This window comes from Pleurodeles waltl, chromosome 3_1, assembly GCF_031143425.1.
Source record: "Pleurodeles waltl isolate 20211129_DDA chromosome 3_1, aPleWal1.hap1.20221129, whole genome shotgun sequence".
NCBI lineage: Eukaryota > Metazoa > Chordata > Amphibia > Caudata > Salamandridae > Pleurodeles > Pleurodeles waltl.
The window spans coordinates 666,372,195-666,444,283 of NC_090440.1; the positions used below are offsets into that span (position 1 = coordinate 666,372,195).

At 44.6% G+C, this 72,089-nt stretch overlaps 1 protein-coding gene across 1 annotated transcript; it reads left to right on the plus strand.

Annotated features, from left to right (window-relative positions):
* Positions 1–26,200: 26,200 nt before the first annotated feature.
* On the plus strand, positions 26,201–50,249 carry LOC138284440 (interferon-induced transmembrane protein 1-like). Its single transcript, XM_069223205.1, has 2 exons — positions 26,201–26,422; positions 49,053–50,249. Exons 1-2 carry the CDS (start codon positions 26,234–26,236, stop codon positions 49,203–49,205), a joined length of 342 nt encoding a protein of 113 aa, XP_069079306.1. The 5' UTR covers positions 26,201–26,233; the 3' UTR covers positions 49,206–50,249.
* Positions 50,250–72,089: the final 21,840 nt, after the last annotated feature.

The following is a 72,089-nucleotide window of genomic DNA, read 5'->3' on the forward strand; positions in this document are numbered from 1 at the left end:
ATGCCTCAGCATATATAGGGTGTGGGTACAGCATGCAATCACGGCGTTGACTTGTGTGGTCATATCCAGTTTGCTGTTGATGATGATTCCCAAGTTCTTGGCATGGGTGCTGGGCGTAGGCGCGGGTCTGAGTTCGGCCACCAGGTGGAATCCCATTGTAAGGTGTTCTTGCTGAAGTTCACTACTTCTGTCTTGTCAGTGTTGAGCTTGAGACAGCTGGCTTTCATCCAGGTAGTGATGATGGTCACGCAGGTGGTGAGTTGGTTGAGGGTCTTGTCTGAAAGGGAGCGTATGAGTTGTGTGTCTTCAGCACTGGAGAGGATGTTGATGTCATGTGCACATGGCCAGAGTGTTCATGTATGAGTTGAGGAGAGTGGGGTTGAGTGATGAATCTTGGGGCCCTCCCAGATGGGTTAGCGGGCTTTCAGGAATAAGGTGCCAGACTGACAGCCTGTTTTCTATCCACTGAGAAGGAGCAGATCAAGCGGACAGTTGGTCCTTGGATCCAATTTCGTGCAGACACCTTATATTGATGGGGTGAGAGACCCTGTCAAATGCTGCGGAAAGTTCCAACAGAATGAGGGCTAACGTGTCTCCTCTGTCAAGGATCATGCAGATGTTGGCTGTGGTGGTGATGAGTGCTGTTCCTGTAATGTGGTTAGGCCTGATGTCATCTCTCTCCATGGCCCAGCAAATCAACACCATAATATCCTCCTGTTTCAACACCCTTCGCATGCTACGGAAGACCTTCAAATGGATTCCCATAGATACCAGAAAAACCGTCACCCATGCTCTCATCAGCAGCAGATTAGACTACGGAAATGCCCTCTACGCTGGTACCACAGCCAAGCTTCAGCAGAAACTTCAGCGTATCCAGAACGCAGCCGCACGCCTCATCCTCAAGCTCCCACGCCACGAACACATCTCTGCTCACCTCAGAACCCTTCACTGGCTGCCCATCAGAAAAAGGATCGCCTTCAAAGTCCTCATCAACGCTCACAAATCCCTCCACAACACTGGACCAGCCTACCTCAATGAACGAGTGAGCTTCCACACACCCACTCGACTCGTCCGCTCTGCTGACCTCGCCCTCGCCACAGTCCCCCACATCCAACGCACCACCTCCGGAGGCAGATCCTTCTCCTACCTCGCCCCCAAGACCTGGAACTCCCTCTGCACCAACCTACGCAAGACCCAGGACCTCCTGACCTTCAGAAAGCACCTAAAGACATGGCTTTTTGAGCAGAAAAACGGCTTCCCCCCCAACAGCTCCTTGAGACCCTTTCGGGTGAGTAGCACGCTTAATACATTTTTTGATTGATTGAATGCGGACTAGAAAGCATTGAGGAGTAGTGGATGCTCAGGTGGTCTTTGAGACATTGGTTGATTAGTTTTTGTAAGACCTTATCTGGGTATGGTTGGAGGGAGATAGATCTGTAGTTGGAAAGCACAGCTTGGTCAGCAAATGTTTCCTTGAACAGGGGCATGACGGTGACATGTTTCCAGGTGTCTGGGAATGTGGTTGAGTCAATGGAGGTGTTGAGGATGGATGTTAGTGCTTTGCTTTTCAGTAGGAGGCCTTTGGTGAAGGCGTGGTCGTTGCATGAGACAGGTGGTCTTAATGGTAGCAGCGGTTAAACAGTGGTAATAGTGGGCCACAAGATGAGGGTTTGTTCTTTGGCCATGATGGGAAGTTGAGTTGTGATGGTGACGGGGTCTTGTTTAGGGCCAAAAATGTAATATATGGAGGCACATTTGCTACAGAAGAATTCATAGAGCTTGTTGCAAAGGTCTTGCGAGGGGTGGTGATGCTGAAGGTGACAGGGGGGCAAGGTGAAATGTTTGATGGTGAAGATTTACTTGCACCTGTTAGTGCTCACATCAATGTGATCTGCAAGAACTGTGCCCATAGTGCTCTGTATCTGCTGGTCACAGAGTCTTAGGGCTGATTTGAAGATATCTTTATCTGTGGTGCCTTGACTTTTTCACCATTTGTGCTCCAGTTGCTCACAGTGGCATTAGTAAGCTGGACAGCTTCTGTGTACCAGCTGGTCTGTGATTGCTGTTGGGTTGTGCTTGAAGAAAGCCAGGGTGTTTGCGCATGCAGTGATCCCCATTGAAGTTCTTGATGGCTTTTAGCAAGTTCCTGGTGCAACTTGGCCGGTGTGTGGAGAGGTCAGAGGCCCACTCCTCTTCAGTGATGCTTTTCCGAGTGCAGCGGGCAGTCGAGTGTGGGTAGGTCTTTGGTGATATGGATTGGGGTGCTGAAATGCTGGCTTTTTTACTGTGATTTTGCTGATTGAGAAGAAAATCTGATTGAGAAGAAAAGGTGTCTGGTGTTATGGGCTGGTTTGGTAACATGCTGGGATATGCAAGGTTTCTAGAAAGGCTGTGGAGTTTGGGTTGGTCTGGTCTTCTAGGTGAAAGTTAAAGTCTCTGTGGAGGATGAAAATGCTGGTGTTGATGATGAGGTTTGGGACGAAGTCTGTGTTGTCGCTGGTGAAATTGTTATGCTGTCCTTGTGGTCTGTATACAAGGGTTCCACCCAAGGAGAAGATGGCTGTTATGCATATCTTGAATGTGAAGTGTATGCAGAGGGGGTGTTGTTGTAGGTGCAGCTGAAGGTATCATTGAATATGATGGCTACCCCACCTCTGGGTTTGTCCTGACATGGTTGCCTGGTGATCTTCTAACCGATTTGCATGACTGTAGTGATGTCTGGTGTAGAGGTTGGGTTTAACCATGTTCCTGTGAAAGAGAGCAGGTAGGAGCCTAGTCATGCAGTAGGTCCCATATTTCAGTGAGCGAGCAGGTGTTGAAGAACATGCATGCAAGTGTAGCATGCTGTGTGGTTAGTCTGTGTGATCAGGTGGCTGGTTTATGTGAGTGTGTGTGGCAGCAGTATAAATGAGCGACCGTCAGGGATGTGAACAGAGAAATGTGAGGTAGGGTAGAGCTGGGTAGGGGGAAGACCAGGGTTCCTGGTGCTGAACCCACGGATGGGCCTTTGGTATACCTGCAGCATACCAGCAGGGTGGCCGTGCTGCAGCTGCACTCAAGGAAGTCTATGTAGGGGGGAGCATAGGGGGCATTGCCGATAAATCAGAGATGTCACTTCCTGTGCAGATGGATGATGGGAAATTAAGTTTTCTTGCTTGGCTTCTTTTAAAAGACGGTTTTAGCACGAAACCAGAGATGTCACTTCCTGTGCAGACGGATGATGAGATGTGCAGTGATGTCACATCCTGTGTAGATAGATGATGGGGAATGAAGTCCTCTTCTTCTTTTACAGACACTTTTGGTGGGAAACCAGAAATGTCCCTTCTTGTGCACACGGACGATGGAAAGTTCAGTGATTTCACTTCCATTGCAGATGGATGACTGGAATGGGCACAACGCCTTTTTGTGCATTTTTCTTCTACATTTGCAGCTGTTTTATTTTATTTTATGCTAATGGAGTTTTGACTTCCAGTGATGCAGAAACGAAAAGAATTCGATCTTGAAGAGACATGTAGTGAGCAAGGGGAGGAGATAGGTAAGAGAAAGAGACAAAAGAGAAATTAAAGGAAAACAAGGAAAAAGAACAACACAACTAGATGCGAAACAGAGGAACAAAACTAGATACAAACCAAAGGAAAAGAAAATGAAGGAAAGTCAGAACAGGGAAACGAGAACAGAAGTAACAAATGACCAACACAGTTTTTATTTAAGTTTCTTTATTATTTTTTTATTATTATTTCTCAAAGCTACTTACCCAGGTTCTTTCTGAGAAGCAAGATTCTGTTGGGAGAGGAAATTCTATTGCACCAGCCATTAGGAGCTTTCAGAGAGAAAGAAACCACAGACTTTGAGAATGGGACTCTTTACTTAATTCATTTTAGTTTTTACATAATACTGACGCATTACAATTATAAATACAAGAAATCCCTAGATGCGCACACTTTAGTGCTGTTAATCTTCACCCATAAATGTATCCCTCCACATCTACATTGAATGAATGATTGAAATTTCAAGGAACATCGTGCTGCCTCCATGTTACATTTGGGGGCTCTCAGTGTGTTTGGTGACAGGGCTACCCATACAAGTGAACAATACCACCTTATTGGTACCGTTTTTATCAGGAGGAGTGTGGGAACGCTTGGTGATAGGACTTTTGTTGATCCACGCAGATATGGAAACTTTCCTCTCAGAAATGTGAAGAAAATCTATAATTTTATTCAAGGTTTGATGACTGCACGACATGTTGGATAAGAAAAGTGGTAATGACATCAACATAAGGAATGCCATCATGGACTTGCCCATGTGTCTTGTTTTAATAATTTCTAGATTTGGTAGATTTCTGCGGTGCCGAGTGACAAAGTGCTCACATACTGCAGTGACTTCCATCCAAGGAATCAATGTAAATCAAACCAAAAATCTAGACATTGTGAAAGTGTGTTTCTGGGCTTTCATGCCCCCTACTAAGGGCCCAGTTACACATGTAGGGTACTATTATTATCAGGAGAAGTAAGGGAACACAGAATAGTAGATTATTTATTATTGTCTGTAGGAAATGTGCCCTGTCTGCAGTTTTCTAATCTCATTAACACTTCCTTGAATACATCTACCCCATCATCAGACTGTCCTTGAACTACAACCTGAGGTATAGTTCTGAACACTATTTGTCCTTCTGAACCTAAGCAATGTAACAAAATGTTCTTCTTTCTTTTCTGAGACATATCGTCATCATCAATAACTTTCAAATAAGTCAGAAATTCCTCTTTCCATTTTGACCAAGGATCTCCTTTGCATTGTAAAAACTTTGCAGGCGGTTCAAACTGCATTGCTCAGATTATATATCTTCCGTTAAAACAAGTAAATAAACATGCACAAAATATACATCAGACAATCACTGTGAAATTTGTAGAATAGTACTCTTAGTTGCACAGTTTCTATTGCAACAAGAAATAAAATCGCAAGAAAAAGAAAAAAATATTATTTTCACCAATACTCGAACAACTCCAGTTCCTTTTCAATTCCAGTTACCTTTTCTGACTTCCTTGTCGTGCTACAATCATTCCAGCATAGGAAGTGGCTAAAAAGAAAAAAAACAAAAGAAAAAACTTCCTGGAAGAACAAAGAGCATCTGCAAGCAGGTAAGATTTCTCACTTCAAACATACAATGACTTCCTTGTAGTCCTACAGCACTTTTTATTACAGTAAGTGTTTAGAGAACAAGAAAGAAAGAAAAACAAATATACACACAGTTCCTGGACGAAGAAAAGACCGAGGGTGAGGCGCCGCTGCAGAAGTAAGAGTTCCAGTTCTATCCTTCTGAAGTTTGGTATTCGGATGATCCAGACGCGCATTAGACTATTCTCACGCGTTTAAAACATGCGCGTACAATAGAAATCCTCCTGCGATGGTGAAACACGTCGCGTGTCGCATTCTACAAAAGACGGAGATGCGCAACTTTTAACGGTCTCCAGCAGGGGCCCCAATACATTCAGGGTGTTCGTCGATGATACAAAAATTGTCCCGAATTGTTGTACTACTACACAGTAATCCAACCGTCACCAATCGAAGATGTAAAAAAACAAAGATAACCTCTTTTCCCAAAAGAAAACGGGTTTGATGGAGCCAAACCTGCTCCTCTGATGGACACTCCATCTGTGCTGAATAAAGAAGTAGCAAGTATCCCATCCTCGTCGCCAACTTGTTAAATCCAGAAACACACGGGGATAAAATAGATGTGTTTAATAGGAGACAGCACAGTACATCATCTCCAACATCCAGCATAATATGAATCCCCAACATTCCTCTTACAGAATCTTCCCCACGTTCTACCCCAACATTCTTTTCCCAGCCACCTTCTACACTCTAAATTACCAACATACAACAGCATGAAGGACTAGTAGAAAAAGAGAAACTGTTTGTGCAAAAGTAATCAATATTAAGAAAACAGGCTATACAATATTTGTTGTAAACATATGTGGATAGAACAGAAGGAGGAAAACAGATTGGATGGAGATAATGTGGATTTAGACCGCAATATAGCAATGCAAGAAAGTCATCCTCCGTGCACATTTTTAGAGGTTCTTGGAGAGCCAATAATTCCAAGGACACAGTGGAAAAAACTCATGTGATGTTTATTTAAATTGGGGGGAATAACAAATTTTACAGTGAAGAGTAAGATGCCCCTTCCACCGCACATCATAGGAATAGATGGTCATAAAGTCTATGAGCATTTGCCAGTATTAGAGGGGAACGCAGTAAAGTTTGGACAACCATCAAAAAAGTACTGAAACACAGGAGAAACACTTTGTGGTAAAGCAGAACGTGGTCACTAAAAGAGGAAATTTGTATTACAGGAAGAAATTAGCAAGAAAGAGCATAGAACAGTATGTGGTACATTAGTGGAAGTGACATCTACATGTGGGCTCAGCAGGACAAGAAGGAAACAATGCAAAGAGAGAAAGCCTGATTGTAAAAATAGAAAAAATAAAGATGTGAAAAGAAGGAAGTGCGTCACATGGTGCAACTAACAATCACACAAATGTTCAAGTGTATTGGATATGAGAAAGATTTAAATATAATATGGAACTTATAGACTTTTCTGCAAAAGAGTACAGGGCAAAGCGTGTATGAGTTTATGGAATAGGCATGTGTCAAAACTGAATGACGTTAAGGGAGATAATGGGGTACAAGTATGTGTGGTGAAAAGTCCAAGTGAATGCCGGGGTCCTCTCTTGTGCCAAGTGAAGACAGACGCTTTAGCAATAAGATTATTAGCGGAATCAACGATTTGTTACCCCTTATTCACTAATTAGAGGGCTGTTTAAAGTGAGAGCTTATGTTAGTGGCAAACTGCTCCAAGAGAGGAGATAATATTTATGGGATAATTTAAAGCAGAAATTGAGTTTAAGGATAGGAAATCAGTGGCCCAAAAATATGTAACTGGGAAAGGGAATTTGCTGTAGGATGTCAGGGCAACTGACGTTGAGAAGCATTTTACATCATTGTTCAATAAAGCAAGTGTTACAGACAGGATCCATTGGTGCAACAGATCAATCGGAGAACTTGGTGATGAAGTTTAGTTGGGTCATTGGAAAAAAAGACTGGGGCAAAAAAGCCACTATCATCGCATCAAGTTAGGAAAGGCGCCCAATAATTATTGTAAATTGGGTATACAGGATTCCCATACATTGTTTGGTGTGGTTGTTTTTACAAGGGTAAACATAGTCTTATTGTTCTGATGTCTTAGAAAGAGTTAGATGGTGATGATAAACACATTGCATGTGTGAGACAGACATAGCAAAATTACGTTGTTAATGAAAATGAGTCTCTTGCATGACTGTTGGCAACTGATGAATTAAGACATTGGTGGGGGGTATGGGAGATAAGTTCTTGACTAACTATAATCCTTCGATTGATGACTTGTTAGTTTGAGGAGCAGGCATAGTATTCCCCAAGTTAGCTTGGATTGTAATCAAGATGTAAGTGCAATTATATGGTGGTACACAGAAGAGGAACATGCCAGCTGGTTTTCTGGTTAAAATCCTATTCCATTGCAGAAGCAGGGGAATGTGTGGAAGGATATGGAGGATATTTTAACCGCTTATGTCCAGAGATGTAGAACAATTTTCAAAATTTGGACTATCCTGTTTGGGAAGGAGATGGCAGAAGGGATGAGGTGATATAACTTGTGAAGACGAATGTGAAAAGGAGCATGGCCGACGAAGACTTGCTTTCTAGGGGTAATGGGGCCATATGGACAAATGACAGCAGTATTTCTTCCATATGAGTAGATGGTGTTTGCTTTGCACAGACTGGTACCTTCCGGTGAACTAAGGACGTTTTTTATAAATGAAACCCCTAATCGGCATCTGGAAGACCGTCTCATGAAGAAGTTACACACATTTTACCGGCGGCCTAGTGTCAATAGCAATTTTGAGACAATGGTGAAGTGATGTTTACCGGGCCAAGAAAGTTATAAGATGTTGAGAAAGGTGTGCAAGCTCTAGGCATTGTTCTGAGGCTGGTTGACCTGTGGATGTAATTGACAGTGGATGTTGTGGGTCCATTTAATACATTGCCTACTGAGCAGAGTTATGCAGATGATTATTACACCAAGTGGAAGGATACGTGTTTCCTGACCGAACCAAGTCTTGAGGCTTGAGCATTAATACAGGTAGGGTAGAACTGCCATTCTATAGGCATGTTTAGAGACATGTTTCAAACATCTTGGCGATTAACCACATTCTAACCTTGCTTCTATGTTAAATTTGAAATAGCGAGGAGGGCCTGGTCAAACCTGCTCTGCAGTAGGATGCAGGGCGCCACTGCTCTGCTCTGATCCAGCCACTTTAGTAACACTTAGCACTCCTTCCAGCCCCACAATTACCCACGGAGTGTAGTGGATCCCCAGGTATACCTGAACGTGGGACCAAAACTGAGGATGGGCAGCCTTCTGTTTCACTCAGCCATGGCCACCATTTTGTACCACAGTGGCGTTATTGTTGCCATTTCCAATGGAGCATAGGGACCTGCTCGACCCTGTCATCAGAGGACCACACTAGTGAAGACCATGTCCACAGATGGCTGAATGGAGTACTGGTGGCCGGTAAGGACTGAGTTGAGCTGCAGAGGGAGCTTGCGGCTAAAGTGCAGCTGGGTGCATCCTTGGTGGCTGTGGGACTAGCTTGGAGGATGGCACTGACTGCGGCCACAACTGCTTCTCTTCCTTTTTGGAAAAAAAACAGTTCAAGGTGCAGCGGGAGATGGAGCAACATGAATCCCAGTGCCTGAGCTGGGTCATAAGCTGGATAGTAGTTGATCCAGCAAGACGCTGTCAGCCAACAGGAGGACTCCAGGTTGAGGTTCCTTCTGGTGGAGTCCCAATGTATTGTAGGTGACTCATGCAGGTTGCCTGTGCAGCACACCCGCATGGCAGGGGAGGCCTGCTGGGCCCAGTCCTCTACGTCATCGGAGTCTCCCCTTGCCCTCCCTTTAAGCGCATTCTGGCGTTTGGCCGTGACTGGGGCTGTGTATTTCATTGGAGTGTCCTCCTTGATGAACAAGAAGGGGAACCTCATCCAAACACTATACTCTTGACACCCCATCTTTGTGTACCACTCAGAAGCCCCCTCTTGCCGGATCAGACCTGCTAAGTCAAGAATTAGTGTTAACAAGAGTGATGTTTCCTGGGCAATATAAGCAGGAGGTCCTCAGGGACCTCTTCCAGTCTTTATATGAAAGAGGAGTGGAACACCCAGCTGACACAGAAAGCTACCTCTAACACTGCAACTGCACACACCTCTCTAAAGTGCAGAGGATGCCTTTGAAGGCCTTACAGACATCTCAGACTTAAGACAGGTGCTAAGATCTTTGCCCTCAGGGAAGTCCGAGGTCCCAGGTGACTTCCCTAAAGAGTTCTACAAAATATTTCTCCCCGTGGTGGGAGCACACATGTTCTTGTTCACTGAAGTTCACAGGCCTATACCCCACCATGGGTGAAGTAGAAATTGTGTTAGTTCACAAAGCAGGAAAGGACCCTGCACAATGTGCGGCCTACAAGGCTATTGCACTTTTAAACATGTGCAAAGATTTTCGGTAAAATATTGGCAATGTGCTTGGAGCTCCTCCTGCCCCTCCTAATCGATCTTGATCAAGTCGGGTTAATCCGCAGCAGACAGGGAATAGATCAAATTAGGTGACTAGCCCACTTCATTCAAAAGGCTTTAAGGAAGAAAGTCCCAGCTATTATCCTATCACTCAATACCAAGAATAATTTTGACCAATTCAGCTGGGATTTCTTAGAAGCGGTCCAAGATACATTTTGGATAGGTTTGAAAATGAATGGCTGGATTCTTGCATGATTTATAGTCCCTTCAACCTTCATTAGTATTACTGGCCATTGCTCCTTCTCTTTTCCACCATTCAGGGAAAGCAGGGAGGGACCCCCCATTCTACCCCTCCCTTTCACTCTTGTAGTCAAAGCTCTGACTATCTAGTTCAGAACCATAGGAGAGATGAGCAACATTACCTTTGGGGAAGAATTACACAAGGCCTGTCTGTGAGAAAAGGTCTCCTTTTGACACCGTTAGGCCCCACTTTTTGCCTTATGTATGATGTAGCCTAGAAATTGTAGTACCCAGGGCCCCTGCTAACTAGGTTCCCTGGGCCAGAGCTCTTTCCCTGAAACTGTTGTGATGCATTGGCACAATTGGATACATCTTTAGCTACCACCATAAGTCCCTACTAAAAGGTACTTAGGTACCCAGGGCCTGGGGTACCATGGGTAGGCTCCTGAGGGCAGCAGCACTGATTGTGCTACCCTCTAGGACAATGCATCCAGATGCCCCCAGCACTGCCATTGCAGGCTGGGTTTACTGGTGCAAACCTAAAACACAAACTCGACATGGCACCCTGCCTGTGTGCCCTGTCCACCATACACTGCATATACTATGGGTAAGAAACCCCTCTGGCAGGCCTTACAGCCCTAAGGCAGGGTGCACCATATCATATGTGAGGGCATAGCTGCATTAGCAATATGTCCCCACTGTATCCTTGCCAAACCTTGGACATAGTAAGTGAACAGAGCAGCCATTTAAATGCATGTACTGGACACTGGTCAACATGAGTTTCCTAGCTACATGATTGCCACTCTGAACCCTGGGTTGCTTGGTATCAAACAACCCAGAATGATAAATCCAGACTGGTACCGATATTGGGTTTATCCCTAAATGTATCCAGGGGTCACCTTAGAGGTGCCCGTGCAAAAGCTAACTACCCTGCATGGTTGCTTACTGGTTCTATCCAGACTACCACCTCCAGACACTCAATCTACAAACCTTGGGGAAGAGCCCTGTCTCTCTGGTTTGTAGAACAATGCTCTTCCTGGGTGGAGATGCTAACACCCCACTCCCTCAGTAATGTGCACTGCCCTGGCGGTGAGCTTTAAAGGGCTTACCACCTTTGAAACTTGACCCTCAGGTCTGCTGCTAGCAGCAGAAGGTCAACCTCTTTGCAAACTCCCACTTATGGCAGGAGAAAAGGCGGGAAACTACACAAAGGGTAGCCCTAAGGTGTTGCCTGCGAGGTGGACACTCCATTTTATTTCCTCCATCTTAGATGGATGGAAAATAGCCAATCATGGATAGGGAAGTGACCCTTCCTACAGTAAGTGGTCACAGTAGTGGGTGTAGACCCCAAAGGTAGGTGTCCGATTTGACATTACCAGGTTCCCCTTAAAACACCCACTAAATTCAGTATTTAGTGGGCACCCCTAGACCAGGTAATCAGATGTAAAGGACACAAAGAAGACCAGCACCAAGACGATCCAAGGAACGAGAACTGTGGACCTGCTGCACAAAGAAATGGTCCCAAACCCTGACTGCTGCACCCAGGACCCGTTAATTGCCGCTCCAGAGCTGCTGGACAACTGGAATTACCTAAAAAAAAACAGAAGACCTCCGGGCTTTGCCAGTCATCCAAGATCTTCCTCCAAAGTGGATGTACCACTCTGCAACAAAGCAGAAACCAGCAACCCAGTGGGGGTCACTTTCCTGGCCAGCCACTAACTCCTGAACCGGAAATTGCAGCTGGACCTGACAACACACTGACAACCACAAGGACCAACCCTGCAATTGTGCCAAGTTTGGTGGTACTGCACCCTCCAGTGGACAAACCGTACCAATACCCTGGGTATTGGTCAGCTGACATTGGACACTTGGAAAACCAGACCGCCCAGGGCTGAAAAAAGGACCAGGAGGAAGCTTCAGTCGAGGGACTTCAGGAACACCCTAGACCTCCCACCAGAGTGCCCCCGTTGTCCTGAAAGCGACCCTTGAAGTGACTTACCTCCAAATCCAAAGGGCATCTTTGAGCACAGCTCCTGGCTCACCGATTTGCTCTGCATCTGGCCGCCCTGTGCCCTGCAATGAAGAACCTGCCTTGCCCTAAGGGTCTCTCACCCCTTGCAACCTCGACACTCCAAGTGGACCCTGAAGAGCCAGCTCTAAATTTACCTGCACAGACCTTTTCCAAGTGGTCGCCCACAGTGGCCCTGCACCAGCTCCAGAGACTTTTCCCCACTACTCCCGCCAGAATCGGGAGATGCCCAAACTTCTAAATATGGCACCATGTGCACACCGATGACCTCAGCCAACCTGCAAAAGAAGAACTCGTTAAAGCAACTGTGTGATTTTAAATGTGTTTTTTAAAGATGACTTTTCATTGATTCCTATGGTGCGTAATTACGCACAAAAAGACTATTTTTATTAAACTTCAAAAATCCATATCTCAAAAAGTACTTAACTAAGTTTTACAATCTTAGCCTTAAAAATTATATAAAAATCGGAAGTATTTTTATAAATCGGTCTTGAGTTATTCCTTCGAATGTGTGAGTTGCATGATTGATACTGTGAGTACAACAAATGCTTTGCACTTCTCCAAGATTGCCAAACTGCCTGAATAAGATACCCTATACATTAGAGCATTAGGTGATCTAGTTTTTACCTCTGTAAACCAACATATGGTTGCCTGGACCCCCTGCACAGTGAACCTAGTTTTGCACACTACATAACAGGCCAGCCTCCTACACTGTCTCTTTGCAGACGATCTGCTTTTTACTCTGTTTAACCTCCCTGAATCCCTACCAGAACGGGTAGACCTACTGGACTGGATTGAGTTTGAATCAGGTCTTAAGGTCAATAAAAAAAATCACAAATATTGAATATCACAATACCTTCTATATATGTCACAATGTTGACAATGTATGACAAGGTTTTCCTGTTACAGAACGCTGAGACGCCGGGACGCTGGGACGTTACATGTCAACAGACGTCTGCGAGCCGGCTCCCAGCCACTGCTGCTACTACTACTTGTCTCCTCGAGCGGCTCATGTGAGCCTGAATAGGGCACGGAATCTGGGACTCCAGGTCCCTGGAGATCCTGGGAGTTTGATTAGAGGCAGATTACCAGCCACTCTGCCAGCAGCGTCTGTGAGGAGTTAGGAGTGAGGCACCAAGCAAGCAAGTGTGGCATGCTTGGTGCCTGGTGGTTCAAAGGTGGAGTGCTGGACACTGCAGTGAAGGTGAGAAGTTGGAATTACTGGTAAGAGTCGCCTGGGAGCCCCCCCCTCCCATCAACTTCCTGTTCCTACCTCTGTTCCTGTTTCAGGAGCTGCTGGCTCGACGGCTGCTACTCCCCCTGTTCTCCAAATGGTGTCCAAACCTTCCTATTGCTGGAAAGGACTGTGAAAGAATTGCACTGCAGTCAGCGCTAAGACAGCATAGTATATCATAGGGCAGCCTCTTTATAGGAGAGATCAACAGTGCTTAGGCAATGGAAGTGGCTGTGGATTCCTTGCAGTGTGGCTTGTCGGCTCTTTTTCCCTTCTCCCTGTGCCTCTCATTCACCTTGTCTACAAGGTACTGTCATCTCGACCGTACTTCTGTTAGATTATCACCTATGCCATAAGCTTATTAGTTGAACTTTTGCTCACTCTTTGCTCATTGAAACATCCTATTGTTGCCTAAGGAAATATCTACTATAAGCATCGGAAAGGCACAATGATTGCAAAAAAATTAAGATCCGACCATCTACTTCCGGTGAGATCTTGTTCTAAAACTAAATCTAACCTTCTTCGCAACAAGGACGCACTTGCTCCAGGCTTAAAATGTAGAAATCAAATCTTTTCTCTTTGGGACAAAGAGAAGGCTTCCTCTAATCCCTCTGAGCTTATATCCTCTGGCAGCAGGATCACACTACCATCAGGAGAACCTCAGCATCCCAGTCCCAAGGAGTTAGCACATATTAATGTTTCGGATGAAGCCATTCAGAATTTCCCCGTGTCCCTAACATCCTCGTCTCATACTTTAGGCCATGATTCCTGCAAAATCGCCTTACCATTCCCCAGTGCCATCCTCCCCTCAGCCTGTAATCCTGTGTGTTCAGCTATTTCAAGGGAGGATTCACCTACTGGAGCTGTTAATGAAGCTCCTCCCCACAGTAATGGCTTGGAAAATCCTCAGGACGACTTTACCTTTCCAGATTTGGACCTAGAATTATATAAAAGCTATGGGCCTTATCAGGGAGAGAATACTCTCCAGGCTTTCTCCCTGCCATTATCCACGGGCTTGCAACTCTTTACTAGTACCTCCTCTAACCATAACTCATTATATTTACATCTTTCAGTTACTCCCGATTTCAGCCTAAATGTTAACTCCCCAAGTAATCCCCCTGATCAAAATGTACAGGTCTCTTCCTCCCTTTTTAGTTTGGAGAGACTCTTATCATCCATTTTAAATCTTTTAGAAAAACCTGTCGTGGGATCTGACTGTATTTTTGACACTGTTACAGCCATACTATAGGAGCTAATTGCTAGCAAAGGAGGTAATATTGAATTACAGACATTACAATGAAAAGAACCTTCAGCACGGCCCGTGCTGCAGTGAACATGGACACACTTCCTGGTACTGATTTTTGTTCTCAAGCTGGTATGCCTCAGATTAAGATACAACCCAAGAACTTAGGCTCTATCAAAAGCCCAGTAGACTCTATCAGATTTGTATTAAGTGATTTTTCATTAGGAAAAAGTCTGAATTCTGATTTTCAAAAATCTGTACAGGAAGTATTCACGATCTTCAAAACTCAACCAAAGGCAAATTCTGTGATCAAGGAACCCTGTCTATCGATGCTAAAGCCAGCACGCAAAAAAAATTCATAAGAGGTCAAAAAAAACAAATCGAAGGTTTTCTAAAAAAGGCTGGAGAAAAGTGCGATTTTCTGAAGATTTTTCGAAGACACAAGAATTTTTAACCCTGAAGGTTCCTGCTCCACAACATCATATTGCAATTACTGATCTTTAATAAACGGACACTCCTTTATGTCCTCCCTGCATGCCAGATATGGACGGCTCAATCCTGACCCAAAATATGTCTGCATCACAATCCAGTATGTTACCTTTAAATCCCTTAGCAAAATCGTTTGGAGTTCCTCTGCGACCTGCGCCTCAGCCGGTTTGGTCGCCATTTTAAGAAGGGAAAGGAGTCCAAATCTTGAGGACACTTTGGTTTTAGACTTCATGCTCTTATTTGACAGAGACCTTTTTCTAAATAGATCTCATTTGCTAAAGAGTTTTTTTGAGATTGAGTCGCTCAGTCTATATGAAAGTAATGATTTACATCTAGTTATCTTAGAGGATTTGGGCTTTGGCCCTAAAACAAGAGTGTTTTTTATTCCAAATCGATTGTTAACAACATTTTGAATAATTCTGAACTACTACAATGTAAAGGCATTGACGTGGTCCCTGTTCTGAGTGAGACGGGAGTAAGCAAGCTGGCAGGGTCTCACAGTATTCCCATGAAGGTGCTAGGAAACGCAGGTCTATTCCTATTCCCCCAAGTAATTATGACAACTACCCTTATGGTCAACAAGGTCTAAAACTCTCCCTAGGGAAATATGGTAGAGAAGTGTTTTGGTGAGATTCTCTGAGTTTCTGCAGCAGGTATTTCTGAGCACTCGCCAGAAGGCCAAGCACAAGTATACAGTAAAACCCTGCCCCTAATTTTATCGAACAGAGAAATCAATGCTCTTACTCGTAAGCAATATAGGAAATATACGCTAGAAAGGCAAATTCAATTAGATTTATTAAAAAGAAGAAGAAAGCATTTAAAAGCTCGTTTAAAAAAAGATACCATGGACAGATTGTGGATTGCCGTAAGGGAAACATCTTTTAACGACCATTCAAGGTGATTTTTGTCATTGGTAGCTGATGGGTGTGGCATGGCAATCAGATCTCTCCCAATGGCCATTAATTAAATGAGTTGGTCCACCTTTTTAACTGGCCTTTACGCATCTACTAGGAATACCGTGGAGCTTCCTCAAGCTGGCACTGACCCCTTATATACATACCCCACTTTAAAAGAAATTGAGGAGGTAATCAGAGGCATGCAAAGTTCGGCCGCAATGGGTCCTGATGAAATCCCTGTACTGGTTATAAAACATGATATCTCTACCTGGAGTAAAATCTTATTCCAGGTCTTTTAATGCTGCTATGAAACCAGGAATATTCCTCTGTCCTGGAATGGTAGTATTATTGTTCCCATACATAGGAAAGGAAATGGTAACTGTCCCAAGAGCTATCGCCAACTCGCTCTTCTGGATGTGGTTAGTAACATTTTTGCCAAATATCTGCTTTCCCAAATTAGTGATTGGGCAGAAAGGAACAAAATTATCCCTTTGGAGCAATCAGGCTTTAGAGAAAAACACAGTGCAATTGATAACATCTCAGCCCTAGAAAGTAATAATTGAAAAATATGTCTCCTTGAGAGGGGAGGTGATTTATGCAGCCTTTATCGACTTTTCCACAGCATTTGACAAAGTTGATCGTGCCACGCTGTGGAAAAAGGTTTTAAGATTAGGCATGGTTGGCACTCTCTTAGATTTGGTGGCTGCTCTCCATTCCTCTGCCTGGTGCAGGGTATTGTTAGGAGGAGAAAGAGGTTTGTCTCACGTAATACCAACTCAGAACGGCCTAAAACAAGGTTGTATGCTGGACCGCTGCTATTTTCCTTGTGCATCTTGGATTACCCACTTACTTAACTCAGAGAGAGGGTTTCGCTCCAAAATTGGGAGGATGCTGATATCCTGCTTGCTATACGCTGGTGATGTTGTTATATTGGATCGTACCCCAAAAGGGTAAAATACTCGCCTTCAAGCCCTTGGGCAATTCACAGAAGCTCATTTCATAAAAATAAACTGCTCCGAAAGTAACATTTGGTGTTTTTATGGCAAAAAAAGGTTTAAATATGATTGTTTCTGTTGGTTTTTGGTTGCTCAGAAACTTGAAAGAGTAATTTCATATACCTTTTTGGGTAAAATTGTCTGCGGGAATCTCAGCGATAGGGAGCATACAGAATATAATCAACTCAAGTCTCTAACCAAGGTAATGGCTTGAACACCCTATATAGGGCAACCGGTAGGAGACATTTCAAATATCTTTTAGAGGTATATCGGGCAAAGATACCCCTGTTCTTGCTCTATGGCCTAGAACATGTAGAAGTTGCTAAATGGGGATTCCTTGATAAACTCGAGGGCTGCGTCTTGAGGAACCTTATATCCGTAAACTCTGCCCTCTCAGCAGCAACATGAAGGCTTGAGTTGGGCTTGAGAAGTGCTTTTGTTCAAGGGTTGGCCGTGGTTATACGCTGGGTGGTTAGTTTGATGACGTGTGGTGATGACTTTCTGAGGTCATTGTTGAAAAAATTTATATTGGCTGGCTACAGAATGGAATACACTGTTGGCAGGAATTTTACATATGCTATAGACCTCTTGCAATTAGATCCCACAACCATTCCCACACTTTCTCCCGCACTGCTTAAATCTGTAATTAGGCAAGTAACTTGGCCCGCAAACCTTTGTATGCACACAGGCAGAGTTTCCAATCTATATCTGATACTATACGCTTGAAAGTAATGCAGCCTTACCTTAGTTGGAACCTGCCACATGGGGTGCGAAGATTCTGGCTCCTGTTGCGAAAGGGACTGCTCCCTCTTAATAAATTATGGCGCTAGATGGTATGGTTCCTCAGCTATTTGTCAAAATGGAGTTCAAGATGTGAATCATGTTGTTTTCTTTTGTCCGGCTTTGTTGCTATATCGACGTATTTGTCTCAAACTCTCCCTACGCACTGCCTTTGAACTATCACAGGCCTTGTTTGCACCCCCAAATTAAATATTTTGCTATACGATTTTTAACTTTTTAAAATGTTTTTTACCTTTGTATTAACTTATCTCATAAATTATTCTCTCTTTTATAGGCAATGTAAATGTTTCCTTTTTATATGTTTGTTTTATGTGGACTTCCATGGGTTTTCTGTATCATAAATAAATAAACTGAAACTATATATGTCACAAAGTTGCAATCTTGCCCTCTTTCACTGGGCAGGCAACTCCATCCGATACTTGGATCTTAACATGACTAACCACTTGGACAACTGGACCAATGCCAAATAGTCTCTTTCCCGCAATGAAATTTTAGAGGACCTTAGATACTGGAGCCCACTCTATGAATCCTGGCTGTTGTGGATCAGTATTGCTGAGCATCGGGCGTTTCCAGAGGAAGCTGGAAGGGCAGGGGCACTTTTGTTACTGGGGGCCGGTTTTGTAGAGGTGCATCAGTTTTAAAAGCACTACAGAGTTCTTTGTATATCCAACAGTTTTAAGGCAACAAAAGTGCCAAGATAACTCTGGTGATTAATGTACCTGCTGGAGGGAGATCGGGTTTTATTTAGTGGCAGTTTTGACTGATCTATGGTAGCGCAGAGGGTTAATATGCCTGCTGCAAAGAACATGTACTATGTGGATCACAGAACAGTATTCTGTGTGCATAGCTCAGCGGAATACTGTTTTTGTCAGAGTGCTCCTTTTGTTACTGTGCAGTTCATAAACTACAACCACAATCTAGTCCAGTGAGCTATGAACTGCCATCAAAGAGTTGCATGCAAACTGCACACTACAGGTTAGAAAGTTATGTTTTTATGAGTCTTTGATTATCCTAATTTTGCTAAAAAGTATCTGTTTGAGTAGAAATAAATTGTTATTAGTAAACTCAACCCTAACCACTGTGTTACATTCTGAATGCTGAGTTTATGCTTCCCCAGACAAGGCACTGTTACAAAGTGCCTACCAGTGTGGATGACATGTGAATCCTACACCTTGTAGTCCCCTTTGTCAACATTTTCCTCACACTGATTTACACATGTATGATTCATTGTCTCTGTGTGTGATATATAAAGCACTCCAATACCCTACGCTGGTAAGATAGGTACTACAAAACTAATGAAATACATGTGCGAGAGGGGCTATGGAGAGATGAGAGGCACTGTTAGAGGGTGATGGTAAGGGAATCATTGAAGAACCCCAGTAAAGCTTGTCATATCCTGGTGCACTCTAAGGTCATCATTCACTATGCTTTAAAAACGAATACAATTGAATATACAATGAAAAATGTGTTGTAGAATACACAGTTATTGCCATTTTTGCCCAAGTTTTCTTGGGGGGGGTGGCAGAACCCCTCAAGTCGCATTGTTGTGTTCAGGCTCACTCGCTGTGCACACTATGGGGACTGGTCTGACAAAATTTGCCAGGGCTACTTTGGGTTCCCGGTCTGGCCCTGCTTTTTAAGCAGGTGCCTAATAAATCCTTTGACAACTGTGAATTTTGCATCTCGGAAGCGAACGTGCTCCATGTGTGGCACAGGGTGCTCCATTGCCCCAATGTAACTGCAGCCTCTCACACCTTTCGAAACGCTAGTCCATTGTTTTCCAGAAATTCGCCTTTCCCCATAGATGGAAGTCCGACAAAGGAACAGTATCTGCTGATAAACAATAGGAAACTCTTTGGTGGGCAATCCCGAAGATACACAACAATATTCTGTAAAAAGAGTAGGCTTACAAACAAATGTGGCAGTGGTGTTTAAATCTCACATGCCTTAAACACATATGTTTTCTAGTTCTGACACGTGGCGGTTTGTGGTCAGGAACCGGGACATACATTCACATATGGCGGTCCTTTGTATTGTTCATAACATTCTGGAAATAAATACTGGGCTTATAAAGGGAGCTCTAGGGTACCCCAGTCGACTCTGGAGTAATGCTGCTGGGCCGCAGACCCAACAGCATAGATGGAATGACAACAGTAGACAAGGCTTTGACTGGGCTGCCAAACAGCTTATTGGCAATTGCCCTCCACCGGAAGAAGAGGGTCTTGCCCCCCGGAGCACTGTGGCTCATTAGGCTGTGGCCCACTCTCACTATGGAGTAGATAAATTACCACATAACACATTCGAGAGCAGATTCATGGAACAGTGAAACTTATGATTGACTACCTCTCCAAATAAGGAAACAAATGCTCCAGCCCTTTAAGATGATGGATGCTACAGCTGTTTAACTGAACTCCCACTGAAGGAGGAAAGGAAAGCCACGATCACCTGTTCAGAGGGACAGATGATATCTAGCACATACACACAATACAGTTCTATGCTTTTCAAAATTACTCAATAAAATGTTTTTGAAAAACAACCTGACGTAGCAGATGTATAGATGCTAGTACTGTCACACCTATGTTCAACATCCACCACCCATTTGCTCCATAACCTCTTCTATATTTTCCCATAACTGTTGAAGCACGCTTTAGTTGCTTCTATGTACGCCATTGCTTATCAAAATGCTCTTGGTGCCATGTCAAATAAAATAATGTAGAAAATAAACAGAAATAGAGATCCTAGGATATAAGGAAGGCAAAGGGAAAGGAATAAAAGTATTGGGTTATAGGAAGCCATGTAGGGACTTGACGGTTGGAAACTAGAATTTTTAAAGATTTAAAAAAATTAAAGATTTTAAGGATAAGGTTTGCATCACTTTTTGATGCAGATATGACGCAAAATCATTGCTTATTTGCTTTACTTTGTACAAAAAAATAGTAAGTAAAGCAGCACATGGTACTGCCTTTCATTACTTTGCATCAGGTAGGCATCCTATGGGTGGTGCATGGGCACTCCTGTGCATCCACAAATCTGACACAAACCCATGTCTACAAACTCTTGCAGGTATGGGTTTGGGGCTTGCTTAACAGGGAGAAATATTTTTATTTATCTTCATTAATTCCTCTTTGCATGTGTACTACATTCTGCAGCACACTTACAAAGACGAAATAGCCTCAACTGATAGTTTTTGTGCTGGAAAATACCCCTTCCTGCACAAGCTATTCTGACCTTAAAGTAGATACCGTTGCACTACGGCACAAGGGTGCACGCACTGGTGCTAGGCAGCCATTTCTTTTAAGATATGGTGCAGTTCTGCTCTCTACCATTCATGCAACAGAGCGCAGCAACTTCACTTGCTGTGCTGCAATGCATGAACTCTGTAAATATGCTCCTTAGATTATAGTTTATTATCTATGGTACTACAGGGTGCTTTCTTAAGGCAAAGATGAGCTTCTATAGGCCCAACGTGATCACAGAGCAAAAACAAACATGGGGACTAGCTCTAAAACAAAACTGGGATACACAGAACTTAAGAGGCACACCTTTCATTACAAAGAGCGAAGATATGTAGCCTTGTTTCTGCTGGGTGCACCAACAGCGATGTATTCAGCAGAAAACAAGCAGACATGCGCGCACTATTTTACTCTTGGAATTACAAGGGCTTCTATTCATAAAAAATATTTGTTCTGTAGAGTCTGGTGGATTGATAGACTTTGTTCTGAAACCTTTATATTTTGCATAGTGTTTAGGGTTCCTTGTGTATCAATGTGCCACATGATTTAGTCCACCCTACGCCATAATGTGTTGCATAATTCCAGTGGTATATGCTAGGCTTGACAACTACCGTAAAGGAGGGGATAAAGGGAAGGAATGGTAGACAGGGAGGTGGAAGAAGAGGAGTATTAGAGTAGTATGGAGGGTTTCCCATTCTTTCTCTCTCATTTTTCAATTGACCTCTCCTTTATCATCTTCTCTCCTTTCATTTTTCCTCTCTTCAACTCTCTCATTCTTCCCAGCCTTCACTTGATCTATGTATGTAATTATTACACACTTGCTAATTTCGTAAGATAAGCAGCTCTTCCTCTTCTGTCATTTGTCACTCTCCCAATGTGTCTTTCCTTCTCTCATGTTATCCACTGTTCTCCTCTCAATCATGCTTTCTTTCATGTGGGCTTTCTTCCCTGCTCTCTCCCTCTGGTTGTGTAAATGTTGCACACTGGCCATATTCTTTCTCTCCGATTGTTCTTCTTCATTGAGTTATGTTATCTGTATTTTTTGTAGTGCACTAATCACCTGCGGGGGTATCCCGGCATTGTTGTAGGTGCGTGAGACCCTCCCCGGCAGGCTTACTCAAAGAGCCAGGGTCTCAGTTTCTTCCAGAATGCAAGAAGTGAGGAGGAGGCTAAGATGTACTGAGAGCGGTCACGCCAAGCTTTAGGAGCCAGGTATGAGAAGGCGTCACCCCACCCCCTCATCTCCTATTGTGTATGCATAGGTCGTGTGCGAGTGGGAGTCCAGTTAAGTGGAGGAGTCTGGAAAATTGGTGGAAATTAATGTGGCTGTTCAGGGAGGCAGTGCCTGTGTTGTGGCGGGCTCTGTAGGCGTGGGTGAGGAGTTTGAAGTGTGCATGCTTGTGCATCAGTAGCCAGTGGAGTTCCTTAATGTGAGGTGTGATTTGGGCTTGTTGTGGGAGGTTGAGGACAAGTCTGGTGTTGCGTTCTAGACTGTCTGAAGTCTTATTGTGAGCTGGTTTGTTATTCCAGAATATAGGGTGTTCATGTAGTCCAGCCTCCTAGTGGTGAGGGCTTGGGTGACTGTTTTTCTGGTGCTCTCTGGTAGCCACTTAAAAAACTTCTTCAGAATTCTCAGGGTGTTGAAGCAGGTTGAGGCAACTGCGTTTACTTGGGCGGCCATGACCATTTTCTTGTCTATAATGATTCTGAGGATTCCCATGGCAAGACATAGTTCCGAATACCACTACTTTAAGGTTTGTCACTGTTCAGCTTGAGGCAGTTAGGCTTCATTCAGGTGGCTACTTTGGTCATACATGCGGTGAAGTTGTTCCTGGTGTTGGGTGGTTTATGCAAGAGGAACAATATCAGTTATGTGTCATCTGCATATGTTAGGATGTTTGTGTTGTGAGTTCGGACAAGGTCTGCCCATAGATTCATGTATGTATTGAATAGTGAGTTTCCATGCTTTAGAAGAGTAGGATCCCATGTTGACAGTTTGGGCTCTTCCAGTGAGGAAGGTGCAGATTCACTCACAGACTTGTCCCTGAATGCCCACCTTGTGGAGTCATCAGATCAAAATGGGCTGTGAAACGGTGTTGAAGGCAGATGATAGGTCTAGGAGGATGAGGGCTGTAGATTCCCCCGTAACCCCTCCGCGTCGACGATCATCTGGATCATCTATCTGTTGTTGCTATGAGGGTGGTCTCCTTGCTGTGGCTGGGTCTAAAACCTGACTGAGTAGCATCAAGAAGCTGATGACTGACGATGCGGTTGGAGAGACATTTTTAAAGTAGGCCCAAGGCAGCTCCATTGGCAGGGTGCAGTGTATTTAAAAGGTAGGACATATACTGGTGTTTTTTGCATGTCTTGATAGTGAAATACTGCTAATTTTGGTTTTCACCATTGCAAGACCTATCTCTCCCATGGGCAAACATGGGGATTGCCTTGAAATATATTTTAAGCGTAATTTCCCATTGGGATAGAGATATGGAGTTTGGGGTCTCTGAACTCACAATTTAAAAATACATGTTTTGGTGAAGTTGGTTTTTGAATTTTAAGTTTGAAAAAAGTAACTTTTAGAAAGTGGGCAATTTCTTCCTTAACCACTCAGTGCCTCTGCCTCTCTGCTGAATACACGTCAGGGTCAGGATGATAGTTAGGCTGTTTGTGCATTTACTCTAGACAGTCACACAAAGGGAGCTAAGGTGTTCCCTGCATATTCTGATGGTTCATCACCAGGCTGGTGGGTCTTCCTGAGTTAGAGTGGTGGGTGGAGCTGACACTTGCACCTGAATGGGGCTGTGTGTGTCCTCGCACAAAGCAGTCCCCAACTTCCTATAGTGTGTCTGGGGCCAGAGAAGGAAAAGACAGGGTCTTTTCACTACAAAGACTTCTCTTTTGAGTTTGCCTACTTCAAAGAAAGAAATTGGTATAAGTACTTGTCCTGTGACACCACATAGTTAGAATCCTTCTGGACTGAGGAAATTCTGCCAGGAAGAAAAGCTGGATGCTGTAGGAGGGACTGCCACTCTGCCTATTGCTTTGCTGTGCTTGCCTGCTGCTTGCTGCTTCTGGCATCAGAGTGAAAGAACTGGACTTGCCTTTCTACATCCTGCTTCCAAAGGTTCACCAAAGGCATGACCTGAACTTACATCCAGTTAAGAAATCTCAGAAATAAAAAACTAGGGGCCAGATGTATGAAATTTTTTGCGCTCGCAAACTGTGCGAATCGCAAAAATCTGCCGTTTGCGAATGCAAAAAAGTGGTCTGCGATGCATGAAAGGCATTTGCAGACCACAAATAAGAAATCGCAAAAATTTCGATTTATTGCGTTGTGACCTGGTTTTGCGAGTCGCAATTTGCGATTGGGTATTTCCAGTAGGAAATTGCGAGGTGCAAATTGCGACTCGCAAAAGCCAAGTCGCAAAGAGATGCAACAAAAAATCGCAAATTGTGATTTTTCGCAGAATGGCATTTTGCACATGCAAAATACCATAAACTGAAACCAGGTGGTAACCTGGTGCAAAATTTAAAAATGCATTTAAAATGCATTTTTAAATTGTACATGTAAAGCACACATGTTCTTTTGGCATGTGTGCACCTTACATGTCCCCCAAAAATGTGTTGGGGTGCAGCAGAGGGGGCCTTAGCCCCCAGCACCCTGGGGTTTTGCATTTCCAAAATTTTGATTTATGGTTCAGAAATCGCAATTTTGGAAATGCAAAAAATTAGCAGATATGGGCCAACAGGCCCATAGCTGCGAATGGGGCCAGTATCGCAATTTGCGATTCGTTAATAGCATTTGCGATTTTTAAGAAATCCCTGTTACTGAATCGCAAATATGATACAATGCACTTTGCGAGTCGGAAATAGCGATTTCTTAGAAATCGCTATTTCCGAATCGCAAAGGGCCGTGATGATACATCTGGCCCAATATTTCATCTGCCAGTGCCTGGGCTCTTCTGCTGAGAGTCCTAACCTGTCAAGTGGGACCAACTCCAGTCCCTGGGACCTTGGAAGTGCAAGCTGGTGACCTGAAGGAGAAAATCCATGCATTAATGCACTGCACTGGAAGAATCAACACAGTGCCTGTCTCGTGCCTGAAGAATTGTTGCAGCGCCTGCACTGCGGCGGGTGAATCGACGCAGAGCCTGTCTCGCAGCTGCAGAATCAACACAGCACCTGTTTCAGCGCGTCCCATCAACTCAGAGCATCTGGATTTTCCATGCATCGTTGCTGGGAGTCAAATTCTTGTCGACCCCACACCACAGTATGTAACCAACGCTGCGTGTCCAGAAATTGATGCATCGCCTTTCTTGTGAAGAAAGAATTGACACATCACCTCCCCTGCCAGAAAGGAACCAACGCATCATCTCACCTGCAAGGAAAAAATCCATGCAGCACCTTCCCTGCGCAATAAGGAACCAACACATTGCTTTGCTTTTCCAGCGCTTCACCTCCCCTGTGGCCCGCATCAACTTTGTTTTTGATGCATCCCAGGTACTTTGTGCTAAAGGGATACATCCATTGATTCCTATGGATTAAGACTTACTTCAAATTTTAAAAAGTGATATCTTGAATTGTCAATGTAGGATTTTTGTTGTTTTGGTCTTGCTTTATTTAGATAAATATTAGCTATTTTTCTAAACTAGTGTGGAGTCAATTTGTAGTGTTGTCACTGTGTTAGTGTGTGTGTGTGTGTCTACAAATACTTTACATATTGCCTCTGAGATAAGCCTGACTGCTTGAGCCAAGCTTCCATGAGGGTGAGCAGGGGTTATCTTAGGTGTGTGACTCCCTTGCCCTGACTAGAGTGAGGGTCCCTACTTGGACAGGGTACAATCCAGTGCCAACCAGAGACCCCATTTGTAACAGTCGGTAGTTGCTGAGTTTGGGTTCTTTAGGAGGGCTTTCACAGCTGCATGTTTCCATGGTTACAGAAAGGTGGCAGTGCTGATGGAGGTGTTGAGAATAGTGGTAAGGTCCTCTATGATGAGGGGTTGCTCCTGATAGGGCAAGGATCCGATAAGGCCTAGGAGTGTACGGTCTTCAAGATTGCTGTAGTTTCCTCTGTGCTGATGTGTACTATGTGGTGATTGTGTTTTCTTCATTAGTCTCTGGGAGACTTCAGGTGAGATTCAAGGGGTCTAGTTGTGGGGTGCAGTTACGGTATGTTGTTGTGAACTTGCTGGTCTTGCGATTGTGTCTACCCTTGTATTGCCTTCCCTCTCTGCGTCCTTTTCTCTCACTTCTCTCTTCCATCCTCTCCTTTGTCCTCTCTAGCCCTCCCTCTGATTGTGTAAATGTTACCACACTCGCTCTAACAACACCTTCCTCTCTTACCCAACCTTAGCTATCATCCTGGTTGATGCAATGAACCACCACCCCCCTGGGATATAAAAGTGGCCTTATGCGGAGAGCGGAAATCTGCTCATCCATCCCTGTAAGACAGCACTTGCCCTATTCTGGAGATGTCGGCTCCTTACACAGTGGGTGCGCCCCCTGCGGTGGGCTTTGCCCCTCAGCCCTCCCACCAAACTCAAGGCAGTACTACATTCTTGATACCTAGTCAGCGAGATTATGTCCTCTGGTCCTTCTTCAACGCCATGTTCTGCAACATCTGCTGCCTGGGCTTCGTGGCGCTCGTCTACTCTATCAAGGTGAGTAACCCAGCTGGACATCAGCCCGTAGTTACCCGTTGCATTCTCTTAATCCTGACTACGCTGTGTTGCACACTTCTGCAGCCCAGGGCCCTGCCCAATGCCCCTGCATTACACCTGAACTAGCCCTTGTCCGGAACCTGCTCCTGGCCAATCAGACATCGCCTTCATCTCCCCTCTCGCGCCCCCCCCCCCCCCCCCCCCCCCCCCCCGTCTCTCCTTCATCCACAATGTCCTGCGTCTCTGTTCCTGGAGTTCGGCTATATCATTTACCTTCTGGGTCACCAGCTGTCATCTGATCCTGTTCCACTCTGACACAGCCGGACAGCCACGAGTGGGGTTCCTTGGCAGGTAACGCGAAAACATTGCCCCGGGGAGCACTTCGAGAAGCTGACACTAGTGAGTCGTGAGTGGATCTTACTAGTAGCTGTGAGGTGCCTGCGTGAGAAGCCTGCACCAGCAGCAGTGTGGAAATAATGCGCTGGAGAGCGATATGACATCATTTTTACGAAGAACATGAGGGTAATTCTACAGTTTAAAAAGACAGAACGCTTAGATAATTAATTCGTGACCTTTTTAATGATATTCACCCAATAACGTATTTAACTCAATAATTCACCATTCTCTGTCAATGTGTTGTTTGGTTAGGCACTCTAGACTAGTGTTTTATCTTGCTATACATTCTAAAGTGTTTTAGCTCGCATGGTTCCTCTAAAGTCTAAACGCAACCGAATAATGAAACGCTTTATCATGTATAATTAAATAAATATATGAAATTAACATTCAATTCTATGGAGCATCTTTACGAAGAGGCTGCTCACTTAGGAAGCAAAGCATTGTGAAGCACCACGAAGAGGGGGGCGGACGTGGAGTTATGGCTAGAACCACCGATTTTGGAACTAGGGAACCAGATTCTAATCTCGACGTCGGTTTATCATCCTGTGATTCTGGACAAATCATCGAATCTCACCCTGCTTAAAAAACACGAATGTGACCTGGTGCAATGTAACTAGTGGTCATGTAAAGCGCTGCAATAGCTTGTGGTCGAGTTCAAGCCATATAAAACTGCAAAAAATCTATCTATCTATCTATCTTTTGTTGGTGGCTCACATAAAACTTCCTTCTAGAAATGCCCCGGGTGTGCTTTATCCTAAAGCGCAAATTTTACAAGACTGAACACCGTGCTGGTGTCTACAGATAAGAATGCGTTCTTCGCCTGGCCCTCCAGTACACACCCTCAGTTATCTGTGCAGAGTTAGCCGCTGAGAGCCGCCAATGAAGTCAGCAGGCGACTCATACGAAATCTGTCAGGGCGCTATTTTGGGTCCTTAGCGCAGCGCTGCAATTTTATTAGGCAGCGCTCGACTGCGTAGATGACCAGAGATACGGACCCACGTGTTCATAGATGTCCCTGAATTAAAAAATCAATTTCACCTGAGAGTTTGCCATTTTTAAACGACCTAAATACACGCCTCTGTTTTTTTAAAGTTACTGTGTCACCTCTCGCGATTCCGATATTCTAAAGGGGAACAGATAACCCATCTAAAATTGTTATTACGAAACATTGAAGGCGACAGAATCAAAATATTGAGTAAAACCATTTACAGTAAATATGCTATGATTCTGGTGAGCGGCTCTGGTAGTGAGGTACTCTCACTGAAGAGCGCCGTAAGGGACTTGCATGACTGAGCATCTCTCAAAAAGCTCACTGGGTCGGGGAGCGTTCGAGAAGTTTGCAAGGGTACCGGAAGCGACTCGCGCCAGAGCTTTAGGACTGGTGGCGCCCTGTGTGACAGTTTATTGTGGCTCCCCCCACCCCATGACCTCCTCCTCGGTTTCCCTCACTACCACCCACTACCACCCCACACAGGTGCCCCTAATTTCTCCATAGCTCCCCTTTCACATATATTCATGGGTTTTAAAGCACAAAAGGCTGGCTTTACTAATCCACTCAGCTAGCCACATAAAATATAGCAGAATATTTAAGAGCCCCTAGTGCCATTCGAACTCCACATTAGCATTTTTTTTTTTTACATTAATGTGGCGTTAGAAGGCCAAAAACGCTGTGCCATATTTACAAAGTGGCATAATGCATGCATTGCACCACTTTGTATTCCTTTGCGCTACATTATGCCTTTTATCAGGCATAATGTATGCAAAGGTGGCATTCCCCCGATAGGGGGGGCCAAAAAATAGGGCAAAGAAATCTGACAGATTTCTTTGTGTCATTTTTTTCTAGAACTTTTAACGCCTGGGCGTTAAAAGGAGGCGGCTGTTGATTACAATGGGCCTCTGGGTGTTTCGCAAGATTAGCATCAACATTTTTTACGCTAATCCTGCAAAGCGCCGGACTAGCATTAAAAATTCTGACACTAGTCCCCTAACTACCACCATGTTTCACCGTATTTTAAATACAGTGCACACATAGTGGCGTTAGGCGGAGTATCAAGGGGCACAAGAAAAGTGGTGCAGCACTGTGTGCAGCGCCACCTTCTTCAAATATGCCCGTTAGGGGCAAATTTAAGAGCCCCAAGTGCCATTCTAATGCCACATTAGTGTAATTGTTTTAAAGCTAATGTGGCGTTAGAAGGCCAAAAACGCTGCAGCATATTTCAAACCCTTTGCGCTACATTATGCCTGCGCCAGGCATAATGTATGCAAAGGGGGCATCCCTCCATAGGGGGGGCAATAAAATGGCGCAAAGAAATCTGACAGACTTCTATGCGTCATTTTTTTCCAGCACTTTTAACGCCTGCTCAGAGCAGTTATTAAAAGGAGGCTTCCATTGGTTACAATAGGCCTCTGGGTGCTTTGCAGGATTAGCATCAACATTTTTGATGCTAATCCTGCAAAGCGCCGGACTAGCATAAAAAATTCTGACATTAGTCCCCTAACTGCCGCCATGGTGCGCCGTATTTAAAATATGACGCACACATGGTGGCATTAGGGGGGCGCTAAGGGGCAGAAGAAAAGTGGTGGACCACTGTGTGCAGCGCCACTTTTTTCAAATATGCCCCATAGGGCAGTGCTTATTTTGTAAATAAAAAGGTGCCGATGCCCAAAGCCCTCCTCCTAAACACGCGGCTGCTCAAATGAGATGTGAGAACACGTAATTCAGAGGCAGCGTAATCCTGAAGCCATCTCGGGCCTCTTCAATCCATTTATGGGCATTCCCTGCTCCTTCAGCTCACTCTTGCAGATTTCTGCTTTTTTCCCATTGTGATGCTTTTTCGTTTTTCTCTTCCTCCGTCTTTCCCATATGTGCCTTTTTCTTGCAGTAAAATGTTTGAGGCAGACAAAATAAGCGCTGACCCCCAAAAATAAGTGCTGGTGCTCCTCACCGGAAACAGCAAGCACAAATTAAGCACAGCCATAGGGACGTATTTAAGAATCCCTAGTACCATTCTAACACCACAATATTGCCATTTGTTTACACTAATGTGGTGTTAGAACGCCAAAAACACTGCACCATATTTACAAAGAGGCTCAATGCATGCATTGCGCCACTTTGTAATCTTTTGCGCTACATTATGCCTTGCCAGGCATAATGTATGCATGGGGGGCATCCTCCCATTGGGGGGAGGGTGGCCAAATAAATGACACAAATAAATCTGTCAGATTTCTTTATGTCATTTTTTCCAGCACTTTAAACGCCTGCTCAAAGCAGGCATTAAAAGGAGGCTTCCATTGGTTGCAGTGGCCTCTGCGTGCTTTGCAGGATTAGCGTCGACATTTTTGACACTAATCCTGCAAAGTTCTGGCCTAGCGTAAAAAATTCTGTTGCAAGTCCCCTAACTACTGCCATGGTGCACCTTATTTTAAATATGACGCACACATGGTGGTGTTAGGGGGGCTAACAGGTGAAAGAAAAGTGTTGCTGCACTGTGTGCAGCATCACTTTTCTTAAATATGCCCCATAGTTCTATTTTTTGCAGCGGGCATATTAACCCTCTATGCTACTTTATGTTGAGTCAAAGCTGCCACTAGGCAAAACTCCCATCTCTCTCATGTTCCTGCTAGAGAGAGAGAGATCAAACTTTTGTCTGGAGGCAGTCTTGACTCGCCATAAAGTAGTGCAGAGGGTTAATATGGGTGTTGCAAAGAACAGATCTGTATTTTATGTGGCTAACTGAGTGGATTACTGCCTTTGTCACAGAGATCCCTTTGTTACTGCAGTTCATAAAATACAAACCTAATATAGAACAGTGACTGTTTTGAACTGTCATCAAAGAGCTGAATGCAAGCTATATAAAATAGGATAGGTTGTTATGTTCCTTTCCCCCCAGTTTTTCATTATGTATTCCTTATGTTGCTAAAAAGGGTTAATTGGATAGAACTAAAGCCAGCCTTTACCAGTTCTTTAAGACAAATTAAATGTATGTGAGAAAGGTGCTATAGAGAGATGAGTGGCACTTTTGACCAGAGTAAGTGAGGGAATCCGAGGAGGTCATTGGGGGTGAGGTAGGTGGGGGGGGATTGGAGAGGGCGCCAAAAATGAAAGTTGCACCAGGAGCCACCAGTGCTAAAGCTGACTCTGCATTAGAAGGTACATGCGAAATGTCACCACTGGGCATGGTGAGGAGCTGGAACTGGTGGGCAGTGTCAGGGTCTCACTAAAGACCAAGGCAGGAAGATAGTGTGTAAGAAGTTTGCACGTAGTAAGGAACACTCTCACCGTGGTCGGTTTAAGGGCTTTACAGGGCATGGAGTGAAGCTGGCACTGATGGGAGTGCGAGAAGATTGCCCTGGTGAGTGATGTGAGAAACTCACTTTGGTGGAATAAGATAGTTGGCACTGCCAGTGTGTGTGATATATAGTTACAGATAGGAACTGTGACTAGATATCACTGAGGGCTTGTGGAGAGCTTCCACAAAGAGCTCTGGGAGGAGTTTGCACATCAACAGTAGAGTTGGATCTGTTGTTGAGGATGGTGGGTGGGGTACTGTAAGAAACGTGTCCGAGGGCAGCATGAGACGATTGCACTTGTTTAATGTGAGTGAGAGAAGCTTGCACCAGTAGACGGCATTTACTAACGCTCACTAAGAGGGGCTTATACTGGAACTGGTATCAGGTTGAGAAGCTCGTATTGAAAGCATGGCGGAGCTGGCTCTGCTAGGCAGTGTGAGAAACTCCCAATGGTGGTGGATGTTGGAGCTTGCAGTGGTGGGCAGCAAGGGTAGCTCACACCCAGGCAGTGTGAGGCTCTTGCTTTGATGGGCAGTGTCAGCAGGTTGAACTGCTGGGCAGAGGAGTTTGTGCATCTCTACAAACTGCACGTCACAATCAACAACCTACACCTTCACCATAGAGTTATCCACTATTCCACAGTTTAACACAACATCCGGACTTTATTCAGCATATTACTGCACCTCATTTATAACGTGTAATAAATTAGAAAGTCTGGACAATATGAAGAAATTAATTGATGGTTATCAGCAGTGAGAAACCTGAACAGAAACCACTGGTAAGGCCTTGCACTAGGAGCATTACAAACAGATCCGCAGGGGCAGTTATAGAGGCCAATTTGAAGCTCTTTAAATGTGACAGTGAACGCAGCCCACACTGGTGACTAGTGCTAGAAGCTCGAATTGGTGAGTAGTATGAGCAATCCACAATGAGGCATGGTGAAGTAGGTTCTCACTGGTGAGATACATTTTCAGTGGTGAGATAGGTTCTCACTGTGGAGACAGCTTCTCACTGCTGAGATACGTTCTCATTGGTTAGATAGATTCTCACTGGTGAAATAAGTTCTCATTGATGAGATGGGTTCTCACCGGTGAAGTTCTCTTTGGTGAGATAAGTTCTTATTGGTGAGATAGGTTCTCACTGGTGAAGTTCTCAATGGTGAGATAGTTTCCCACTGGTGAGATAAGTTCTCATTGGTGAGATAGGTTCTTACTGGTAAAGTTCTCATGGGTGAGATAGGTTCTCACTGGTGAAGTTCTTATTGGTGAGATAAGTTCTCACTGGTGAAGTTCTCATTGGTGAGATAGGTTCTCACTGGTGAGATAAGTTCTCATTGGTAAGATACGTTTTTGTTGGTGAGATAAGTTGTCACTGGTTAGATAAGTTATCATTGGTGAGATAAGTTCTTATTGGTGAGATAAGGTGTCACTGGTTAGATAGATTCTCACTGGTGAAATAAGTTCTCATTGGTGAGATAGGTTCTCACTGGTGAAGTCCTCATTGGTGAGATAAGTTCTCATTGGTGAGATAGGTTCTCACTGGTGAAGTTCTCATTGGTGAGATAGGTTCTCACTGGTGAGATAAGTTCTCATTGGTCAGATAAGTTCTCATTGGTGAGATAAGGTGTCACTGGTTAAATAAATTCTCATTGGTAAGACAGTTTCTCACTCATGAGATAGGTTCTCAGTGGTGAGATTGGTTCTCACTGGTGAGCAGAATGAGGTGCTGTCTTCAGCGGGTCTGTGTGTTGCACTAACAGGGGTGGGCATTCTGAGGAGCTGGCACTGGTCTGAACTGTGAGTTAGAGGTGGATAAGCCAACAAATTATCAGGGCTAGCTGGGCTAGATCTGAGAAAACGGCCTGGCTTGGGTCTAAGAGTCCATAAATTAGCTGAGTCATGCAAATGTTTGGCTTGTAAATAGTGTAACAAATATCATGTAAAATATGATAATGTCTCTTCAAATTACAAAAACAAATTGTGTTTCTTTAACATGCGGAGGCGCTTCAACTTGGCACATCAGATTATATCATTGTATTGAAAGACGTTTATTAAAAGTCAACATTTTTATACATGAATTTAGAAATATTCTTGACCCCTTTGATGACAATGCTTTTAGTGAACTAGGAGGCAAGTCATTTTACATGTGCACCCTACATGGCCCAGATTCTTATATATGGAAGAACATTTTGTCTATTAAATCAACCAAAAGAGTTATTTTTGGATAGCGCACACCCTGAACTCACCCATTTCAAGATACTCTCATGTTCAATAATGAAGAAAGAGGAGGCATAGTAAAGTAAAATATTTGCCTAGAATCACGCAATTTGGTCAAGCAAGGGGAAGCCAGAATTGATTGAGTCTCCCTGGTTCCACATTGCACAATTCAGCCTCTTGATGGATATTTCTTTGTCTGACCTGTTTTATATCAAAGTTAATTTTCTCCTTAATTCTTTGTTTATGTGGTTAGAGTGTGGGAGGCAGACAGAAGCCACATGAAAACTAGGCTAATTTTGGGTGTGAGGGTCCAAGAGGACCTTGAGTTGAGCCAGAGCCAAGCATCTGGCCTGAGCCTGCCCCCAGCTTTCAGTGGAAGGGATTATGAGCACTGGCACCAGGTTAGAAGTGTGCGTGGAGCCCCAGAGCCTAGGACCTTTTATATTGTTTATCCTGGTCCGACCTGGCTGAGGGAGAAAGCAGCATCAGAAGAGGAGGAGTAAAGACAGCAGCCCAATAAAGGAGAGCTCCAGGTCACTGTGTTGTACACTGTCTGTTGTCTATAGACCTGGGAATAGAGTATTTCACATATCTAAAGGATGTTGCAGGGAGTCAGTGACACATAAGTCTGTATTTAAAAGCCATTTTTAGGTCGAGTGCAAACGCTTTGACCTGTTGTAAGTATTGTGGGCTTTTAACCACGCCCATCTCAGGCCCATTGCTTTAATTCGTTTCTGGGGTTGCCTTTCAAAAATCACTTGATGTCATTGGTAATGGTAGATGTCATTGGTTTGTCTCTCTCCTTCGTGCTGCATGACAGTCATGGCGCTCACAGCGTGAACAGGCACAACAGCGTGAACTTGATCGGCGGTATTGGAGCGCTGGTCACATTGTTCATAGTTACCTAATCAGAGTCATTTCCAGCTAGACTCCCCTTAAAGCTCTTGAAATTGGTAAATGCTTTATGTAAAACAGAAATCCTCAAAGCGAAAGTGACTGTGGACAACCAATACTACAATATTCACTGCATTCGGGAAACTCGCCCCATAATGCTTTGCAGGGCATTGCTTTTACAAAAAATGCTTGCTCATAACTCAGCCTGTGGTGGTGCTAGGACAACAGAACCACCACCAAAACATTCAGCACAACACACCCTTTCTGTCTAGGTCATCTCTGCGTCTCCACACTAGGTCAGTGGGGACCCCAAAATAATAATCCCTCCTTATTAAAATTATGACCATGATTCAGACCAATTTAACATCCTTATTGCACTATAACTGTTTGAACACTCTTGATATGTTTGCATGATCCTTCTTGTTTATTTATTGTCTGTGGTTGTCTTGTGTCTTTTTTTGAGGAATTGTGTTAGCCAGCCAGCAACTCTGATGGTGTGGTTGTGAACGTGGTATTTTACTGGAATTAGCATGGCAGATTTAAAGTAGGATGCTAAATGGCAACATTTTCCTTTTTTGCTGCAGACAGAGGAAGAAGGTAAATGGAAGTGCTTTAGCTATATGAAAGGCCAGTGGAATTATATGGCAGGTAAAGACGAAATTATGAGACAGAGTTGACCAATTTATGTGGCAAAAAAAGTTCAGTTATGAATTTACAATGCCATTAGCTCTAACTCAAGCAAGACCTGTTGCATTGCAAATGCTTGTTTACTTTACAAATCATTGTTCCCAAAGCATTTCCACAATATAGGTTGGAAATTTGTTTTACTCATTGGAGAAAGAGCCCCCTTTCAATATGCCAACTAAGCTTACATTACCTTAGTTTTAAAATCTTGTCTTTTTGAGTCATTCCATTGGAAAACTACCCTGTAATTTGTGGATAATATATGTATACTTTACAATGGTTAAAGTTAATTCTAGATGCTCTTTTCATATTTCTGTTTGTGACGTAGTAGTATTTGTACAGCGCTCACAGAAATGAGGCTGCTTCAAGGCATTAATGAAAACACAACTTATGGTCTGATTTAGAGTTTGGTGAATGGGTTTACTCCATCAGAAACGTGACGGATATCCTGTCCCCGTATTATGATCCCATTATATCCTATGGGAATCCTGATATGGCGGACAAGATATGCATCACATTTGTGATGGAGTAACCCGTCTGCCAAACACTAAATCAGGCCCTTAATCATAAACCTCTCACTATAAGTAAAACTGTACTTATGTCCATGGTGTACTTTCCATAATGTACCATACATAAGTACATTTCACACAGTGGCGTAACAAAACTTGAAGGGGCCACCTGCACAGTACCCCCCCTCCAGACTCACACAGGAGCTCTCAGGCCAGAGTACTGTACTGAGGGGGCCCCCTGGAGCTCGGGGCCCCCTGCACCACGAGGGTTGCATGAGCCTTTGGTATGCCATTGATGTCACATGATATGTCATTGCTAATATCAACCTGCTAACTTCTACATATAAGGGACATCAGCTGTGCCAGGTTTCTTAAAGCAATGTTTGTATTGCTTTCTCTTTTATTGCATGGTAGACATTATTGAATCTCTACACATGAACATTCTTTTTTTAATGAATGCTTATATATTGCCTCAAATATTTACTGCTTTGCAATGACAAGTAGATGAACATGAACAACATACACTGAAAATCACATATTTTCATACCTTTTTGATGGCTTTGTAGTTTGTACCTCTGCTACAGCTGCAAGGAGGGTACCTTCTATTGTTTAAGTGACGGGATTGTCTCCACTTATATTTTGTAGGCCTTTATTTAGTTTTTTGGCACAAACATAGCTTGAGTGCATTAGAGCACTTTACAACAGAATAGGACTATGTTACACACTTTTGCTTCCTTTTTAGGCACAGGGTGATGAAGTGATTTTCCCAGAATTACAGGATGTTGATCTGAGGCTAGGATTCTAGCATGGCTCCATTTTCAAAGGTGGCAGTTCTAGCTACTAGGTCATATTGCCTTCCCACCAACTTGTTTGCTACTTTCTGGGGACAACGCAGTGTAACTGGGTGGCCAGCGCTGGTTGGTGGGGATCACACAAAATTAATAACCGAGGGATATAGCAATAGTCTTCAAGTCTACAGCATACATTCTTTGACAGTCTCTGTCATGGGGTCTAGCATGTAGCGGGGTCATGACAGTATACTGTGCTCTAGAGGTCCGAGTGTAACCAGACCTTTAATATATGTCACAGAAGTGAAAATCTACTGGTCCACTCGTGTAAAATTCTGCTGCTACAAGGTGATCCGGACTCCTGAACTAACATCCCAAAAGCTATGTGAATGTATGAATGTGTGTGATCTGCATGTTACACATTTAATACATGTCAGAGTGAAACAGAGTGAAGGAGAGATGTGGTTTTCAGTACTGCAATGTGGAAGATGATGGAGGCGTAGGGTGGGACTGCAGTATTTGTTGGTCAGAGTGGGAAGGGTCCTTTAAAAAGAGGGCAGCCTTTTGTATCGCTTCCTGATTACTGTCAAGTCTGGCTGTAGATAGCCAGGTGCACTGACACGTCTTTGTGCCTCGGTTGTGGGTGCTCTAACCTGGAGATGACATTTCTGTGAGGAGCATCACTACAGACAAAACCTGTGAGTGGAAGACAGACTAAGAAGGACACATGAAAGGGGAACCAACCCAAACTGGTTCTAATAATGCAGCCACAGGATTCACATCCCGTCTGCTGTGCATGTATAAAAGTGGAAGCTGTTGACCCAGTTCTCCAGTACTCTGCAGAGGACCCAGAAGGCTACTGAGCAACCCGAGCTGGTGTCTGCCTGACAGCCAGCTGCCTGGAGGTGAGGGAATATTTCCTGGGGACGCGCTTAGGGGAGGAGAAAACCCCCGGCAACCCTCGTGACGGGCAGGAGCCCTTTAAATCGGAGACAATGCTCCCGCCTCGCGGGACGCGCTTAGGGGAGGAGAAAACCCCCGGCAACCCTCGTGACGGGCAGGAGCCCTTTAAATCGGAGACAGCGCTCCCGCCTCGCGGGACGCGCTTAGGGGAGGAGACAACCCCCGGCAACCCTCGTGACGGGCAGGAGCCCTTTAAATCGGAGACAGCGCTCCCGCCTCGCGGGACGCGCGCAGGACGCGCGCAGGACGCGCCCGGGCAAAGCCCGGGCCAAGGGCGGGCCCGTCCTGCGCCCGTCAGCGACCGGAAGAGGCCGGGCTGGGCCATATTATTTTCCTCCTGACTTGCGAGGTCGGTGGCCAGTGGACGAACATATCTTACCCACCCGGACACCTTCTTAATATAGGTGAGCTGCACTTCTGGCCCTCCTGGTGTCTCAGTTCTTCTTAACAAAGCCCCAATAGAGCTAAAACAAGGTGGGAGCAGGAGAGGAAGGGCATCCACGGAAATAAACTGCCAAACTTTGGGACTGGACTTAAGTGCCTTATCAAAGCAAGATGGGTAGACGGAAGGGGGGGATGCCTTTGGTAAAAGCCAACAATAACAAGACTCTAGATGGTTTCCTCCAAAAAGCGGTTTGGGCATTAGAAAAATAAATTGAACTGGTGGAGCGCCGTCTGACTGCCCCCACACCAATGGAGGCTTTGTCGAAAACTCCACCACAACCTTTACACCCACCAGCTCTTCAGCCTGCCCCGCCAACTCCACCTCCAACTATCCAAACTACCCGAATGCCCGTCGCAGAGCCCCTGGACAAGGTCATACATCCTTCAGAAATTACACAGTCTATGCCAGACAGGCCTGTACCCTCCCCAGAGCATAGCTCAAAGGGCAAAAGGAAACGAGGGGAGGTAAACCTAAAGAACAAACGGGCCCGCGTTTTGAACTCCCCCAATCATGCCGTGCCTACTCGGACCAAGGACTGCACACCTGCCCAAGCTACTAACAACGGGAGCCTAGACATAGCTTTCATAATAGATTTTATAAAAGACGAGCTCTCCAAAAAACTATACCCTATAACAACTCGCCTATCAGCTATTGAGGAGAAACTTGATGTTCTCATCAAACTTAATCAGCCAAATACTTCTTCCTCATTAGATTCACAATATTCGCAACAACATTTTCCCCCTTGCCCTCCAGTCAACAGTGCCAGTAACCCTCCTCTACCACCAAGTATGGCCCACATCTCTCAATCACTTTGCCCTGATTCTTCGTATCAACCAGTGAAGGCTTCTACTGCTAGACTGGCCAACCCCCCTAAAACTTGGCACCCAAAGAGAGATTCCCTCCTCCCAAGGCGGACTGATGAAATTGCTTCTTCCATGAACATGGGCACAAAACTGCTCAAGGTCAATACAAACTCTCCAGCAGACCGGATGCATAGGGATCTAGGAACCAATATGAGAACTTTACACCTACCATCGGAAGCTTGCCCTTATGTGCTTGTTATTACGAATGTTCCTAAGCTTAAGCCTAATATTCCCGAATCATTTACAGAACTGAAAAATAAGGTCATCCACTGGCTTCATAGATATGCTAGATTTGCTTTTCACATGATACCCTCAATATTAATGGTGAGGAGGGTGGGTTGGGTGGGTCCACTCAAAAACCCCGGTACAGGGGATTGTATTGTTATTAACTTCAATGCGCCTTCCCTTGTCCAACAGCTCTCCTCGAATGTGTGTCATTCTAACCCTCTAGGGGGAATAATCTCACTTTGCAGGCTCCAGGCTTTTTACCCTCACAAAGCTGTACCAGCTATTAAGGGGGTAACAATGTCACCCAGAGGTCCCACTAGGGCACAGATGCAGACTGATTCTCAGCCGAGACACAGCCCTTTCTCGCTTTCGCTTTCTGAAATTGATTGACTAAAAGACAGCACTAAGTACAGTTCATCTCAGCCCCAAGGTTCAAATAATTGGGATAAAAAGTACTCCATAGTTAAAAATAATAAAACTCATGCAATAGGGCAAGGTAATCCCGAGGTTGAACAATCCCCCATTGCAGACACCAGAGACCCTACGCCAATTCCTACACTTGCCCAGCCAGATCCTTCTAAGATGGTAACTAGTATCTGGCCTTCCTCCTGTGCCCAGAGTTCTGAAATCTGTACTGGGGGTGCAAATAAAGAGTGCAAGGCGATGGAGACTAACTTAGCCATAGATTTAATAGACCTCAGTAAACTTGGATATCCACCTCTACTTCAGACACCCGAACTGCTCACGTCATCCCCCGATCTAGACGGGGCAAGAAATACTTTGGGAAATACTGTAGTGGGAAATCCAAATATGGCTGGTATAGACACAACTGAAAAGGGTATAAAACTTCCCCACGGTATTCCATTTGCAAGAGAGAACCCTGCGGTTGAAGCTCCCCAAGACATAATAGATGGCCTAGATACCATCCTTAGTTGGAATATTGCAGGGTTGGAGAATAAAATGAACAACCCTGAATGGGGCAAATTCATAGACAAACATAAAATAAGCCTTTTCCAAGAAACATGGGCTCTGGAGCCCAAATACAGAATTGGCTACAAAAGTTACTGGGTCCCAGCAACTAAGGTGAATTCAGGGAGACCCTCAGGTGGGCTGCTTATATGGCTCAGTTGTTCCTTCAAATGTCGGATTGAAATAATCGACTTGGGCTGCCCTGATTTAATGGGGTTATCAATACCATCCCTTAGCGAGAAACCACTTTTAATAATTAATATTTATAACAGGAGCCTGGGTAGCAAATATGAGTCCGACAAACTGACTATTTTGGATAACTTTCTTTCCTGTAAATCACCTTCTCACTTTATTCTTATTGCTGGAGATTTTAATGTCACTTTTGAACCCTACTCGCTGGCCCAGGAATTATATAAAGATGAAGACGCCTACTGGGGTATCCCCCAACTGGTATCTAGCAAAAGACCAAAAACAAATAGATTAACACACCAGGTTGTGGATATTACACTGGCACATGGCTTGCGGGCTTGCAATGGGCGTTCCCGCTCGGATCCTAATCTTCACCCTACATTCAGGCGCGGGACACAGAAGAGCCAGATAGATTATATTTTGCTTGATATCCGCCTGTGGGGTTATATGGTCGACATGAACATTGTAGAACATGAGGAAAGTGACCACGAACCATTGATTTTACTTCTTAGGAACCTATTACCCCGACTTGAAGTCTCTTGTTCCAAGACCCACGAACAACTGCTTGCATTAACCAACAATAGACGAAATGTTAGATGGGAATCCCTGAGCACCGACACAGCCACCTTGGCATCTGTGTTCAGGCAGTTGGCTGATCATATGGATCGTATATCTCAGCCTATAGAAGATAGTGGTGTGCTTATAGCAGCACACACGCAATTTTTTAACTCTCTAAAAAATCTTTTCACTAAAGAGTCTGCAAAAGAAGTTAAAAAGAAGTGTAACGCAAGGTGGTTCAATGTCGCATGTAGGGAAGCACAACATAAACTCCTGAGAGCTTTAAGAGGAGGCCAATCAGACCATATAAGGGAAGCCAGGAAAGAGTATAGACAGGAACAAAGTAGAGCCCGTAGGACATGGGATGAATCTAGATGGGTTTCCCTCTTGGAGTCTGCTAAAATAAACGACACCTCGAAATTCTGGAAAATAGTAGCTGATGCCAGCGAAGATCCTAATTGTTCGCCTTGTACCTCAATACTCCCTGTAGGGTGGACAGATCACTTTTCCCGATTATATTCTGGGATTACTGGTGCTACTTCTAGGGAACTGACCCATACCATGATTACTGAGAATCCCAAAATTGAATTTACCCTGGCAGAAACCAAGGCTGCGATCGCTTCACTGAAATGGGGAAAGGCCCCCGGCCTTGATAAAATACCAGGCGATTTATACAAGACAAACCCAGATATATGGGCCCCATATCTGAACCTCATTTCCAATGTGGTAACTGCAGGAGCACCTGTCCCGAGCTCCTGGATGGGAGCAGAGATAGTTCCCATCTTTAAGAAAGGTAACCCCTCTAACCCTGTTAACTACCGTCCAATCTCCTTACTTGACAACTTCCAAAAACTTTTTGCTAAGCAAATTTTGTCTCGTTTAGAAGAATGGATTCTGGAAACTAATGCCATTTCTGATTTGCAAGCAGGGTTTAGGCCCGCAGTTAGTACCATAGACCAGGTGCTAAGATTTTTAACATTAAAATGGAAGACTGTAGAAGTAGGCGGAGGTAACCTTTTCGTAGTTTTTATTGACCTTAGAGCCGCGTTTGATCTGGTCCCCAGAAATCAGCTATGGCTGACACTAACAGAAGCAGTGGCTATTGAGAGGGGAGTCAGACAGGGGTGTGTTTTGGCCCCACCCTTTTTCTTTTATACATAAATAATTGTATTAAGTATTTAGCAAACTGCATTAATGATTCCCCAAAGCTGGCCGGGACCAAAATACCATGCCTACTTTATGCAGATGACACTATCCTTCTGTCTAAATCATCCATGGGAACTCAGAATCTGGTCAACCAGTTCGGTGTTTTCTGCAGAGACTACGGGTTAGACATAAATCTTAAGAAAACTAAACTCACGATATACAGTGCCCCGAATAAGAAGCTTAGAGCAAACATTAGGATAGATTCAATTCATCTGGAGAGGGTAATGGAATATGATTATTTGGGTATTAGACTATCTGATAAGGGCAGCTGGGATCCAGCTATAAGGAGAGGGGCACTAACAATCAGCCAAAGATGTGGAGTGATAGGACGTAAGGCTAGCACTGCAACAAGTCCTCCTCTGACCCTCATCTCTGAAATCTACAAAGCCCAAATTCGTGCCGCGGCCCTACATGGAGCGGAACTTTGGGGATTCCACAGACAAATGGACACTCTTCAAACCAAAGAAAATAATTTCCTTAGACGCATATCCAGACTGGGGAAGGGCACGCCGATGCTCCCCCTAAGACTGGACCTGGGTCTAAATAGCATTAAGGACACAGCATACCTAAAACCACTTCTGTACTGGGTCAGATTATGGAAAACGGAGGAACTCGAACCCTTCAGATTAGCAGTTAAAGAACTATTGCCACCTTGTTATGGATGGGAAAAAGTACGGTGGCTTAGGGAGATGAGGGCGGCTTGGGTTAAACTGAACTTAGCCCAGTATTGGGAGAATCCCGAGATGATCCCTGGCAATGCTAAACGCCTGATCAAAGACCGCTACTGGGAAAAGACCCATGAGGAATCCCTCGGCTCAATTGGGTTGGGTCGGTTGACAGCAGAGTTTCTGCTGGTTAAGCATGAACCTCTGCCTGAAAGCTTCCTGGATCTCCCTATGCCAGCCCGTGCTCGTTCCTTATTACTTCAGTTCAGATACGGAACATTGGCAGTCAACAGCTTCACAGCTTGCTGGTCAACCAATAGTTCTCTATCTGACAAATGCATAAACTGCCATCTATGCAAGGAAACCTCTGAGCATGTCCTATTTTTCTGTCCTCTGTACAAATGCCCTCGTGGGAAGTGGATTATCCCTCTCTGTAAAACACTGCCATCACCAAACCGAAACAGTGTATATAGAATATGCAAATATGACACTTCCATGCTGATAGTGAGCTCTGTTTCCAAATATTTGGCAGCAGCATGGAAAATCCGCAGTAGGACTACCACAGATCTTAACCCATCGGTCGAAGAACGGTCTAGAAGTTAGTGAACTAGCACCCTGTTATATTAATCTGGGATTTCAAATAAAACGATTAGTATGACCTATCGACGATGAAAGAATGTAGCCCCGCGCATGATGGCTAGTGGGTTACCCCAATTGAAGTGACTCATAGTTCCTCAGCATATATAATTCTAAAAATCGCAAGTTGCAATTTATTCGATCAACTTATTTAATAGAACTGATTAACTTATGGCATTATTTTCCACTGGTTGACTTCTAGTCTTTGCCAATAGGAGCTACTATATGTAGTTTTTATGTCTTTTTTTATATATAAACCTGTTTTAGAATGATTTTCATGCTTTTAACAATTGGTTAGCATTATTTTAGCACTTAGCCTCTTGCATTGGGTAAGATCCAGAGATTATTTTGAGAGCCTTGTCTTAATTATTTATGAAACTTTTTATGTAATTTTATGAATTTTTTCTTTCTGTATTAACTGCCAAATGTTTTTTTTACTAAGTGATGGTTCATGGCTTTTATCTTTTTGTATGTATGATCACTTCTAACTATTCAAATGGTCCAAATTTGGACCGAATAAACTATTGATTGATTGACCTGGAGTCCATTCTGGAGGAAACACTTTCCCTGCCCTGGAACAACTGGATAATCCTCACTGGTAGAAGATGGAAGGAAAGAGCCAGCACTTTAGGAGGAGCTCACTACTAGCGTGGGCTAAAGTAGTTGATCCCTGTGCTTTGGGTCTGTCTAACAAAGAACCCTAAAAGTGTGGCTGGTGTGGTTCTGGCTCAAAGACGACCATTACCAGTGAAGTGGACAACCTACGGCAGCGCTTAAGTGCGCCCAAGTGAATTGCCGCAGTCCATGACACTCGTCCAAGTGTGTGCAAACGAATGCTGCCATCACAGCCTGTGGCTCTTGCCCCAAGAGTGCCTGAGCGGTCTGCACCGTTGAAGAAAAAATACTTACAATACGTGGCACATGCCAGGTGTACCTAAGCAAACTCTGCTGAGTTTGCCTGAGCGGTCTGGCCACTAAAGAGCACGCTTGTACCAAGCCCGAGGCACTGCCCAAGTGTGCCCGAACGGACTTTGCAGTGGCTAGCCCCAAAGCGTTTGCTCAACATGCTGGACATGAGAATTAAAGCAGACTGCGTCACTGCCTCGACCCCGGGAGACCTCATTAACTGAACTGCTGACTCAGCAAACAGTCCATGAGGCGGGAGACCTTGCTGCGGTTTGCGAGGCACAGTCTCCAAGCAACCCCATGTGCCTAGAAGAGGGCTGCCACCAAAGTCAGACACAGTCCTACTGCCAACTCAGGACTCTGCCACGTGGCCCACATCTGATCCCAGGGACCAGAGCAAATGCTTGACTCGCATGCAGCTGGCACGTCATCCCCATCCACAATGCCCTAACACCAAAGCAGGTGGAGGTGGGAACAGAGGAGGCATTCCCACCGGTAGGCAGTGGCCCTGCACAAGAGACTCTGAGTACCTGATACTTTTGCCAGTGCGTAGCATCGATTTTGATTGCGTACTAAAGTATTTCTCTTTTACAAATATAAGTAATAGGCTGAACAGTCCAATAATTACACTGCTGGGTGTCAGTTAAGTGCTGAGCTTGGTATGCTCCCATTCTAACCTCCCTGAGAAGCACATGAGTATTTTCCATCACTACCACCGAACTTCAAGTGCTGAAGGGTTGTCCTAGTCCCAGTTTGCAGAATCAGAGTATGAAGCATCACACAACTTCAGAGGCAAAGGACCCCAGTCTCCACACCTGTGGCCCAGTACCTCTTGCTTGCTCCATGGACCATCTGAATGGGATCTGACAGAGACAAAACAGAAACATAGGCCCTCATTACGACCCTGGCGGTATAGAACCGCCAGGGCCGCGGCACGCGGGAGCACCGCCGACAGGCCGGCGGTGCCCTGCGGGGCATTCTGACCGTGGCGGCTTAGCCGCGGTCAGTAAAGGGAAACCGGCGGTCTCCCGCCGGTTTCCCGCTGCCTCCAGGAATCCTCCAAGCCGGCGCAGCTTGCTGCGCCGGCTTGGGGATTCCGACTCCCCCTCCCGCCATCCAGTTCCTGGCGGTTCTCCCGCCAGGAACCGGATGGCGGGAGGGGGAGTCGCGGGGCCCCTGGGGGCCCCTGCAGTGCCCATGCCAATGGCATGGGCACTGCAGGGGCCCCCGTAAGAGGGCCCCTACAAGTATTTCACTGTCTGCTTGGCAGACAGTGAAATACGCGACGGGTGCAAATGCACCCGTCGCACCTTCCCACTCCGCCGGCTCGATTACGAGCCGGCATCCTCGTGGGAAGGTCGTTTTCCCCTGGGCTGGCGGGCGGCCTTTTGGCGGCCGCCCGCCAGCCCAGGGGAAAACTTGAAATACCCGCCGCGGTCTTTTGACCGCGGCGCGGTATTTTGGAGGGCGGAATTCTGGCGGGCGGCCTCCGCCGCCCGCCAGAATCAGAATCAGGGCCATAATTTGCAGGAGGAAGCTAGGCCAGCACAGCTCTGTATTGTACAAAGGCTCCTAGTGGGAGGCACGATGTACAGTGCAGGCTGGGTATATGGAACTTCATATATGATGAAACCAAGGAACACGTGCTTGACGAGGGAGGGAATAATGTACATTTTCTTTTTACTATAAATAAATGTGATATTTTGAAAAGCTTCAAACTGACTAATCAATACAGATCAGTTTACCCACAAGTGAGAAACACGAATTAAACTAGGGAGAGTCTGGAGGTGGAAGATCAGAGTATTGGCATCCATAGACATATACATCTGATGGTGTTTGAGATTAAAACTCTGGCTTTTTACTGACACCTTCATGACTGCAAGACAACGGCTTGGCACAGGCCTACAACAGATGGAAGCAGTTAGAGGTTGTGCATGTTACATGGCTCATGGAGCCCAGACTTCTGAGTGCTCCCAAGAGACAGAGCACAACTGGAGGGCTGGACAAGTCGGGAGGTCAGTCAGACCACAGATGCATGTGATGCAGAATATTGAAGCAGAGGAGAGGCTACTGGAACAGTGGCAAAAGCGTGTGGCCACCCCAACCAAGAACCACGTAATTCTTACAAGAGAATCAGAGAGAGCTGATCTCCTTAAAGCCCTCAAGGAAATAAAAAGGCACAAAAGAGGACACTTTTTGTGGATTGTACCAGTTTTAACTGGTTCGGCATTGGTCCACGAGAAGATTTTTTCTGGTACCTGGGAGTGAGTGAAAGGCTCACTCCCACTCAATGAGAGTTGGTATCCAAAAGGAACTCTGTGACGTTCGAGAGCTGTGAATTATGCCTGCCTGACGGACGCTCATCCAGCCCCTCTGGCCTGACTGAAAGCAGGTGGCAGCCTGGAGCTGGGAGTCATGTTTTACTCCTGGAAAGGAGGAAGCCTCCAGTTGTCATGTGGGAGTACCGTGTAGGAACTTTCATTGACTGTCCATATAGAGCACAGAAGAAGTGTGGAATGATACTGCTACTTTTGAAACTCAATATATTTTTTCAGTGACTGATCCAGGTTTTGTAATTTGGTCCCATTTTAATCCCGAAATGATTTTTCATTTTACTAAATTAGTTTTGTCCCTTTAGTGAGTGTTTTCTTGATTACAGTGCTCTGCAGGTACTGCTGATCCTAAAAACGTGTTTTCTGAAGTGGCTTTCAGTCTCGGTCTTACTCCGCTAAGTTGTAGATGGGGCTGTCTTAGTGAAAGTGTGTTTCCCTGACTAGGAGCTAGTTTTGCATGATGGTTGAGAATTTACTCCCCATAATAACTCAGCTTCCTACGCCTGGCTAAAACCTCCTTACATCTTAAGTTTTCCCATACTATGGTCTTACAACGTGAGGAGTCCGGCCCAATTAAAGGGTTTTGTGAGACTTTAGAGTCAACATGAAGCAAAGAGTAGACTTCTCTGTGGCAACAGCTTATTGCCAGGAAACCAAGGTGTTTCCAGCAGCTCTGTTATATGTGGGACTAGTCAGTCCTGCCTAGTGTATGTCAAGAAAGGTGGTACGAAGAAACCCTAGATAGTGGTATGTTAAGAGTGGCTATTGGCAGCCATCACACATAAGAAATTTTGTCTGGTGGTCTTCCCTAGTGATTTCAAAATCATAAAACAGTGTTACAAGGCAATGTGGAGAACATGGGAGAGAGGTAATGAGAAGACAAAAAGGGTGATGCTATACCAGAACATCCTGACTGGTTAGGGGTACCCTGCAATAGTGTGCCCAGTTCATGAACCAAGGCCACCAGTTAGATAACAACAGGTGCAATACTATCTAAAGTGGAACAACCAATTAACATAAGTCTGAGGATGAGGAGGAAGGCAGTAAAATACAGACATATTAAATATCTTAGGAATGTAAATGCAGCAGTGAAGGTCAGTCTATTGCAGAGTGAGAAGGCTTTAGGGTTACCAGTAGTGGCATCACTTGGAGGTGGAGGGGGGTGGGGGGAGTGGGACCAGTGCCCCACCTGTAAATGTCCTGGCCCCACCTAGTACCCCACTCCCGGCCACAGCTGCAGCCAACAAAAGCAGACGCTGCCCTCTCAGCCTATGAACAACAATGTTGTTTTACATTTCACATTTTACTTATTCTGGAATTCCCTAAAATTATTCGCTTTTTCCAGGAAGGTGTATTCTGTTGTTTTTTCATGCAACATATTACTCACCTGTAGTGTGAAAATAGTTGCTCGTATGCAGCTATATGAGTTCAGTTTGTGAGTGGGCCATGATTGAAAGCTGGGGAGTTCAGGCCAAATGCATTCTGATTTTCTCACAGTGCATGTCAGTGGGTCATAAAGGAGTTCGAAATACATGCCCAGCCAATTCTTGGCCTCTCTGCAGACAGCACAGAGTAATGTTCATTTGTGCCAATTGTAATTGTGATTATATGCAAACGTATGTGAAGGAGGTGCAAACCTATCAAAATATTGACAGGGATGCAATGTTCAGTTGAGTGGGTGCATTGTGTGTAGGAGGGGTAAAGTAAAGGAGATGCAAGAAAGTGCATGCAGTACAGAGTAAAAAGAGGGTGCTGAAGAGGAAAGAGGTCTGTGAGATATGCAGATTCTGAGTTTCAGAAAGATATGAGAAGAAAATGAGCATAAATATCTTACTAACAGACTACAGAAGAGCGTTATATGAAGAGTAGAGAGTAATTAAGACACTCAGAAGACCTTACCGCTTCCAAAGACCATAGTAATGTTGAATTCAAAGTCTGCTTAAAAAGTGTATATCATGTATATTTATGTGTAATGTGTGTGGGTATATATATGGATATATACATATAAATATGTGTGTATGTGTGTGAGAGAGTGTGTATTTCACAGTGACATTGCCACTGTGTATAGTTAGGACCACTGTTTTTTTGGTTTGCTAAAATCTTTGGCAACATTTGACATGGCTTCACAAAACCTTCCAAAAAAAAGTCCATCCACATCAGCTCCTTCCTGGAAAGTTTTGGGGTGATCTGTTCAGCAGGGGATGAGAAGAAGGGGATGTGCCAAAACACAATTTCCCCATGCAATCTCCATGGAGATTTTAGAACAACGCTACAGCCAAAAATGTCACAATGGAATTTTAACACATTTGGCAGAAAGCTAGATCGACCCAGAAAGTGTGCTTTTTGTAATACTTTTGTGCAAATTCATTCAGTAGTTTAAAAAAATGTAGGGATAAAATTGAGAGATATCTGGACAGGTGTGTTCACTAGAGAGAAATAGGATTAATATGGGGAAGACTTTGTTTGCAAAAACATCAGAGACTACACAGGATATCCATCCAGCAAAAGAGGCATTCTAGTCCAGAGACTCGAATAGAGAAATCAAGTGTAAGAGCAAAGGAGGAGCTGGAAGCCAGATAGAGTCTACTATCTTCGCACAGGCTTGAAAGAGAACCGTAGAATAGGTCTGACAGCCCATACCCGCCCTCGGAATCCATCAAGGCAGGTAGGGAAGGACGGTGAACATACTAGAGCGGTCAAGAGAGCCCTTTGTTTTCCCTTGCAAAGCCAGGCTTTTGTCTCTACCCACCAGTTGTCTTGAAACCTCCAGCCTCCTTCTTGCCCTCCACTCCTGCACCCCCATATTATTCCTCAATGAGTTAACAATATGTGCTCCAGGGTGATTTTTCTTCAGATTCTGCCTCACAGCCTTTACATTTCTTGTCTTCACAGGCCCGAGACAGAAAGGTTTTGAATGACATGGGTGGTGCTTCAGCCTATGCAAAAACCGCCAAGCAGTACAACATTGCGGTGAGCATCCTCTTCGGCATCTGCATTGGCATCATGATCATTTCTGTCATTATCACCTCTGCATCAGCTCGTTAACTGGATCATGGCCTTCCGAAAGACGCTGTTCCATCACCCCTGAGGATATGCCATGAAGACCACTCACAAAAGGGATCCTTGAGAAGACTGTCTGGGAAAGGAAGCCTAAGAAGAACATTGTTCCGGAGTGGACACCACTCTGTAAAACTGATGTAATTGCAAAGGAAAGTTTAATCATAAAATAAGCATTGTGCTGAAATCAGTCTCAGGAAAAGGTAGCCCCAGGGAAATCAAACCAGTCAAAAATGTTATCCAAGGCACACATCCCTAAATAGAGAGAAAGGAAATCACAAGCAGACACTTTTCCAAAAGCTCATTAGAGAAGAGGGAACTCCGAGAAAATAATCAATACAAAATCTATAGTGTATCACTATCCATAACGTGCCTGTCAGATTGGGGTTTTGGGTGGGTGTGTGGCCAGAATGCTCTACCCCCTTGGAACCTGCGGGCAGATGGTAGGTTCCAAAGTGCGGGAGATAGTAAGGATTGGCTTGTGGAGCGGGGTCAGGATTAAGTTTTGAAATTCTAGTTTAGGGACAGTTAAGGCAGGGTGTCATTTAAAGAACGTGCACTCTGGACATTCTCTGATTCTTCCCCACCTTCCCACCCTGATACAAGTTTTGCTGAGGCCGGTGCATTTTTTCCAGAGGAGGGTATTTTTTGTATGTTCTTATTGTTGGGAGGGTGTGCTGTCACTTTGAGCAGGTGTAGGTGGTTTTTAGTGCAGATGTTTTAAAGTTATTACAGGAAACGTTTGGTATGTTGAGGATCAGTTGAAGTTTTGGGGGTAGGTTATGAATGGAAGGGGACAGCAACTGTGCTGGATGCATGAGATTCGAAAGTGGGGATGTTTGAGCAAGGAGGTGACTGGATTTGGGTGGTTTGCCTGGGAGGGTTATTTCTTAGGGGAGGGGTTTCTGTTAGTGATTAAGATGTATAGTGAGGCCAGACTATTTTAGTATGTAAGGCCTATAGCCAAGATTTTGTAATGTTTAAGCTAATGCACCTGTCTCATTAAAGCACCCTTTTCCACACTAGTAAGTAGTCAGTCGTTCTTTGGAGAAACTATCTCGCCTGATCCAATGCTGATATCAAGGCTCTTTAAATGAGCAAAAATAACACTCACTCTCCAGTGGAGTGAAGCTCAAATGGATGTTTATGACCAATCTTAGAATGACGCCTCTAAAAATAGAACTTTGCATTAAAAAGAAGAGCACAGGAAAAATATGATTAAGTTATTTAAAATGAATCCAATAACCCTGAAAGGCAAATCTATAAACTCACAGGCACTGCAGAGTGCATCAACCAACCAGCCCCTCTAAAACCCTTTGCAAATAAATACATATTTGGAGGATATGTCTCAGAAAAACAAAGGTCTGCATAAGAGATTGTCAAAGGAGAGAATTACAGTGCAAAAAATGTACTCCAGGAATTCATAACTTAGCAGGTCAAGGTGTGGCACAGGAAAAGGGGACAAATCATAAAAAGAAAAAACCTGGCAGTCACCTTTTACATTTTTTCAAAATCTGCCACAAAGAAACTAGCAGCAAGGACAAAATCTGTTGGTAAATCTGTTCTGCTTAACTAATTGGTCTCAAGAGGCTGCATGTTATAATATCTGTTGGATCACAACATCTTCTGCAGAGATCTTTGTGTGTCCAGCAAATTTCTGGGGGGTAATAATAATGGTAAGATAATTCTGATGGTAATGCAATTATTGGAGGGATCTGTGTTTCGTCTAGTCATAGTCATGACATAGAAAGTAGCATAAAGTGATAATGTGCATGCTGCAAAGAACATTGTGTAACATGCAGGTCACATATTTGTATTTTATGTAGGTAGGTAAGGGAGTTACTTTTTTGACACTGAGATCCTTTTGCTACTTCCAACTCAGAAGTTGCAAACCTTCTAATGTAGCACAGTGACCTAAAAATTATCAACAAGGAGCAGCATACAAACTGCAAGTCATGAGTTTGGATCCCTATTATTTTTTTGTCAATCTGTTATACCCAGGGCCTCATTTACAAGCCTCTTGCGCTGCTGCTGCATCCTTTATTTGACACAGCGTCGGCGCAAGCAGTGCAATACACTGCTCCATATTTACTAACTGACACAATATGTTAGTTTGTAAAGCCCTGTGTCACATTATACCTGCACCAGGTATAATGTATGCAGGGTAGGTGTGTCCATGGAAAATGCCACTTAGAACTGACGCAGTGAAATTTACAACTTTTCACTGCGTCACTCTATGACTTCACTGCGTCAGAATGTTACCCCCTGCTCAGACCAGGTGTAAAATTGACCCCGGGTTTTTTCCAATAGGACTCTACTCGCATTGCTGGAGTTGCATTAGTTTAACAACACAGCTCCAGCAATGCGTCACTTTAGTGCCAACAGATGTATCAGAATATGTGATGTATCTGTGAAAACGTGCGACATGGAACTCTGTATTGTAAATACAGTGCGTCCATGGCATTGTTAGGGGAAGTGCAGCAGGCGCAAGAAATCTGATGCATCACTGAAAATGCATCAGTTGCTTGTAAATCAGGTCCTAAGTTTGCAAGGAAGAATTCCTAATAATAAGGTATTGTTAGTTCAGACAGCCCCAATCACTGTGTTACATTTTAAATCCTGACTTTGTGTTTCTTTTGACCGTGCACTCCTAACATATAAGCCCTCACTACGAAGGCTGGCAGTCCTGAGACCGCCAGCCTCGCTGTGGTGGTCTTTCCACTGCAGACCTGGTGGTAAGGACCGCCACATCACGAGTTGTGGGTCTTGGGAGATGCCAAGCCTCCACCACCCTGCCTGGCCCGCCAGTGTGGTCGTACCATCGCGGCCAGGGCTGTGCACCTTCAACACGTCTGAATTACAAGGCTGCAGACCGCCAGGCTTTCCGTGGCAGTCACCCCACCACAAAAACCCTGGCAGTCACGCACCCGGCGACAGGAATCCCTTGTGTTGTGGTGCCAAAGCTCTTTCAACATGGTCCAGTACCTACTACTACTTCTAGTGGTGCATGGATGGAAGAAAAGTGTTGGATTAAGTGCCATTTTTCAATGTTGAGCTTTGGTGTCGTGATTGAGCTTCAGACGAAGTGGTTAAGATCATTTAATGCATGGGGGGTCAGCTAAAGAAATTTGAGAAATTTGCAACTGGGTTGTAGGCTGAGGATCACTTGGATCCTGATCTTAGAAAAGTCCAGTGGTTATCCCCTTTCTCAATTACTGAATAGTGGAATATAAAAATACAAGTGTTGGACATACTGTGTCATCAAAAGGCCCCACACATTCACTGAGAAAAACATTATTAAGAGTAAGCCAAGGTTTCTTTAGCTCATATTAAGAAGTATCTTTGAAATAAAACTCTCAGATTCCTAGAAAAACACATTTAAAGCAATGGTAAGATTAAGAAACAAAACCTAAAAACACTGAAGTTGGCCAGTTTTGGTCAGCTGTGCAAACCACAAATCGTCCCCAATGCACCAACCTACACTGTAAATTTCCTGATGCCATGCACAGGAGTGGTTGGCCACAGGACCCTGGCCTGCAGCCATCTACACCACCCATCTTCCTGCACAGCCAATAACTCTCTGCACCTGGGCTTTAGCAAGGCCTAGCGAGAGCTGCTGTGCCATCCAACATGCTGGCTCCCCTCAAACCAAAACCAGCTTGGTCATGCATAGGGGGCCCTGGGCACAGGATCTACTCTACGAAATGTGAAGTGGACTATGCCCCTGTGCAACCTGTTTTTGCAGGATTTGTAAATATGCAGAAAGAAAAAATATAAATGCTTTAAAAACAATTTTCTGATTTACACATCACTCGCAGGTCTTGGTCGAAATCTCACAAGAAACCCATGTTTTTTTCTATTTTGGTGGCTGCAAGAATTGGTTTTGTTGTCCCGTGAGAATTAGAGGCTACTAGGCTTCAACTGTGTCAACTGGAGTCTTTTACTGGGCTTCCTCTGTGTCAACTGGGTCTTTTGTCTGCGGTGTCGTGGGACCACCTTACATTTGGAACCAAACCTGAGCACCAAGTATATCCCTTTTGGACTTCATCTTCATAGTAACGGAGAAGAACGGTGCAAGGCAGTGTGAGCTAGAGACAGAATTCAGCAGATACACTAATAGTAAAAGCCACTGCTTTTACTTTAAAGAGAAAAGTTACTTTATTTTACACACTACTATATACTACACGTGGAAATATAGATGAATCCTGAGGAGCCAAAATCAAGATAAAAAAGTTTTTTTACAATAAATAATATCTGCCTATTGGTTTTGACATCGTCTGTTTATAAACAGCAAGCTATTGCTATTGTTTTTCACAACAGGCTTTCACAATGAAATTAATATTTTGAATGAGTAGACAGCCAGGTCCAATTTTAGGCTGCTCCTCCGCTGACGCAGTGTTTTTCTCTTGTCGCAGGGCTCACAAGCATGGTCCAGCGGTGGCTGGTCACCGTAAAAGTGGAGGGGTGAATGAAGTGCCCCACCACTTCCCAAAAAAGAACATAAAACACCCACTCCCTCCAAAAGCTCTTAATAAAACACCCCTCCCTAAAAAGCCCAAGATAAAATACCCCCTCCTTCCAAAAGCCCATAATAACACAATCCCTCCCCTCCCCTTCAAAACCCCATGTTAAATTAACTTAGAAGGTACTTACCAACAGCAGCACGTCCTCCTCGGTGTTCTGCAAACTGCAGTCTGCTATGGAGCTCCCGTGACCAATCCAGACATTGCTCTCAAGCTCTTAACCAGCATGAGAGAAGTGCTTGGATTGGATGGATCGGGCTGGCTGGACGCTCCTTCAGGCCCTGGGCGCCTGTGCTTGGTCTACATCCAGCTGTCTGAAGACAGCTGAGTGGAGAACTTCAAAGTGCACATATCACTTTGGCTGGCAAAAACAGCCAGCCAAAGTGACATGCGTACTGCGGAGCGTCCATTCAAGCCCCATGTCTTTAGCTTTGGGGTCTGAGGCACTGCAGCACGCACACTGGAGGAAAAGATAAAATGGCAATTAAGTCATTTCATTGCATTTTATATTTGTCACCCGTGCCACGCAGTGGGCAGGGGGGCGGCGCTCCACTGCCATCACGGAGAAAACGCTGCTGTTCTGGTCTTCAGTCCCTTGTTCGTTAGAGACCCAAAACCAGCTTAGGCCAATGTGCTTGTGGTAGCAATGAGTAGCTGCATCCAAGGTAGGGCTGCGCCTGGGGTGTTATGCTTTCCAGATAAGCTTGCACCTTGCACCAGCACCTCCACTGTCCTGTCGGACACCTTCTTTGTCCCAGGCACGCTGTGCCCTCTGTACCGAGTCACAGTTCCCCTCCTAAATAAAAGAGATCCCACTGACGAACAGTGATGTTTCCTTAAGGGGGAGCCCATAGAGGGTGGTGGAATGAAGTCCTGGTGGGGGAATAAAGATGTCTTCATATCCAGGTCCTGACAGTGATAAGTGGCAAACAGGGAACCCTGCAATAGTGGACAACGTTTTTGATCACCCACAGTTCAGGGCCCATAGCTGGGGACCTACTATAGACCGTCAACTTTTCCTGTGTGTGGGCAACCGACGGAGGGACATGGCAGGCTCACAGAGGAACCACAAAGCAGGGCCTTGGTCACAAATATCTCCGCTACTGCGAGGTGGATTTTAACATGGTTGACTAGGATCGGTTCCTTTGTGCCTATTCTAGTAGTTCAGTCACTTCCAGGCCAAGAGAGAGGACTAAATCTAGAACTGGTCCCCCCACCCGGGCCTTATAACATAGGTGGTAACTGTTTGTCTTGCTATCACAGATGTAGTCTTCTCTTCTAGATTGCATCCACTTGCAGCTGTGCACCTCCAGTACCCCTCTTCACCTAGCATGGGGCAGGGTCCATAAGAGAAACCTTGCCAGCTGTTTGGATATTAAAGCAGTGCAAGGTGTACTCTTTTGAGTTGGTGCGACTGTGCACCCAAGACATCATGCATTGCCCCGTCCTGTTTCAAAGTAACCTTGAGAATTTATTCATGATGGATCTTCCAGATGACTGCTTTACCTCTACACGTGCATATATGATCAGATCGTATTTGTGCTGGTTTGTTAAATAAATATGATTAGTACTGCCTTTTCCTTGCACGTGCCCCCTATGCTGCAATCTCACTGCTACAATACCTGCTTTCAGGTACTCTGTCTAAGATAATTGGTGCAGATAGCCTGAGGTGGTTCAGTAATGCCATTTTCTGGGCAAAAGGGATATGGTAAGGCAGAGGGAGAAAGTGATGGAGTGAAAGGGACTGACCGTCACATTCATGGATGCCTGATTCATGAAGTCTGGCGCCCATTAACTGAAGCACTCAGACCCATATTTATACTTTTTTAGCGCCGCGTTTGTGTCACTTTTTGACGCAAAATCGGCGCAAACTTACAAAATACAATTGTATTTTGGAAGTGTGCGCTGCTTTTGCGTCAAAAAATTATGCAAATGCGGCGCTACAAAAGTATAAATATGGGCCTGAGTTCTTGAATAGAACTGAATGCATGGACTCAGCATAGTTATGAGAACTGATGCAACACTGCATTGCACCAGCATTGCTTCAGAAAAAACTGCACTGTGTTGTGCCCTTTCCTTTACCCATGAATGTGCCATATTTATGGTTCGGTGCATTGTCGGGCAAGGACCAAAGATGCGTCAGAAATTCCCACACAACGGTGCTGGGAATGGTAAAAGGTGCCGCAACTCAAGTACTCCCTACATCCCGCAAAGCTGATCTATGGGTCATAAAGCACCTTTACATGTCACAAGTCAGGATTGAGTAGAGCAAGAGTGCTCTGTGTCATGTGAACGCTTGAAAAAGCGATGTTTTTCAATACTTCACAATACTGGCAACCATGGAAGACGCCTCAGGGAGCCAGGAAGGTAACAACCCCAACCCAGAAGACATGCCAGCAACCCTGCAGAAGAGGAAGAGGAAGTCAAACTGCAGTGAGGAAAAGAACCAGATATTAAAAAATGAACATCTCCTATTTGTCATCTCACAATTGCCATTAGGAAGGCCATTTGGCAATCCATAGTGGACAAAATCAACTGTATTGCACAAGCTAAGATGACCAATCTGTAGTGCAAGAAAAGGTGGAAAAAATAACCACGAACTTTGAGGCAGCCATTAGGACCGAAAGAGGACCTGACGTCCAGTAGGAGTTGGATCCATTGAAGGAGCAGGTGGCATCCCTCTCATCCCAAGTTCAGCTGGAGTGAAAGGACAGCACAGTGCTGAAGTTGAGGGCCAGGAACAACTACAGGGTGAGTCAAAACAAGGGACCATATATTACCAGACTCATATACAGGCCAATGCAGCAACACACTTTGCTGCACTGCGCTGTACTGCACTGCAGGAAGGGAAAGGGGAGGAATGCCCCATGTCAAATCATCCTGCACATCACTGTCCTTTTCATGGGCAGTACCTATGTTACCAGCCCAGTCCAGCAATGACAAGTTTCACAGGTCCATGCGTGATGTGCTGGCCCACTCAAGAGATTACCACTCACTCCAGGGAATTGCACTGTCATTTAACCCTTCATAAAACAGGACTACAAGTTACAGAATGCAAAGTACAAAACCTGGACTTCAGGGGCACATCATGCATGGACCTGGCAGACTTGGCAGATATGCTAGTGCCAATGCAGGCCCCCTTGCACCAGCATGTAATTGTGCTTGTGCCAGGCCTAGGTAGCCCAAAATGCACTGTGTTGAAAAAGTAGTCATTATGTCTATGCAAAGCAAAGGTCTTCAAACATTTTGATGCCGGGAACCCCTCTCAAAAAACTTTAGGTGTAAGGACCCCCACCTAACAAAAATTTCTACAACCTGGTACTTCTCATCATCGACTATCATAAATGTGCCCAATTCCCACGGCAATTTTTTTTTATGGTGAGGAAATAATATTAAACAGTGTTTAACAAACCAGTGTGTAGGTGTGGTCAAAGGTGTGGCTAAAAACAAAGGTCCTAATTTATGATGAATTGGCGTATGGCAGTGCAGCAAGTCTTCTTGCTACACTGCCATACGCCAATATAAAAGGTCAGGGATGGACCGTAATACAGTGCATTCCTGTCCTTTCTCCCTGCACTGGCGAACAAATCGCTGCCTTGAACCAACGTAGGCAGGATTGTTTTTGTGCAGGCAGGTGCACCTTCCGGCACAAAAACAATCCCAAGAGGCATTTTCCTCTTTCTATATGTGCTGCAGAATCCAACACAAATGGAAAGAGAAAAAAACAAGGCAAAATTAAAACATTTCTCCTCATTACGCCTGCTCTTGGGAGGAGTAGGGTTTTAGCTCTGCTCCAGTTTACATGATTTTGTAAATCTGGGGCAGCATCAAAATCCATGGGTGTTGTGTGGGAACACCCACCACAATGCCCCTGGAACTACTACTTAATGCAGAATAAGTTAATGCAACGGCTTGTGCTGCTTGGCCTTACTTCATAAGTATGAGACCATGCAAAGCCACGCAGGGTGGCTTTGCATCACCTCATAGGTATGATTGAGAGGCTTGTGCCGTTGGAGCATCAAAAAAAGTGATGCTCTGGCAGGACAAGTCTTTCATAAATAAGCCCCAAAATATTCTGTAAAATGTTTAGGTCTTCCACTGTCAGGCAGCTACATATAAGATAACAGCCAGCTTAAATGAAAAATAAATAAAAGAAAGTTGTTACTCATTGTGAAATGCACTGTAGTGCATAATGAAACCTCTATTAGTTAATGCACTGCAGAGGTCTGTGTGTAACATGAGAGCAACAGAATTTAATCTTGGTGGGTGTAGTGGAGAATAGTTACTTGTGTAGTTTAAGTGCCACTAGGTCACAGCCTGTGACAGAAAGCACTGTGAATATAGAAGGCATTATTTTATACTTGTATTACACACAGTATAAGATAGGCCACTACAAAAAAGGTTTAAGATAAAATGGTGCTTCCAAAATCTAGATGTAAGTAATACCAGAGCACATGCAATATAATTTGTTTTTAATAGTTGTCCCTTCAACAGCTCCAGGTAAAGTAAGCACTTGGTAAATACAATCACAATTAAAAGCACAAACTTCATAACGCAGTCATTAACTCTTTACACCATCACTCAAAAAAAATAAATGTTTATCATCACAAAGCTTTAAGTGATTAGGTCAATTAAAGCCAGTACCGGCTTCAAAGCATCCTTTACATGTGCAGATTAACTCACAGCGTCCATTTCATTCAGGAAGCAGGCCCCCTGGCACAAAGGCATCACACAGGCGACTCACTGAATTAAAGTTCAGCTGAAGCATTTTAACAATGGGACGAAGTGTGGCTGGGGGAATGCACGCCCCCCTGCCCAGGACTCCACTGCCTCCCTGGGGGACACGCCCCCCAGATTGAAGGCTTCTGATGTAGAGGGTCAATGTGTCACCCAAGAGGGTCTCCAGGTGCTGAGGAGTTGTATGCATTGTAAGTAGTATCACTCATATAGCCGCATGCACGGTTATTAGTATAAATCCACATTTGATGCACCTGACCTAGTGCGCTGGGTGAGGTTGCTGCAGGTTTAGCCTGCAATATATGAAGACGCCCTACCTCCTAACATGATCATATGGATATTGATGATGTGGTTAAGTGGAAGTGACGCACAGCGGAGGGTCATGAATGCTTGGTGAAAGCGCAGATGGTGTCTGAGCTAGGTGGGTCCCTGGTAGTGTAGTGCCTTGTAGGTGTGTGGCTGAGCATCTTGAACTGCCAGTGTGTCTAAATGGTCAGGCAATATAAATTCCTGAGGTAACGTGTGGTATGTGTGCCACAAGGTAGGCTGAGTAACAGCTTGGCAGTGGTGTGTTGGATATTTTGCCTTATGTGTAGCACATGTGCAGAGATGCTGTAGTTTAGGTCTTTGGTGTATTTCAGTCACCATGTAATGAAGGCCTGGGTGATGGTTGTAAAAGTGTCAGGAGGGAGTCATATGTACAAATGTCTGAAAAAGCAAATAAAGTGAAAGCAGGTGGGGGTGACTGTGCCAATTTGACGTTTCAAGGTGAGGTACGTGTCTAGGATGGTGGAGAGGCATCTATGGTGGTTGGAGGGTGAGGGTTTTAGGCCTAGTCATGGGTGCAACCATGGTGAGTATGTGTTGCGCAATTCCAAAACTGCTATCCTGTCATGTTGAGTATGAGCAACTCATCTCACATACAGGTAGCCATGATGATCAATGGCATATATTAACTACTGTTGGTGGTGTTTGTGTCACATGTGTGTTAGTGTCTGATCTAGTGTCATCAGTGTAAGAGATGAAGTACAGTCCTAGGGTCTGAATAATGATTGAGTCACCTACATGTCCAAGAGAGTGGGGCAAAGTGAAGCTCTCTGTGATGGACTCTGGAGATAAATCCCTTTGTTTCTGAGGGAATGGATTGGGCATGGGCTGTTTAATACTATCAAATATAAAGGAGGCTATCCACTTCAGAGATGTTCCTTAGTCCTTTAGTGTTGTGGAGCTGGGGTTGACTGTGTGTGTTGTAGAACTACAGGATTCTCGAGCCAAATTTGGATTAAAGCCTTGTACAGGACCTTCCTCTTATATGCAGTGCAGCAAGGTCGCTTGATGTGTAGTGTTGTGTGGATGTATCTGAAAGATGAACCATAGGGTCCAAACTGCACAAGTAGCATGCGCAACAGTACAGCAAGGGAGCTTGGTATGTAGCGCTGTGTGAAATGCAGAGTGCAGGATAGTTTGAGTTGAAATAACAATTGACATGTCTTGGTCTGTGCTGCCCTGCAAACAGATGACTACAGCAAATGAAGGAACTCTTGCTCCACAGTGGAATGGTCTTTGCAGTGGTGCCAAGAAGCCAATTTTGATACAGTGCAGGCAGGCAACACAAACATGTAAAATGTGCCCTATGCCTGCACTCACTCATTCAGGCAGGTCAGCAAGCTGGTGAGTTGTGTTGGGTTGTGTAAAAGTTACACAAATAGTTCCCCTAGTGAATACTGAGGTTGTGGGAAGAACGTACACCTTGCCATGTAAAAAAAGACTATAGTACAACGTGGTCATATACAATTGTAGAAACATATGTTCCACATATCCCTGTGTATCTGAAAGTGAAGAAAAATACTGTCTGACTGTTACAAAAATAGCATGTCCTAATCATTTCTAAAGGGCCAGATGTATGAAAAAGCCTTTTGCGATTCGGAAATAGCGATTTTTAAGAAATCGCTATTTCTGAGTTGCAAAATGCTATGTATCGTATTTGCGATTCGGTAATAGCGATTTCTTAAAAATCGCAAATGCTATTACTGAATCGCAAATTGCGATACAGCCCCCATTCGCACCTATAGGCCTGTCGGCCCATATGTGAGAATTTTTTGCATTTCCCAAACTGCGAATTCCTAACTGGAATTCGCAATTTGGGAAATGCAAACTCCAGGGTGCTGGGGGCCTAAGGCCCCCTCTGCTGCACCCCAAAACAATTTTGGAAGACATGTAAGGTACACACATGCCAAAAGGGCATGTGTGCGTTACATGTCAATTTTAAAAATGCATTTTTAATGCATTTTTAAAATTTGCACATGGTTACCACCAAGGTCAACTTGGTGGTAATAGCGATTCCTTAATGCCTAATTCTTATTAAGGAATTGCTTCATAAATGTGCTTAAGGAATCGCAAATAAGGATTCCTTATTTGTGATGCCGCATTTAGAGAATCGCAAATTGCGATTCTCTAAATGGGGTCGCAATTTTAAGGAATCACTATTTTAGCGATTCCTTTAAATTATGTTCAGAATGCCTTTCATACATTCTGAAAGGCCTTTTTGAATTCGCAAATGGGCATTCGCACCGTTTGCGAATGCAAAAAGGCTTCATACATCTGCCCCAAAATCCTCTAAAAATATCACATTGTTTTCCAGAGGGACTGACAACACCTCCTAGAGATCAGCCTCCCTGTGATGGCCAACCCTTTGAGGACACCACTATGTCCCCCATGGATGACGACACCTTCCAACAGCTCCTGGACTCTTTTGACAATAATTCTCCAGAAATGACAAGGGTAGACAATGTTTTTGGGTCTCCAGATAAACCGACACACACAGAACATACGCCATGAACCAATTACATTACTGCTGAGGACCCTGAGGCTGCCAAAGTTGCTTTTCATCAGCGAATGGTAGGAGTCCAGCAGCAGATGGTTGATGAGTACGGGATGGGAATGGAGACCATTGTGGACACTCTTAAGGAGGTCCGAAGGTGTCTTAGCCCTAATAAGCGTTTGTCAAAGCCATCACAGACACCTACACTTAGCTCCATGGGATTGATGAGTCCCTAGCTGACATCACTGGTGTCATGATGCAGAAGGACAACAACACCAGTGTTCTATATCTGGCACCAGTGAAGTTGCCAGATAGCTAACGGGCATTAATACCTCCATCTTGTCCCTGGAGGCCACGTAAGAATCATTCATAGCAACAATGAGTGCCTTCGACAGCAAAATCATTGCATTGATAGCAAACCCTTGCCAGGGACTACCATGCTGCCTTCCCAGCACTCACAAATGTCGTTGGGAAAATGGGAGTCACATCTTCTGCCTCTGATGTGTGTGTATGTGCCTTCCATTCAAACCCCACAACATCCAGGGGAGGCAGAACATGTATCAGAGAAGGAAGATGTTGATTTCCTCAGTTTTCGGAGGAGACCGTTCCAATGAACATTTGTGACTGCCCCATGGCCAGTTTTCAAATCTGTCCTGTATCAGATATCATACCACCCTCTTGTGAACCCAAAATAGTACTGCTTATTTGTTCAGCATTGTTTTTGTCCACTAAGGCCCCTAAATCCAAAGCAACACCCCCTAAAATCAATGTTCTCCTCCTCATTGAAGTCATGACACAAATGTAATTCTTTGATTCCATAGGTAACATTGATTGTAACTATACCAAATAATTGTACTTTTTAACTTTGTGTATATGCTACTCTGTGAGGCCAAACCTACTCACATGATGTAATGTGGGGGTTGGAAGCACTACAAGATAATACATATGTTGTTTTATTAGAACCATACCAAATTTCGTATGGTTGTGCCCCAAAGGTCTACAAACATATTGGAAATGTAAACATCAATGTGACTTTTGTGAATGTGAAAAAGATTGAGTCAATCATATTTGGACATGGTGCCTTGGTATGTGCACATACACCAATTCCACCCATTTGAAATGCGCTGGTAAGCCATGTGTACTTTAGCAATATCATGTCAGAATGATGGAGTTTCATGATAGACACACAGTAAGAATCTACCGACAGATTAGGCACAATATTTCCACAAATACATGTGATGTGTGAGGCATGTGAGGTTAAAACAGTGTAACTAATGTCAACAATGATGTAGCAATGGCAAGAGTACTATATTATTTACTATCTAATAAACATTACTGGTCTAAAAAATGATACTAAACAACATCAAAATCTCGATAGGTGTGCCTATACTAACAAGATTGCGAAGCCCATCATCAACATGTTTGCATTGTACTTGTGACACAGAAGGATGTGTAAGTGCACAGTAAATACTGTAAATGAAGATGCCCTAGACATGCAAGTGCACCTTGCCTCCCCTGTGAATTCTCATAAGTGTTGAGTAATTGAACCCCTGCTCAAATATACATCTGCTGTTACTCTGCCACAGAGGGGTCTCATATCTCTTGAATGTGAGTACATCCACATACCTGATCATTTGACCATACAATTTTTTTGTTGGTGGAACACCAGTGAGTCTGCCCAAATGATAACACTACCCAAGGATGGGGTAAATGTGAGACATATGCTAATAAATAAATTAGGGTTGTTTTTGATATGTGAGGTGCATGATGTGGAACTCAAAGCATGCATGGAAATCAAATTCAAATAGGTGTTGTCCAGGCATGTGTAACCTAATGACCAAGTAAATTCCACACTACAATGCAGACATCCTTGCACAATGGCACAAGGGGGTATACTGTTAGTGCTATGCAGCAGATAATGTCACTATGCGGGCAGTGAGCAGCATTCTGTGTCAAAAAGTCTAATAAAGCACTCACATACCCACTCACTTTCTCAAAGGGTGCTTCAGTAGGTGAATACTTGTGTTGTGCTGTGTGTCAGATCCAACCTCTGTGAAAGCAACATATACCTACTAATATATCAGGTCAATTGGTATATCTTGTACCCAAATCCCCTAACACAATGGTAGCAAATCTCTTCTCAATGAAATGACAAACAATAAGAGAAAAAATGTAATCTTAAATAATTATTCCATATAAAAACTACCTACGTCTACCTATCCTACACTAATGTTAACACTATCCTACACTAACTTAACTCATCTAAACTTAGCTTCAGCACTATAAACATAAGTTAAACATCAACTCCCCCTTTAATACACATACAGTACAATACAAACAGCAACTACATCCTAAACATATACTAACTGCAAATGTAATCCTAAACAGATATATATATATATATATAGATATATATATATACATATATATATATCTATATATATATATACTAACCCCACCTACATAAAAGCATAGCATTAATAAAACAGACTTAAAAACTACAACATACAAAAATATGGATTAACTAACACTTAAACACTAAACCTACACATATACTAAAGCCTAACTGACATCATCCTCAAGAACTATAGCAAATAATATAAAAACAAAACAGGGAAAGTGCATGGGAAGAGGGAGAGTCATATTTTGCTTGCAATCCTTAGGGCCTCCTGGCTTGGTAACACATTTTTGCAGATGCAGGCCTGCTCCTTTTCAACTGCAGCCATCCTCCTGTTCATGATCCGCATCTGCCTCACCAAAAGATAATGGAATGCAGATGATCCTGCACTGCTAGACATCCTTGCCTGTGTGGGTGACACATGAGATACCCTGGATGGGCCCTCTGTGGCTTGTGTGCTGACATGCAGATGCTGACTAGCCCGCTCGAAATGTGGTTGTGCTGCTGGTGTCTTTGTTTGTGACCTGCTCCCCTCTTCCAGATTTCATTGTCCTTTACTTTTTGGTATAAGGCAGTCATCTTCCTATAGGCTTTGGCAACTCTTCTGGTGTACCTGAACCCGTCCCGTCTGTCCTCAAAGGTCCTTGCCATGTCAGCTGTCATGTTATCTAGGGATTAAAAATAAACAAAAATTAAAACAAGTTGCTGATGTACATGATGGTTCCAACAATTGCCTGACATTGTCATACAATCATAAGTGCAAGTCTAGACCTACACCTAAATATTGAGATAGAGATATTGACAATATACTATCAGTACAAAGACACCTCCTAATGCTACATGTGAAACTGACCCAAATTAGGTCAGAGTAGGTGTACAATATGTAAAGTTAGTTGCAACATGATAACAAGACTGTTGGAAATGGCCCTTTTTGCAGGGTTATCCACAAACGTCTTGCCTTCTTCTTCCTATTATTTCAGGTCTGTTTTTGCTGGTTTATTGTCTCTGATCACTTTACCACTGCTAATCAGTGCTAAAGTGCAAGTGCCCCCTAGGTAAATTGTACTGCTGATTGGTTTATCCATGATTAGCATATTTGATTTACCGGTAAGTCCCTAGTACAGTGAACTATAGGTGCCTGGGGCCTGTAAATCAAATGCTACTAGTGTGCCTGCAGCACTGATTGTGCCACCCACATAAGTAGCCCTGTAAACATGACTCAGACCTGCCACTGCAGTGTCTGTGAGTGCAGTTTTAAACTGCCAATTCAATCCTGGCAAGTGTACCCACTTGCCAGGCCCAAGCCTTCCCTTTTGGTACATGTAAGGCACCCCTAAGAAAGGCCCTAGGTAGCCCCATGGGCAGGGTGCAGTGTATTTAAAAGGTAGGACATGTACTGGTGTGTTTTACATGTCCTAACAGTGAAATACTCCCACATCCGGGTGTCACTGTTGCAAGGCCTATCTCCCTCATAGGTTAACATGGGGGCTGCCTTTAAATAACTTTAAAGCGCAGATTTCTTCCCTTTGAGGGCAGATAGAAATATGGAGTTTGGGGTCTCTGAACTCATAATTTTAAAATACAACTTTTAGTGAAGTTGGTTTTTAGATTGTGAGTTTGAAAATGCCACTTTTAGAAAGTAGGCATTTTCTTGCTTAAACCATTCTGTGACTCTGGCTGTTTGTGGATTTTCCATCTGGGTCAGTTTGACAGTTGGGCAGTTCACACTTCTCCTCTAGACAGTGACACAAAGGGAGCTGGGGTGTAGCCTGCATATCTTGATGAGCCGTCTGAGCTAGATTGGAGGGAGGAGTGGTCGCTTGCACCTTAAAGGACTGTGCCTGCCCTCACACAATGCAGTCTCCAACCCCCTGGTGTGTCAGGGGCCTGGCCTGGACAAGGAAGGATCTTGAAAATACTTGAGACTTTGCTTTGAAGTTTGCCAACTTCAAAGGCAGAATGGGGAATAAGAAAAAGACCCAAAACTCCAGACTTTTAGAATCTTTCTGTAATCAAGAGGAACCTCTGCCAAGGAGAAGAGCTGAAGAGCTGAAGGAGGAGTACTGTCCCTTTGCTGTGTTGCTTTGCTGGACTGGCCTGCAGTTGCTACTTCTGCCTGAAAAGATTGCAAAGGGTGAACTTTGCTGTGTTTCCTGCTTTAAAGAGTTCTCCAAGGGTTTGGAGTAGAGCTTGCTTCCTGTTGGATGTCTCAGGGACACCAAAGACTTCCGTTTCCTCGTCCTGCAGCACTGGGAACTGTGTGTTCCAGAGGAGAAACCACTGCACCGCCGCCAACAAAGCTGCTGGCCTGCACCCTGACCTGCTGACGCCTCATGGAGCTGCACTGCCCTGCTTTGCACTGTGACCCTGATCTCACCGGCACCGTCATCGGATGAGTTCAATGAGCCGCTGCTCGCACAGTGACCTGTGGGCCCCGCATTCTGGCATCACTGGCTCACACTACAGCCTGGGCATCGCCCGACACCGCTGCTCCTGCTGACACTGGGGCCGCTGCCACACCGTGGCCTGTGGACACCGCTTGTGAGGTACACAAAGCACCGTCCCGTCCCGCATCGCAGCCCCGGTCCACCGACGCCAGCATCATCGACTCCTGTGTCATCACCAGGCATCCTGCGTGCACCGTGGCCTGTGGACACCACTCATGAGGGTCACGAAGTGCGTCCCATCCCATCCTGTACAGCTGGCTTGTGCCTACTAACGACAGCGCTTCAGCAATGACGACTCCACTGCCTGAATCGTGACCTGGTGACACCGCCCCGCTTCACACTGCAGCCCTGGTCTGACCAATGCTGCTGGATGCCATCACCGAGCCGCTGCCTGCACCATGACCTTTGGGCACAGCACAGTGCATCGTCCCGCTTCACACCGCAGCCCCGACGCCATCCACGCCAGCTCACCTGATTTCATCAGCCCAGAGTTCGATCCCAGAGGTGCGTGACTTCAAGGGTCCGAGGACTCTCACACCAACTCTGGAACCGACACTGCAACACCAGCGACGCGTTCTCCGGAGCTTACCGTGAGGATCACGACACCCTACAAATCCAAGGTACTGTTTGCGGGTCTTCCCAACCCCGTAGCTGGCCCGTGACGACACAGCCGACCTGAACTGTTGGTTTTGTTGCTCACAACGCCGTGATAGCCCCAGGAGGAGCTATTGACTGAAAGGAACTGTATTTTTAAGATAAATCTTACAAAATTCATATCTTTAGCACTGTATGTTGGATTTTTATCATTTTGGTCTTGTTTTACACAGACAAATATTGGCTATTTTTTTAAGACTGGTGTGATGTCCTTTTGTCGTGTTTTCACTTGTTACTGTGTGTTATGCGCAAATGCTTTACACATTGCTTCTGAGATAAGCCTGACTGCTTGTGCCAAGCTACCAAGGGGGTGAGCACGGGTTATCTGAGCAAGTATCTCCCTTACCCTGGCTAGAGTGAAGGTCCCTACTTGGACAGGGTGCAAACCGACTGCCAACTAGAGACCCCATTTCTAACCAGACATTCTCAATCATGGCAAGATGTCAATAGGGTAGGGAATTGTAGATATGTTCCCGATATGTACATGTTTGGTTTGGTGTCTTCTAGCATCATGCTGGGGGGGAGGGTGCTAAGTTGATCACAAGCATAGGTGAGCAGTGATAAGGTAAGCAAGTACAGCTAGTGTGGTTCTGCATGGCATAACTGAGCTAGAGTTATACAAGGCAGCGCACATTGCTGCCTTGACTAACTCTGTCTCAAGTAGCCATTCTATAGATATAGGGTGCGAGGCTCACTCCTGCAATACTTTAATGTTGAACACTTCACTAATTTATCCTCAGGCAAATACATTAAAATCTGACATTAGGCATCTGGTATACAGTTGTACCAAAAAAATGGTAACCTTTATATTTTACTTTTCTGTACACTCTGTCTCCCTGGGCTGCATTCATCAGCACACAAATAATAAATGTAAATTCATCTCTGCGGTGTGTGTATGCATGCAGGAGTACTCATTTGTACAAGAACTTTGTTGGGTATAACGCAGGGCCCCTTGCACCATGATGCAAGGGTGCCTGCATTGGTGCTAGCCAGTCTAACTTACCCCACCAGTATCTGAGCACTGTGATGCGCTTTACGCTGCCAGCACTGTGCCTTCCTGCACATTAACTTTTACACAGTGCTGCTACATGACTTTATAGCTTGCATTGTATGAATGCCTCACAGAAATGACACATAGGGGATGTACGGGGCATGAGTCTGGTATTTCAATGCAAATCCATGTGCAGAATAGTGCATTTGTCCAGCTGGCCACACTCATGCCAATGTCACTTTGTACATGCTTTGAGGCCTAATGGTGCACCATAGGTTTTATAATATTGACATTTGCACACTGTGGTCTCAAACTACACATTGCACTAAGATATGCAAACTGACATTCAGTTTACATCTGCTAAGCCATGTGACCAGAACCTTTCCATGTGGACATCTACACACACAGGGGCCTATTTACAAGAATGTCATGCAAGTTCCATTGCTGTGCTGCACTGCATGACACAGAGGGGCTTGAATGTGCTGTATTTAAGGCAATATGACACATTTCTACCTTTTATTCTGCGCTGGCACCCTTTTGGCAGTCTAGTGCCAATACAGGCACCCTTGCACCTTGATGCAATAGTGACCTGTGTTGCCTACAGGGTTGTTTTTGTGCGGGAAGGAACCCCTTCCTGCAAAAAAAACAATCCTGAGAGGCATATTCCTCAGAGAAAGTGGAAGTAACGAGGAGAAATAAAGATATTTCTCCTTATTACTTTTCACCTGAGAAGGCATATCTTTTTGGCACATTCCCAGGTCTACCAGTTCTGGGAAATCTGTGAATGTGTCAAAAACCATGGGGGCTGCGTGGGAACACCCACGCAACACCCATGAAACTGCTTCCTAGGGTAGAGTAAGGCAAGGCATTGATTTGTGCTGCATTGCCTTGCTCCAGATTTATGGATCCACTAGGAGCCATGCAAAGTGGCCTTGCGTGTCTTCATAAATCACATGTAAGGTTCACATTACTTTTGCATCACATTACATGGTGCAAGAGTAATGCAAACTGGCTCATAAATAGTTCCCACAGTGAACAACAGTTGGCAGTCTAGGAATGATTTGTACCACACCATCGACCCAGGGGCATAGCTTGGTCAGTAAGATTGGGGGGTCAGAGCTTCATCATTCCCAACAATCACGCCGGTTAAAATACATTATATGTAGGAAGGGAGCGAAGTGCGGATTCTGAGGGGTACTTAAAACTCAATATTTTTTTAAATAACTGTGTGTGTGTGTTTTTTTCAGAAGTGAAATCCAACAAACTCCTCACCATACTCAACTTAAAGCACCTGTACACAACTACTTACTACAATTATAATTATTAGAGGGGTGTTACACCCCAACACCACCTTTGAAGCTATGACCCTGCACGGATCAGTAGAGTAGCAGGCCTACATTCCTGCAGCCTCCAGGGCATGTGTAATTGTTCCTCCATTTCACATTGGTGAGACATGGTCGTCTCTGAGGGAGGCTAAGGCACCTCTCAGGCAGGATTACAACAGCCATACCTCAGGTTAATTTAGCAAAATGATGATTGATCCATACTTAGCCAAATTTAATAACACTCTTACAAAAACACGTTGAGATGTCATGTGTACCCGTTCATGGGTCAAAATCATGTTCTGGATAAACTTAGGTATGTCACTGCCATATCCCCAGCATCTATCATTGGTAAAATATTTGGAATGTGATGGCTATCCTGCTGACATTGTCCTCAATTTTTTAACAACTTGGCTTTAGAAGTGGCACACAGGTACTGGTATGAGTCCCCAAAAATGTTGAGTTTATCAGCAGGAATCTTTAACCACACCTATATCCAGACACACTGGAATTATGTAGCCAGACAGGTTAAACATATTCAGCATATTTGAGTATAGTATGCTGCAAGATAAAGCTATATATGTGGCATAATGACACACAATTTGTAACATTATGATTTCATAATACCTTCATGTTAACACTTGGTACAACTGTCTGGGTATTGTTTGCACCTCATTAGCACCAGATTCATACTCAAATATAGACATAGGCAACAGAAACATGCCCAAACAAGCTTTGCTAAGGTCATTCCATTTTGGTGCAGTATCTGTTGAAACATTGTTTGTTACATTTGTGTCATTTGTGGTACAACCAATTTTTTTTGTGTGGAACATCTGCAGATTAAGCGCCAGATAATGGTTCATCTGCCACATGCATCAAAACTATAGATATGCAAACATTACCACAGATGGGAAAATGCATACATCATGTACACCTGCTTATATTGCCCCTATATTCACAATAACATGCCTCCTTGTCAATTCTGAATGATTCTGTGGACATGGTCTGTTGTGTTGGCACACTGACTGTAGTTAGTTTGGTGGCAGGTGATGAATACTTTCCCATACACATCACAATGTTACAAATATCATGGATCATTCACAAATGTCACAGGGCTACAACAATGTACTCATTACCCTTACTGTTTGCATTTGTATCCCAGATGCTGTCCACTTCTCTCCAGGTAAATGGAACGTGTATCCCTACCAAACAAAAATGTAGACATTGCATTGTAAAAAGTGTAACTACACACAGTCAAAATGCTAAAATAAATACTATGACATCCAAGTGTATTGCAAAAATTCAACACTCTTGACACACACATGTATACATTGTATGGATATGGGATGAAGCTAGTCACCTTGTAGGGCTGAGTTGAATGGATGTTGAAGGTCAAAGGTAACTAACATCAAGTGCCTGAAGCATGCCTCAGGCATCCGATGTTTTAAGTACTGCTAGTCAGCATCATTTCAGGCCCCCTTGCACCATGACACAAAGGTGAATCCACCATTGGCCCTCGACACATCAAAGTTGTCCTGTGATGGAAAAGGACATGTATAAATTGTATGTAATATTGTAGGGAACATGTCAGACTTTTCATAGCGCTGGTATACAAAGTACTGACTAGCGGCAATGCATGCAACCTTGCAACATGGTGCAAGGGTGCATGCCTTATAAGCAGGTTTGTACTGTTTTGTACCGTAAGGAGCACCTTCCTGCACAAAAACAATTGCCTTAAGCATTTTCAGCTGTCTACATGTGCTGTTTAATGCAGCACAAGGAGAAAGTATACAAAAAAAGGAAACTAAACTGAGCTGGGGGAACGTGGTCTGGCCATGAGCGAGGATGGCCGCTTCAGCAGGAGCTCCGCACACATAGGGGTCCCTACTGGGGGCACCGGCCCTGATACATACGCCAGAGGGTGCAAATGAGAGTCCCAGCACCCTTCTAGATTGTGAGGCTGTCAGAGGTACTCTGATTGGCAGCACCGCTGCACCAAAACACACTCTCCTGCCCAGCAACACCATCACCCTGGAGGTTTTGAGAGAAGTGGGGCAGGTGGACCAGGTCTGACAGAGTCATTCTGCTCAGCTCCAGACACACAGTGGCCCAATTGTAGGCTCCATACTCCTTGATCTGGTACCTCGGGCCTGCTGCACAACAGATCGTCTGGAAGCTGCAGAAAGAGAGCCCGGCGGCCTACGTCAGCCACTGGACGTCCCTGAGGTAAGGCTCACCTCTCTGGCATCCTCCATCCCAGGGGTATCTGCAATACCGACCGGCGATCCCCGCTGCCTCAGAGAGCCCATTCCCCCACTACTGGACATGTGAATTATTGGGCCCCTCTGCTCCTCAGGGCACGATCTGTCTTACAGCAGCGCTTCATCCTGCTATGAAGCACACCTCTTCCCGGCCTTCTGGTGGATCAACCCTGAGCCTTGGGCCTTGAGCCTTGGGCCTCGGGCCCTTTTACTGTGCACCACTAACAGCTGCACTTACCTCTTTCTTGCACCCCCAGCGACCCGGACCTGCAGAACAGGGTATTGGGCATCAGCGAACGCTCTGCCTAATGATCATGGAAGGCACGCCCTTTATTATTCCTTGTGGTGCCTACTCCCCCCAACCCTTCTGCTGCCCACCTCCTATAACTGGGGCTGGCCAATTTGACCCACCTTGGGAAGCTTCTCTTTATTGTTCCTTTTAGGAGGGCTTGTGACTCCCCAGACAGAAAGGCCCCTCCTTTAACTGGATCATCATGCCTCAGCAGACCTGAGTGTCTACAGTGGAGCTCCACCCCCTGCACCTGTGCCCTGACCTGTGCAGTCTGTGACCTTTGCAAACTGCATGCTCCACTGGGAATACAGAGGCACTTTTACAAGGGTGAGGCAATCAATCCCTCCTTCACCATACAGTGACTGCGAAAACCAAGAACCCTCCATCTGCATCCTAGTGGCGCTGCGGCGAGTGGAACTGGCCTGC

Excerpts from the sequence above, each read along its gene's own strand:
- LOC138284440 (XM_069223205.1), top strand. The coding sequence starts at position 26,234 with ATGTCGGCTCCTTACACAGTGGGTGCGCCCCCTGCGGTGGGCTTTGCC. Across the intron at positions 26,423-49,052 it reads CGCTCGTCTACTCTATCAAG|GCCCGAGACAGAAAGGTTTT; the intron begins GTGAGTAACCCA and ends TTGTCTTCACAG.